General features: G+C 44.6%; 8 protein-coding genes across 10 annotated transcripts in view; 5 read left to right on the top strand and 3 right to left on the bottom strand.

The window, feature by feature from the left end:
* Positions 1 to 2,052, bottom strand: part of LOC133888349 (thylakoid lumenal 29 kDa protein, chloroplastic) — a 2,604-nt gene extending 552 nt beyond the window's left edge. Inside the window, exons 1-10 of one of the 3 annotated variants that reach the window (XM_062328553.1) lie at positions 1,852 to 2,049; positions 1,645 to 1,761; positions 1,344 to 1,428; positions 1,227 to 1,261; positions 1,068 to 1,133; positions 947 to 986; positions 701 to 823; positions 462 to 571; positions 185 to 322; positions 1 to 98 (exon numbers count right to left, since the gene is read on the bottom strand). The exon at positions 1 to 98 is cut by the window's left edge and continues 37 nt beyond it. In XM_062328553.1, the coding sequence (XP_062184537.1) occupies positions 1 to 98; positions 185 to 322; positions 462 to 571; positions 701 to 823; positions 947 to 986; positions 1,068 to 1,133; positions 1,227 to 1,261; positions 1,344 to 1,428; positions 1,645 to 1,761; positions 1,852 to 1,959 (920 nt within the window). In that variant the 5' untranslated portion in view covers positions 1,960 to 2,049. Of the gene's footprint in view, positions 99 to 184; positions 323 to 461; positions 572 to 700; positions 824 to 946; positions 987 to 1,067; positions 1,134 to 1,226; positions 1,262 to 1,343; positions 1,429 to 1,644; positions 1,762 to 1,851 lie in introns of all 3 variants that reach the window. The other 2 variants (XM_062328554.1, XM_062328555.1) reach the window with 2 other exon arrangements.
* A 947-nt stretch (positions 2,053 to 2,999) lies between these two features.
* LOC133889083 (multiple organellar RNA editing factor 2, chloroplastic-like) lies at positions 3,000 to 5,239 on the bottom strand. The gene is made up of 4 exons (XM_062329540.1): positions 4,776 to 5,239; positions 4,592 to 4,689; positions 4,121 to 4,186; positions 3,000 to 3,518 (listed from the first exon to the last, which is right to left on the bottom strand). The coding sequence occupies exons 1-4, from the start codon at positions 5,111 to 5,113 to the stop codon at positions 3,367 to 3,369; spliced, it is 654 nt and encodes a 217-aa protein (XP_062185524.1). The 5' UTR covers positions 5,114 to 5,239; the 3' UTR covers positions 3,000 to 3,366.
* A 634-nt stretch (positions 5,240 to 5,873) lies between these two features.
* LOC133889156 (V-type proton ATPase subunit G1-like) lies at positions 5,874 to 9,734 on the top strand. The gene is made up of 4 exons (XM_062329625.1): positions 5,874 to 6,158; positions 6,440 to 6,535; positions 9,240 to 9,340; positions 9,416 to 9,734. The coding sequence occupies exons 2-4, from the start codon at positions 6,448 to 6,450 to the stop codon at positions 9,557 to 9,559; spliced, it is 333 nt and encodes a 110-aa protein (XP_062185609.1). The 5' UTR covers positions 5,874 to 6,158; positions 6,440 to 6,447; the 3' UTR covers positions 9,560 to 9,734.
* A 364-nt stretch (positions 9,735 to 10,098) lies between these two features.
* Positions 10,099 to 11,828, bottom strand: LOC133889381 (uncharacterized). Its single transcript, XM_062329918.1, has 2 exons — positions 11,757 to 11,828; positions 10,099 to 11,650 (listed from the first exon to the last, which is right to left on the bottom strand). The coding sequence occupies exons 1-2, from the start codon at positions 11,805 to 11,807 to the stop codon at positions 10,205 to 10,207; spliced, it is 1,497 nt and encodes a 498-aa protein (XP_062185902.1). The 5' UTR covers positions 11,808 to 11,828; the 3' UTR covers positions 10,099 to 10,204.
* Positions 11,829 to 14,185: 2,357 nt separating this feature from the next.
* Positions 14,186 to 15,483, top strand: LOC133888588 (uncharacterized). The gene is made up of 4 exons (XM_062328884.1): positions 14,186 to 14,365; positions 14,476 to 14,611; positions 14,696 to 14,768; positions 15,021 to 15,483. Exons 1-4 carry the CDS (start codon positions 14,269 to 14,271, stop codon positions 15,288 to 15,290), a joined length of 576 nt encoding a protein of 191 aa, XP_062184868.1. The 5' UTR covers positions 14,186 to 14,268; the 3' UTR covers positions 15,291 to 15,483.
* Positions 15,484 to 19,597: 4,114 nt separating this feature from the next.
* Positions 19,598 to 20,971, top strand: LOC133889115 (uncharacterized). The gene is made up of 4 exons (XM_062329576.1): positions 19,598 to 19,760; positions 19,871 to 20,006; positions 20,091 to 20,163; positions 20,445 to 20,971. Exons 1-4 carry the CDS (start codon positions 19,721 to 19,723, stop codon positions 20,712 to 20,714), a joined length of 519 nt encoding a protein of 172 aa, XP_062185560.1. The 5' UTR covers positions 19,598 to 19,720; the 3' UTR covers positions 20,715 to 20,971.
* Positions 20,972 to 36,109: 15,138 nt separating this feature from the next.
* LOC133887628 (growth-regulating factor 3-like) lies at positions 36,110 to 40,050 on the top strand. Its single transcript, XM_062327578.1, has 5 exons — positions 36,110 to 36,500; positions 36,613 to 36,815; positions 37,572 to 37,968; positions 39,325 to 39,726; positions 39,807 to 40,050. Exons 1-5 carry the CDS (start codon positions 36,412 to 36,414, stop codon positions 39,808 to 39,810), a joined length of 1,095 nt encoding a protein of 364 aa, XP_062183562.1. The 5' UTR covers positions 36,110 to 36,411; the 3' UTR covers positions 39,811 to 40,050.
* A 3,073-nt stretch (positions 40,051 to 43,123) lies between these two features.
* LOC133888799 (GPCR-type G protein COLD1) lies at positions 43,124 to 52,143 on the top strand. The gene is made up of 13 exons (XM_062329163.1): positions 43,124 to 43,572; positions 43,676 to 43,783; positions 43,909 to 44,029; positions 44,146 to 44,275; positions 44,661 to 44,739; positions 44,826 to 44,914; positions 49,759 to 49,851; positions 50,147 to 50,173; positions 50,273 to 50,359; positions 50,860 to 50,931; positions 51,066 to 51,196; positions 51,312 to 51,515; positions 51,591 to 52,143. Exons 1-12 carry the CDS (start codon positions 43,257 to 43,259, stop codon positions 51,463 to 51,465), a joined length of 1,407 nt encoding a protein of 468 aa, XP_062185147.1. The 5' UTR covers positions 43,124 to 43,256; the 3' UTR covers positions 51,466 to 51,515; positions 51,591 to 52,143.
* The last annotated feature ends 16,109 nt before the right edge of the window (positions 52,144 to 68,252 follow it).

Below are 68,252 nucleotides of genomic sequence, written 5' to 3'. Positions count from 1 at the left end.
TGGTACTTCTCGACCCATGGACGACAATCCGGATCAGTTATCAGCCGTTCCTCTGTAGCAGCTTGGTCAAGTCCGAGGAAGGCTGACATCACAGCGAGCTGCAAAAGGAGCCTTCTCGTATCAAATATGAGGCCTGATTGCAGTTTTTACATCTCATTTAGGGATCTAACGAAGTTGTAGTAACCTGACGAGGACCCAACCCAACGGCGACGAACCTATCCTTCATCTCCTGCACAGAAGCCGCGCTCCACACTGGCACCCTTCCCTCTGGATCGGGTTCTTGCGTATCTGTTCTCCCGAATGTTTTATCGAACAGACCCCACTGCAGTGGTAAATAAAAACACCAAGTCAGCAAAAATATTTACACTAACACCTTATTCTAGTAAGCTACGGCCTGCACAGAGGGTACAATGAACAATCGCGATCGTGTGGCATATGGAGCAATGGGGCACAGTGAATACCTGCCCATTTGAACCGTATGCTTGGTATAGGGTTCTTCCCTTCTCTTCGTTTCCACCACATTTGGCAATGGCCGCGTCAAGAAACGATCTCTTCAGTGCCGATTGTGCTGTTGCAGGCAAAAACACAAATCTTTAACTAACTATTAACAGTAGCTGAAGTAGAGAAGAGCTATCTTGTTAAGATCAACAAATATTATACTGATAGTAAAATTACGCTGAAATTAAGTAGAACATTCCTGCAAATTGGATCAGATCTGCAAATGAAATAGGACCACCCTTGGAGTAGGAGTCTATCTCCTTTTTGGCTTCAGTTAGCAGATCCAACGCAGCAGCGAGTCCACTGTTTTCAGGTCTGCTTATTTCTGGGCTTCATTTAACAAATGAAGTAACGAATGATGGAAAAACAAGGCCGATAAACTTGTTATGTTATCTTCAGCTGAGCACTGCAACCTTGAAACAAAAACACAGAAAAAAGAAGATGCTACCTAGCCTGATAGATCCATTTGCACCTCCAGTTTTAGTGGCCTACAGAAGAGTTTAACAGCCAGGTGAGAGGTGACACAGGTCATTTCCAAGTGGGTACAGAAAGCCATTCAGAAATCAGACCTTGTCATATGTGATAGCATCATTCAGTGCCAAAGTCAATAAAGAAGGAACGAGCTCTGGCTTAGCCTTCAAAAGATTGTCAGTTTCACTATTTCAGACAACAGATGCGATATATAGGTGAAGGAAAATCACTGAGCATAACGAGCTAAGGTGTCTCACCGTTATGGCTGTATAGAGGGTGTTTTTGATGCTTGCTGAAGAAAAAAATCAAAGACTTCAATTTTGATGCTGAGAAGCATAGCATTCAAGGGAAAAGAACGACGTGAGGTGACCTACATTGGAACTCAGAGCGTTGTCTACGCTCAATGAGATCAGCTGCAGTAGCCACTCCTGTGAATCTCGTAGAGCCATCAATCATTTCCTAACCCAAGACACAAAGCAAGTTTAATCAGCACCTCTGAAACAACAGTAGCTTTCTTCTCAAAAAGGAACAACAAAAGTAGCTGCAATTATGATCAAGTGTTTGCTGGAACAGCAAGTTACTCTTCTCTCCCATCATGCTACATTTGTTTAGTTCTGTTGTGCTAATGCAGAACGCATTGATCATTAAGCAAGCATATGTATCACTAGCACATACCAAACCAACGGCGGTCCCAGCGCACGCCCCGATTAAATCCCTTCTACGGAATTGCAGACGCTCTTCGGCAGCAGCGGCCTCAAAGCCCTCAACATTGCCCTTGCAGAAGACTTGCATCTAACGTAGGCAAACCAAGAATCACGATCACCCAGAAGTCTAACGCATTCACCTCGAACCAAAGAAAAAGTTGCTAGCTCGTGAACGTACGTGCGCATGCCTCCGTGCCGGCGATGAGACGGAAGAGGAGGCAGCGACGCCGCGGGGGCCGAGCAGAGCGGGAGCCTGCACGGTCGAGAGGAAGGTCGCTCCCGCCATTTCTCCGCTCGCCTCTTCGCGCGGCTGACGCTTGACTGCTTCAGCGCTCTCATAGTCGGTCTCACGGGCAGCTGGGTGCTGTGGCAGTGGCACACGAGGATAAGGCAGCGAATCGTAGATTTCCCGTCTGCGCCACACGTTGCTCGTAACATATCACGGGCTGCATCCTCCGCGTCACGATTGCTTCCACGTTGTTATCTCAACCGGAGCAGCCTAGACGGGTTTGATGGTGACAGTATGCATCTGACGGTCAATAGCAATATGGCAACAAGCCTCCTGCAACAATAAACGGGAGAAGAAGTTCGTGAAAACAAGCGCCTTCAACCTGATCGTGTCAAAGTATATGATTTTTTAAACTCAATTTCGAAACCATGTCATGTGGTCGTTACCAACACTTGTCTTCTATCCATTGTATTATTATTTGATTGTTAAAAGAAATCATCATGTTTACGAACATATAACAGTCTAAATCAAAACCTAAGAGTTTATATCAAATACGATTAATAAATAACTAAATTCGAAATTAAAAATTATAAAAAATAAATCATTCAATTTCTATATGGTTTGAGAAGCAAAATATTTAAATAAAAAGTCTAAATAAAATAAAATATTGAAATTAAGGTTAGAATAGAAAAGAAGAAGGATCAATATCATATAGTCTTAGAAAAATTAAATTATTATAAAAATCAAATGCCTAAATAAAGAGTCCATATACAATACAATTAATCAATAAATAAAATTAATAATAAGCAATAATGAAGAAATTCAAAATCCTTACTAAGATAATAGATTAACAAATACCATATAACTTAAAGTCGTCGTATAAAGCAAGCAACAAATAAGACAAACCTATTTTAATTTTGATTTTAATTTTGATTAGACTACATATACCTAACACACAATTTTAGCAGTTGATCAAAACGTATACAAATCAAACTAATACATATACACGATTTGTAAACAAGTTTAGAGTATAAATAATTTTCTCTTCCACTAATACATTTTTTATCTCTTCTTCTAACTAAATAATACTAACCTCATAAAAAAATAAAAAGACTAATTTTTAATCAAAAATTATCGTTACAAAATATTACACGAGACTAGCCACGCTAATAGTTCTCATATAAACTAGGATAAAGAATAGACAAAAGGTGAGGGTGTGGTGAATAGGAGGGAGCAAGGAGGTTAACATCCATCGAGTTCATATAGAAATGTCTAGGGTACAACCGTACAGGTCCGAATGCATAAACATGTAAAGTTCCAAGGCCCAACTAAGTAGCTAACACAACGGGAGCCATTCTCATGTCGGTCGTAGAAGTTGCCAGTTGCCAGTATATCTCCGGCATTGCATTTAGACACTTGTAGAAATGACACCACCTTCTATCTCCAAAAACAGAAATCGCAACATCATCGCTGGTAAGATTGGTTCTCCCTCCGCTTCACATAGCGAGTCCGGTCACTGTAACGGGGTCTGTCTTGAGCTCTCTGAGGCACAGGCTCCACCCTTCTTTGCCTTTCTGGTGATCGCTGAACGATTTCACCATTCACAAATAACTCAGCTGCAAAGAGAGACAACTTCATGAAAACCTGAGATATGTTTTGGCATTTCGGGGAACAGTCCATAGATAGAAAATTTTATAAACAACCACATTGAACCCCGAATGTATTGAAACATAAGTAACTAGTGTTGCGAAGGAAATGAACCACTTGACAGAAAAGCAGTGAACCATAGTCCATAAATGAGTAAAGCGGGAGGCTTTCAGTAGGGTGAAAGGCTTCCATACATGTAAATATCCTAAGTCAACCGACCAAACTAACATCAGGGTATGTGGGTTTTAATTGACTGTTTAACATTAAAAAACAGAAAACCTAAGTAAGCCAGGTACTAAGTGCACCTTTATATATCCTGTTTCAAACAAGGATTCTTCACTTACGTTCTATCAAAGAGCACAACACACAGTATAATTGATAGACAAAAAAGAATCCAAAAAGTAGCACTCTAACTAAATAGACAAAAACTAGTGGGAAAAATAGTAACTTGGAACAATATATTAAAAAGTGAGTTTTTCTCTCAGGCCAATGGTGAATCGTAGATTTATTAACAGCTAGCATGCACTCAGCATAACAATAAAAATACAGGACAGGTGAGTAATATTCTTACCACCGTAGTCTTTGTTCTCAGCATCGACATAAGAGTCAGGAAGCACAAAAAGAACACCTGGTAGGCCTGTTTTATTGAAAACACAAAGCATGGTTAGCACACACTAAACCAATGTATATTCAGGTTAGCTACTGAACGTTCAGCAGATTTTTGTATCTGAAAATGCTTATAGAGGCAAACACTTGCAGAGCTTGTTTCTAGAGAGCAACACATGTTTTTGGATATAAACCAACAAACACAATACTATAGTACCTAAGCGCAAAACAGAAAAAAATGTGCTACATACAGGATTACATATAGACCACATGATTGGACTAGTTGAAAACAATTGAGCCATCTCATGTATAGAACTATCATTTTTTAATGTTGTCCCGTTAAGCAAATATCAATATGTATAGCGTAACACACATGAGGTGAAACCAAAATGCTATCCCATTGCACATGTCTTGAACATGGAAACAAATAGGTTACCTTCCAGCTTGTTGGATGTTTCCTCATCAATCTCGCACCCGAATCCGAAGTAGCGCTCGCAGGACACGTTGTATATCCTCTTCTTCGCCTCCTCCTCACTACAACACAATTAGCTGAAATCAATCCCTTCCGCTAAACATTCAAACATAGGGCGAATAGGTTGACTTAGAGGAGTAACAATTACCTCCCTACGACCTTGGCGAGGGTCTGGATGTAGCAATCGATCATATGCTGCTTGGTGGCGCCCTCGCCGCCAGGCTTGTCCATGACGATGAGCCAGTGCTCGTAGTCGCACCCGGGGAACAGAGGCGCCATCTCCGTCGGCGCGCGGTCTCCGCCCTGCCCCGACCGCAGCGGCGAGTAGGAGGAGTCGGGCCGCCGCGCCATGCAGCGGACGGACCCAGCGCCGCCGACGCCGCGAGGCCGCGGGGGGAGAGCGATTGAGGAAGGGCGGCGCCGAGACAGGAGGAGAGGCCGCGCTGGGCGTGCGGCTGAGGCGATGGCACGCGCCGCGGTAGCCATGGTGGCGAGGGGAGAGGTGGTGGTTGGCCGCGAAGGAGAGGAGCGGAGCGGAGATGGCGGTGGAATGGCGATGCGAGGGGACGGAGGGGTTTGGAATTGGATGGGGTTTTGATGAGGGAAGCTGGTACGGGGACGAGGAGATAGATCATAGATATTTGCTGCCCTTGAGCGCGTTGAGACCTCCTATGGGCTGCTTGTCAGCAAGGATGGATTAGAGGCCCAATAAACGGCCCAATTGACATACCTTCGGCCCGTAGTGTGCTGTAGTAATGAGCCCACGTTTACTCTTTCCTTTTTTAATTTTCCGTTGATTTTCGTTTTCCAACCTCTTTTTACTTTTTTTTTCCAGTTGCTTTCAAAAATCAACTGGTTGTAACCAAAATATAAATATTTAGCACGGTAATATCAAACATAAACTTAAGATATATAGATGTAGATGTGGTATAGAAGTGTCACCAAACGAATACATCGGAAGTAACGTCATAGTTTAATTTTAGATGAAATTTGAAAAAAATAAGAGTATATTATTCACTATTTTTTCCCTATTTTTTATTTATTTATATTAATAAAATAGATTTTATATCCGTTGCGGTTACGAGATGGAGAGATATGATCAAAATATGTGATAAAATCAAACAAATTATTTAAATTTTAAATGTTTGTATTAAATAGAGAGAGAGTAAGATAAGAAGTCATACGAAACCAACTCAGATTTTATACTGTATATAGATATATAGAAGATAACCTAGATTCAGATATCCAGGTCTTCGTAGAGTTCTACGACTTCTCCAGCATAAGCGTTCCTTCTTCAACCTTGCAGGATCTGTAGCGCCTTCGACGCGGAACACCCTCGATCCAGATCGGCAGATCAACCTATCCTTGCACTGCAACCTCACCTCTCTTCCTTCTCCCGTAGGCGTCGTCGTCGTCCTCCTCACCCTCTGCTTGCGCGGAGTGGAGATCCATCTGGCTTGAGTTGATTTCTTCTTTTGTTGATAAGGAACATAGGATGCCTAGCTTACTTGGACGGATCGCTCGTTTTGTTGTGCGTAATTCTCCCTTTGCTGCGACCTCTGAAATCGAATATTTCTTTCATCCAGTTTAGTATATGGTTCATCTAGGGGTACTAATATCAGTTTATTTTCCTAATTTTTGTGGGTTCGACTGAGTTACATCTGGCATAATGTAGTAGCATAAGCTTCTCCTCTTCTGTTCAACGTGAATGTGGAGATGTGCCATAACTGGCGTTTTTTAACCGTCAATCATCTAGTGACGCTTTCATCAATTATGTTTATTGATTCTGAATTCCGGTCCTTCGTACCGCAGCTGAAAAGATGGACGCGAACAGGCGCCAGAGTGAGATTCAGCAGTTGTTGGCTGCAGAGCAAGAGGCTCAGCAGATTGTAAATGCAGCTAGGGCTGGTAGTGCAATCTTATTTTGGCTCAAGCTTATAAAATCAAACCTAGCATTAGAGAGCAGGTGCCTTGTGCATAAGAGCATTATTTCTTGTATTTGATCTATCAATTAATGTTTGTAGGCATAATCAAAATCTAGGTGAAGGTACATGCTCAATTGTTAGCTGTGGCAAAATCAGCACCTAGTTTGTAGAATTGCTTCTGGCATGCTGCGATATCGACATACTTTTCCAAAGTATGACGGTGGTATTTACTTGCTAAGTAAAAGGATCGGTGATGTCCTAATAGAAAAGTGAATTATAATATTTAAAACTAAATAACACTAAAAATTTTATAAGATAAATATATATCAATTTCTATCTAAATATGATCTAGATTCATCTGGTATGTCGACTCTAACATTTATAGGTCTGTAACCTATAATTAATCTTAGCAAACTACTCATTGAAAGTAAACATATAAGAATAGATTACAAGAAGTAAATACGAAAACGTAAAGATGGCAAAGAGAGCAAACTCGGTATAGAGATTTTTATCTTGTGATATCGATGGTATAAACGTCACCTCTAATCCACGTTGAAACAGCCATCTAGGCTATAGCTCCCGGATGGCACTCGGTCACAGCCCTTAAACCACCTAGATCTCAAGTTGGTTGAGCCACCAAACCAAGGCAAAAACCTCACCACAAGCCTCTCTTCCAGTCACTTATCGCCATCAAGGCAAGGGTCTCAGAGTCCCTGTACAAGAGTTTTGTCATCGTTTTACACCAAGTCGGAGGGTCAAGCCATCAAAACTCAAGATGTCAGTGTACCACTTGGTACAAGTTAGGATCACTCTTTAATCTTTTCTTTAGGCAGCAACACCTAGAAATAACTCTCTCTAAACCTATTAGCATTCATCACTCCCTAATCATGTGCTTAATTACCTTAGATGATCATTTTTAGCACTTTGATGGTTTAAATATCTTCTCAATTGTCTATGAGCTTCAATGTACTTCAGGACACTTAAATGGCCGAATGAATGGGTATTTATAGCCTCAAACTCACAAACTAGTCATTGCTCCAACGGTCACAAAAGGCTGTGAATATCAGATGATGCGGCGTTAACAACAGTACATACACCGGACATGGAAAAATCGGATTGAAATAGGATCTAAACAATGAAGAGCATTTGCCATTCTTTGGTAAATAAGTCTTAAGCAAACTATTTTATTCATCTTTTTCGACCAACCGATGTGTATAGTAGTAGAAACTAGCCGTTGGAACCCTACTCAAACTCATTATGAACACTGGATATTCCGGTGTAATCTTCAACTTCATCACCGAACTATCCGATGTGTATACTTGAGCTGACAGAGCCACATCTCACTGCGCATTTATCCAATGTGTATAATCTTCTAAACACTGGACCATCCGGTGTGTACAATCATATCAGACCGGCTTTGCGACATCTCTTGAAAAATAGTCTGAAGAAGCCTTTGGTGTTTACTCCTTTTCATCACCGAACCATCCGATATTCAAACTCTTTATGTCACTGAAAACACCTCCTTGAAAATGTTCTGGTGTGCACATCTCGCTGAGCATCGGACCATCCGCTGAGTTCTTCAACGTTTTCTTCGGTGTCAAAACACTCTGGTATATACACTTCTCTTTAATACTGGACTATCTTGTGTGTTAAACTACAAAACCATTTTAGATACAAAGTGCTCCAGTGTAAAGATGTCCAAATGGGCGGCCCGGCCCGGCACGGCACGGGCCCAGTCAGGCACGGCCCGTTTTGGGCACGGCCCGTTACAGCCCGTTAGCTAAACGGGCCGTGCCGTGCCGGCCCACGTGCCGTGGTTGCAGCCCAGGCACGGCCCATTTAAGATCGGGCCGTGTCGTGCCAGCCTGTGGCACGATAGGCCCATTAGTATTTTTCTGGCCTGGCGGCCCGTTAACACGTGAAAATCCCGAAAAACATAAAAAAAACCGCCGAATGCAGGGATCGAACTCAAGACCTCGTACATGGGAAGCAATGACTCTACCACCCTGTTAAGGATCTCTTTATGTATTAGGGATAAATAAATTATATAAAACCTTAAAAAATAGAAAAACTTAAATGGGTTGTGCCGTGCCGGCCCGGCGTGCCGCGACTCCGGCCCAGGCACGGCCCGCCTAACCGTGCCGTGCCGTGCCTGGGCCGGGCCAATTTTTCCGTGCCGCGGGCTGGCCCGTTAGGCCCGGCCCAGTTGGCCATCTTTACTCCAGTGTGTGATCCGGTGAAGTCATTTTTCCTAGGACTTCCCCATTCAATCAATTTTTATCTCGGCTACGATGACTTCTTCATGTTTACATCTATATGACCTACTAAGGTATATACTTGATAAATATATTAGTCTTATTAACTATATTATTATTAATCATTAAAAGCACATACATACGTAAGAGATCATATTCGCTATACTAAGCCATGCCATCTCACTCCAAAGTTACATGTCAACTTTATGTACAAATGTGCTTACAGCAATCTGAGTCCGAAGAAAAAAGGTTGAATTTTTAGTTTTCTTTGCCTGATTAGCCAGACCTGTTCCATTGTGAATCGTTTGCTGTAAAATGTCTATTGAACTTATATGGATAATGTCAACAATTATGAAGATAAAAGGAAAAAGGGTCTGCTTTTCCCCCCTTTCAATAGACTGCATTGTAAACTTGAATTTATGTGTTCAACAGCTAAGTCGCCAAGGCTTAGGCAAGCAAAAGAGGAGGGCGAAAGGGAAATAGCTGAATATCATGCCCAGATGGAGGCTGAATTCCAGAGGAAAGTTGCGGAGGTATGTACACCAGCCATCCTGCTCGTTTGTTAATAAGGTTACATGACCTCACTTCTATGTTTTTGTTGTTTCCAGAGCAACGGTGACTCCGGTGCAAATGTCAAACGTCTGGAGCAAGAGACAGCGGCAAAAATAGAACAACTCAATCAACAGGCTGCAAGTATCTCCCCAGAAGTCATTCAGATGCTTCTGAGGCATGTTACCACTGTGAAGAACTGAATGTTTTTGTGCTCTAAATATGATTGCAACCTTGAATTATCTCTCTAGTTATAGTAATGCTCTAAATATGATTGCAACCTTGAATTATCTCTCTAGTTATTTATATCAGAGAGTGGTAATAAATGAATTTGTCACTTCTGGCTGTAATTCCTTGTTCCGAATCACAGAATAAGATGCTGCCGTTTAGCAGCAACCCTGTCAGTTGCTATCTAAATTTGTCAAATTTTTTGTACTGATAAATACTGTTTATCTTCTTTTTTTGGGGGAAATGTTGTTTTCAGTTGTATTTTCTGAACAATCAAATTTTGTTGATTTGCTATCTATTACCACTAGTTTGTAGCTATGATTATGAGTATCCTTTCTTATATTAGAGCTGCAAATTCATTGTGAGAACTCAGGCTGTCGTTGGCACTAGCAGTGGTTCTAAAAAAAAGTTGGCAAAAAGTGGAATTGCACTTAGCGGTGTTGTTTGATCTGTCATGATATGACATAATGTGAACTTGTTTGATAATGTTGCACCATGTATTTCTTAACAGCCTATGAAGTACATATATGATACAACTCATCATCCTGGTGAAAATATCACCAGAAACAGCATAATATTTCATGCGCAGTGATGGCAAAGAAACTACTACTACTATACAACTACACTGGCTTTCCATGCCCCAACCGGCGTCGTGGTCTGCTGCGCCGTCGCCTCAGCCGCTGCCACCAGTGCAGCTTCTTGACCTGCACCCGGCTGCCCGTCCGCCTCATCCTGGCGTGCGCCGGTGCCTTCCGCCGGGTGCCCCGTAGGTGCCGCACCATCGCGTCGAACAACGCAGGCATGTGCCCGCCGCCGCGCCTCTCCCCCGGGACGCTTGCCACCGTCCGGCTCGTGGTCTTCTTCTCTTGGCCTTTTGTGCTGTGGAACACTTCCCCTAGATACCTCCACGGCGACATGCGCTGGTGGGAGCGACGGTCGCGCCTGGACGGGTCCTCCTTGCCGCGCCCGAAGTGGTGGTGGTGATGATGGTCGTGGCGATGGTGGAACACCGTGGCGATCTTGTTCTTGAGCCTCCGCAGCCGCCCCTCGCGCCTCTCCTGGCGTTCCCTGCGGCGGCGGCTCCTCAACGAGCCCGACACCTCAGACGCATAAGCCGGCCGCCGCGACACGGGTGAGGAGGAGTAAGAAGCAGAGGCGCTCGACGCCGGCACCGTCGGGTTTGTCGAGGGAAACGAGCTGGCGGCGCCAGATGGGGAGCTGCTGTTGTACCTGCTGCCGGAGTCGATCTGTTTCAGCGTCTGCCGCTGCCGGCTTGACCAGCCCACGCTAAAGACAGCGCCATCCTCCCTCGGTCGCCGCGGAGTGCACTCTTCTTCTTCGCCCCGGCGTAGGCAGCGTTCCATGAGCTCCCGGTTCGGCCTGATACGGCTGTGTATCGTGACCACCCCGTTGCTCGAGGACGAGTGTCTCCGCGTAGCCACGCCCCGTCCGGATCTCTCCGAGCCACGACGTGACCTCATGGTCACGGACAACCCAGAGCCCAGTCTCCCAAAACGACGCGTCGAGGAGGAGCCTTCCTCTCCGACGTCCCGCGCCGTGGTGCGGCCATGCAGCCGTACCCGCCCCTGAGACAATTCTCGGGACACAGAGCGCCGCCTGCTGCTGCGCTCCAGCGACGATAGGTCACCACGGCCGGAGCTGCGGCGCGGCCTGTCCCTGCGGTCGTCGTGCCGAGTACTCCCAGTCACCGTGCCACGTTGCGACATTGCAGCTACTGACAAACGGTGGGGGCTGAAGCCGGAATGCCTCTGCTCTCGACTTGGATGGTGCCGCGGCGGCATTGCAGTTCTTGACGAGCGGTTGGAGACGAGGCGGGCAAGGAGAGGTTCTTCCACTGCATGGCGATGGCCGTGGACGTGACGACCATCTCGGCTTGACAGCGTTGAATTTTGGAGGTTAAGCCTGCGGGATCTCTCGCTGGCATGGATGCTGAGGCTCGGGCTGGGTGACGCCAGTGGCTTCAGGCTCAGGCGTGGCTCGACATCGCGTGTCTGGCGATCTGATCGGAGGGAGAGGTTCCTCTCCAGCGCAGGAGACATTAGCATCTAAAGAAAGGTGATTTTTGTTGATCAGCATTTGCCCATAACAGAAAGAGGTGACGGAGAAGTGATGCACGTACTCTACTACTGATGATGGCATGAAACAATTTACCTTTGCCTGCCTCAGGAGAGCCTGCTGGGTAGCATCATCCAGCATCCTCATCAGGAGAGCCCTGGATGTCTCGTCTAACTGCACAAACGTAAGAACAAAACAGTTAAACTGGTGATCCTATGCATTGAATTTGCTATAATCCCCGTTTGGAATGTAGGAATTTAGTAGAAAATCAGCACAAAGGATCCGACGAAAATTCCGTGTTCCAAACAAGGAAGAGAATTAGAGGCATCAATCTTTGGTGTTCCCCTTACATTTTCATCAGCCGGGCCCTTGTGAAGCAGCCCGTAGAGCCTCGTCAACGCCTGTAGATCCGACAATACTTGCTCCGTCCCTTTTTCCTCTTCAAAGTTGCAACGCAAAAGGTAAAGACGAACGCATCATCAGACAGTCATGTAGCAAAATCTTCTGTGCTCTTGGTATCTCATTCTTACCCAAAAGGAAATGTAGAAACGACAAAGACAGCAAAGATTCGATCAGAAGCTAACCGTGGTTGCGAGATGAGGAAATCGATGTAGTAGCTTGATCCATACTCTCTGGCAACATCTAACCAAAACAAATCAAAAGCAGTATAAACAGTTCGCGAAAGTGCAGAGCAGTGCAGTAATAAAAATGAAGAAGGTAGTTCCACTAGGCTAGAAGGGACAGACGCGTCCCGTGGTTTCCTGGGCCAGCCAACAAAAGGGACACCCTACGGCCTGCGTTCGGCTTATGGGCCAATAGCCCAATTTTATTCGAAGTAGTAGGCTATAGCCCACTAGTATTTCAGTAACCGCATCTCCAGCGCCTCAAAAAAGAAAAGTAGAAATCGTATCTCCTTCCAACAGACGGCAGAAAGCTATTGGTCACGACTTGATGATGGTTTTCATGCTTCCTGGGGAACAATACAGGGTTCACTTTGAACCTGAAGCAGGTGTTTGGTGCTTACGCAAAAGGCAAGGAATAGAGTTCAAGTGTTTCGAAGTCGCTGGAGGAGCAAGGAAAGATGAGTGCCGCAAGGCAGAGATGCACCGAAGAAGTAGGTAGACATTGTGCAAGGAAAGAAGAGTGCCGCAAGAGCGCATCATCAGACAGTACGGGGTAACCGGAATTCCTTCCCTGCACGCGCATTTCGCCACACCGATTCTTCGATCTTGTGCTTCTCCATTCATTCCGTCGTGTTAGTCTGATAATGCATGTCGCTTGCAGGCAAGTCGGAGGTCGAAATTATTTGCCAGAAAGTCTTCGACGACCTGGCCGACAAGAACACCAACCTCCTGGACATCAACTCCCTTCACGTCGCCACCCTCATGGTTTACAAGTGAGAATCACGTCACTTGATACCGCGTCGCGCTGCTTGATTGCTTCAATGCGACGCCATTCCAGTGAATCTGTCTGTACTGACTTCGCTCCCTCGTTTTTGTCCGTCAGTTCAATCAACAAGCAATTGGTCGGTCCTCACGAGGACCCTCCATCCATGAACATCGTCGCTGATAAGATGAGGGTATGTCTCAAATCAGAGATCGATGATTCTTCTCTTCGACGCGTCAATATTCATGGTTCTGGGTTACCAACTTACGATCTAGTGAAGGAATGCGTGGAAGCTCCAAGCACGTATTCTTCTTCTTTGCAAAACCGACAATGTTCAGAGTTGTGGGTTACGAAAGGAATTCGTGAACGGGTTTTAAGAAGTTCAGTACTCAGTAGCATGCATTTGAAGACTCGTGCGTCAGTGGAAAATGAAGAGCTTAGAGTTACACTCTCTCCATTTAGAAATAGTAGATGTATTTTTTTAAAAAAATAAATTTTATGTATTTTAATTAATATTTAATTAAATTATAAAAATATCTAGTATATAAAAATTATACAACTAGATTCATAATTGAAAATGATTTTATACCATATATGTTTTGTAGCTATAAATGATATATTTTAAAGGAAAACTTTAGTCAAAATCTAACTTTGAAAATCAAATTTTTAAAAAATATGTCTACTATTTCTGAATGGATGTAGTAGTAGACTTGTAGTAGCATCTTAAGCAATGTGCATAAATTTCAGAATAGGTTAACAGTGGACTAAAATAGCTTCCAATGTGCGGGAATTTTTAGCCAAAAATATATCTTTTTTAGAATTTTCTGCAGGTACGGTGTCCTACCTCTGCACATTGTAAATATGTTCATTTGACAAAATAGATACGGACGAGGCTCCCATTCGAAAACATTCAGCACCACGCATGGTTGAGTAAATACATTCAGTAAAGATTAAATTCGTGTATATTTCGGGCTTGAGGTTAACTTTTCCACCAGCTAAAATACCTTTTAGTTCAGGGTGTTATCCATGTTTGTATTGCCCACAAAGGAGTGTGCTTTGGGTAACACATCTCGGTTACCCATAGCTTACGCCTCTAAGAAACCACCAAATTCGCAAGAGAAGAGGCAAGGGAGAGTGAGATGTGAAATGTACATATCCCCAGGGAGAGTCCGCAGCCCACGGGATTAGATTTGGTGTTAAACCAGAATCACACTCCAGGAAGATGCTCTTGTTTCCGTTCCCCATTTTCCAAAGACCCATCCGTCTCTCCACCGTCGCAATGCAGCAAGCCTGGGCGTCTCTCCAAGATAAGCTCCAAGGTACCCGACCCTTCTTCATCCTCATTGATCGATTCCCTCTTCCCAGAAATCGATCCGGACTTGCGAGTCGTTGAGTTCTCGGCGGTGAAATACGAATCGAATCGGTGCAGGGAGGCGGTGGAAGGAGCGACAGGTGAGGAAGATCACGGACAAGGCGTTCGACCGCCTCACGGAGGACGCCAAGACGCGCGAGAAGGAGGCCCTCACCTTCGACGAGGTCTACATCGCCGTCCTATGCGTCTACAAGTAGAACAGCCGAACGAACCCTGCATGTTCTAATACTCTATAATTAGCTATTTCTGATTGGTTTCTTGCTCTTATTGGGGGCAGTGATATCAACAAGTACTTGCCGGGGCCGCACTACGATCCCCCATCGAAGGAAAAGCTCAAGGCCATGATGGATGTAATCACATTCTCCCCTTCCCTCCCTTTCGGTTTTTTTTTTCCAGTTTGACGATCCAATATTGTGTTCTTCCGGTTGTTCCTTTACTGGAAGCAAAGTTTTCTTGGTTTCTGAGTGTAATCAGCTTTGCTAGAAGTTATCCTAGAATTCAGAGATAGCACGGTACTTCTGTTTCCAGTGAGTCAGTGGTGTGCACTGGAAGCAAATATTTTCCTTCTCAAATTCCCCAGGCTTGGTTTCTGAATCGTGCAGGAGTTTGACGTTAACCTGGACGGGCTCCTGGACCGGGAGGAGTTCGCCGAGTTCATCCGGAAGCTGACCGCCGACTCGCTGAGCGCGATCAGCCTGAAGCTCGTGATCACGCTGGTGGCCGCGCCCGTGCTGGCGATGGCGACCAAGAGGGCGACCGAGGGCGTCCCCAGCGTCGGGAAGGTGGTGCGCAAAGTGCCCAACGCGCTCTACGCCGCCGCCATCACCCTGGCCGTCGTGCTCGTCCAGAGATCCTCCGAGGGCATCGAGTGACTTTCCAGAACCTGCACCGTGATGGCGTGATGCGTTGATGTACCAGGCGACAACGCTTACCGACCGCATAGTCTCTAGGATAGGTGTTTCTCCGACTTGCCGTGTGATAATGTGATCAGTGCTTCTCTGTGACATTTTATTGATGTGATTTGTTCTGGTTTCGGTAATACAGCTATTTACAACTGTGGATTCATGTGGACTGTCTTGTGTCATGAGCAATTTAGCAAGTGAATAAAGCAGCACTCCTCGTGACGAATTTTAGAGTTTTTGCCCTTCTTTGTTCTCCGAGTTCAGTTGGGCCAGCTGAACCCGCTTGGTTCTGCTCGACCTCAGCCTTTGATTTTGCAATACAACCAGAAGGCCCAAATTTTCTCAAGAAAAACAAGGCCCGTGAATTCCATGTAAAATAAAACCCAAACCCATTTGACAGCCTTTAAAAGAGGAAACGAACTCGAGACAGTAGCTCCTTATCAATCGGGAGCCTTGTGTGATTGTGAATTCACTTAGGCAGATTAGCGCGTCTACATCGCGTCTATTTTTTTCATAGAATATGACAAAAGAAGTCTAAAAAAAATATGTTCCCCAATTTTGCGCATCTCAATATTTATTTATAAATTTATTAATATTTAAGACATTCATTTAATTATGGGAAAAATAATATTATTTTTATATATGCACATAATTTTAATATATAGACAACAGTAATACAAACCTAACAAAATTTGTTTCATATTTTTTTTGAGTTTTAGATATTTTTATGTGCATTTTAGATTATTTCAATCGATTTATCAATATAACTATTATACCTTATGCTATTTTTCTGAAATTTTCAAAAAATTATATTATAATGTAAATATACAGATACATGTATAAATACATACACATATATGTATATCCTAATATCCGTATCCATATGTATACATATATACATACGTAGATCCCACATAAACAGTGGCTACAGTGCCATAAACAGCAGCTACAGTGTCTTAGACCCTAAAATCACTCTAATACTTAGAGCTTTAGTATATAAGTATTGATTCCATGATATGTGCCGAGCCTGTCAGGCAACATCATGCCAACTAGGGCTGAACGAAAAACTCGTACCTCACGAGCTGGCTCAGTTTTTTTTTTCTAGGCTCACTCGATTCAATTTTTAACAGGCCAAGTTAAAGATTTAGCTCATTTTGCTAGCTCGCGAGTCAAATGAGCCCAAATATCTAGCCTTATCTATCATGTGACTGTGGGTCTGAAAGTTGTACTGCTCGAGGGCCAAGCCCTGAAGGGTGGCACTAAACGACATTCAGCTCTACCTGAAGCGCAGTCGAACTGATTCAATCTACACAGATAAAGATTTAAGGATCACATCTCAATTCACTATTCCCACATGCTCCCCGTCACACTCACTCAACCACTCCCTTCCCGATCGAAGACCTACTCCACCTTCGACGCTGTCATGGCTATGGTGTTCAAGTGACATGCGCTAGCCACGGGCCTCCTCGACGACGCCAGGGTCCGGCTCGGTTTCGCAACCAGCACGCAGCACCTCCTCCACGCCATGCTGCCGTCAGTGGACGACTACTATGGCAACTGCTTGTACCCGGTGGGCATCACCAGTTAGCATGTTCATTAATTTCGATCTTTATCACGGAAGGAATTGGAGGCCGCTGGAGGCATCGACGCACTGTTATCGTGCCATCTGCCCAATCTTTATCACTAGATGTATACATTACTTCCTATGTTTTGCCTATTTTACTCTTAGACTTTTGTTAGATCTCTCCTATGCGTCCAAATCTCTTTATAGTCATTGTATTCTTGAATCAATTGCAAGTTTGTGCAGCCTTTTAATAGAGTAAGTTTAATTGTGGTGCTGGGTTACTCTTAGTTTCATGAGTTTCAAAAATATAATTTTCTGCATGGACAAATTGCAAACCTGTAAATCTAAAATTCATATATGCATTGATAAATTATTTATTAATGGAAGACATAGGTACGAGGACCTAAGAAGTTTGGGATAAATGGAGCTTTCTTTTACGATATTTGTCTGGTGTAGGTTCTAGGGATGATTTAGCTTCTTACCATGTCTGTTTATGTGTGTTTTGCAGAACACAAATGATAATTAAGTAAACGTATTGGCTAAGACGAAAAGCCCCTCTCAGGATCAAAACTATCTCCAACCTTCCTTCAATTTTTTCCGGTGAGCATCATTCTAGAGATCACCTTCGCCATGCCATTTTTCAGTGTGCTACTAAAGTTCTATCTTCTTTTTAACACTAATATTGCATAAGAATGTAGCAGATAGCAAGTTAAAAAATTCGAGCCCGCCTTTCTCGAGATGAATTCAAAATTATAGTGTATGTGACATAGTGCTATATCTTCTTAAAAGGCCAAATGTAATCTCATGTGTTGACATCTTCACATATGGCTGCCTGCTAATCTTTTTGGGCTATGATTTAAAATATTGCTACTTTTGTAATTCATGGTCCACATATAGGTAAAGGTTCACCATACTAAATGGATGTTTGAAATTTGATCTTTGGATTTTTCAGCTTTCACAAAATGTTCAAATTCTGAGTCCAACTGAGATCCCATCTGACCTTTATGTATGTGCATAATGTCACATGACAAGGTTAATTGATACATTAAACTTATAATATCTACATGATGATGTTCGAAAATTAGGCAGCAATATAATAGCCTTAGCCATAAATACCTGTACGTGCAACTATGATCCTCTTAGCCACAAGAATTACTGTGTTGCATGTTATCTTTTATTCATGTTATATCTGGGAATATGCTAGAGTTAATATTTTTTATATCTGTAGGTTGTAGCTGTACCTTTTTATTCTGGAGTATTTATGGGTAGATTTCTACTTCATATATTTACTATTCATATATGCATATATCAATTACGCTTTTTTTATACAGGTTCCCATATCTTATATCTGAAGGTTGTAGCTTCTGCACAAAGCTCTTACGGGTAATAAATTGAAATAGTTCTTTGCTCCCTTTGATAATATTTCATTTTCTTACTTTTTTTTGTTTCGTTCTTAGCTTCAATTAATGAAGTCAAAAAGTTATTATCAATGTAATATGTATTGTGTTTAATTGTTAGCCTAAAATCCTATAATAATTGAAGTGCTCAAGTGTTGATCGATAATAAGGTAATTTCATAGCATCTTTTACCACTCTCTCTTTACCTGGCATACGAAAGATGTTACTTCAACCAATTTTATGATGAGTGATATCCCACAATTCAAATATTTGAATAGAATATACTAATCTAGCGTGCTTGGATTTTATAATAGAAAAGATAGTTGCGCGCTTAGGGATCATATGACTTGAAGTTGTTGTTTTTTTTTTTTTTTTGCATAATTATCTTCACTCCTACCTGAGCTTAGCATTGTATGCTGCTTCAAGGATGATTCATGTATACAATATATTTGAATGTTTTGATTAAATGATTCTTGACCAACCAATTTAGGGTGCGGTTCTTTCGAGGGTGATTATTGCGGGGATTGTTATGGCTACATTGTCTACCTAAATGTAGTTACATTTTGCTATTTGCGGTATGTTTTTCTATGTTACTTTACTATTCTCGTCTTTATTTACTTTACTATTTTTGTCTTTATTTAGACCTTACACGTGCTAATTATCAACATTTATTTATATATTTGATTATCTAAAATCACATATTATTTGACTTTGCTATTAATCTTTTTTTTCATAAAATGCACGACGGGTGCGGCCTAGCGTGCCTTAGGTCGCACCTTCCATCTAGGGATGTCAATGGGGAATTCCCCGTCGGGGAATGGCTCCCCATTCTCATCCCTGCACGAAGGAAAATTCTTCGTCCCTGTCCCCACCTCCGCTCGTGGGGACTATTTTCTCTCCATTCCCATCCCCGCGTGGGGAATGGAGACCCGACGGAGAACCGTCCCCGCCCAACTGAGCTAAGGCCACCCACTGAACCGATCCGCACCATGCTACGATGCCAGGCCGTGCCTGGCTGGGCTGCACGCTAGCACCCGCCTGAGTCGCGCATCTGGCTCCCGCCTGGACCGATCGTGCACGCCTGGGCCACCTCCGCTGGGCCAAAACGGATCCCCGCGGGGAAACATGAACGGGAAATACTTCCCTATACCCGTTCCCGCTAGATCCGACGGAGATATAATTTGTATTATTTATATCTCCATGAGTGATAAAATCTACCTATCTCTATTCCTAATAGAATAATTTTTCGTGAGAAATCAGGGATCGGGCCCCATTTACATCTATTTCCGTCCGTCCACGTAGTATTCATATCCCCATGGGGTCTAGTCCGCAGCCCACGGGATTAGATTTGGTGTTAAACCAGAATCACACAGTCCAGGAATATACTCTTGTTTCCGTTCCCCATTTTCCGAAGACCCATCCATCTCTCCACCGTCGCAATGGGGCAAGCCTGGGCGTCTCTCCAAGATAAGCTCCAAGGTACCTGACCCTTCTTCATCCTCATCGAGCGATTCCCTCTTCCCAGGAATCCATCCGGACTTGCGAGTCGTTGAGTTCTCGGCGGTGAAATACGAATCAAATCGGTGCAGGGAGGCGGTGGAAGGAGCGACAGGTGAGGAAGATCACGGACAAGGCGTTCGACCGCCTCACGGAGGACGCCAAGACGCGCGAGAAGGAGGCCCTCACCTTCGACGAGGTCTACATCGCCGTCCTATGCGTCTACAAGTAGAACAGCCGAACGAACCCTGCATGTTCTAATACTCTATAATTAGCTATTTCTGATTGGTTTCTTGTTCTTATTGGGGGCAGTGATATCAACAAGTACTTGCCGGGGCCGCACTACGATCCCCCATCCAAGGAAAAGCTGAAGGCCATGATGGATGTAATCACAATCTCCCTTTCCCTCCGTTTCGTTTTTTCCCCCCAGTTTGACGATCGAATATTGTGTTCTTCCGGTTGTTCCTTTACTGGAAGCAAAGTTTTCTTGATTTCTGAGTTTAGTACCTTAGAGTTAGCTTATTATGGTGTAATCAGCTTTGCTAGAAGGTATCCTAGAATTCAGAGATAGCACAGTACTACCTGTTTCCAGTGAGTCAGTGGTGCGCACTGGAAGCAAATATTTTCCTTCTCAAATTCCCCAGGCTTGGTTTCTGAATGGTGCAGGAGTTTGACGTTAACCTGGACGGGCTCCTGGACCGGGAGGAGTTCGCCGAGTTCATCCGGAAGCTGACCGCCGACTCGCTGTGCGCGATCAGCCAGAAGCTCGTGATCACGCTGGTGGCCGCGCCCGCGCTGGCGATGGCGACCAAGAGGGCGACCGAGGGCGTCCCCAGCGTCGGGAGGGTGGTGCGCAAGGTGCCCAACGCGCTCTACGCCGCCGCCATCACCCTGGCCGTCGTGCTCGTCCAGAGATCCTCCGAGGGCATCGAGTGACTTTCCCGAACCTGCACCGTGATGGCGTGATGCGTTGATGCACCAGGCGACAACGCTTACCGACCGCATCGTCTCTAGGATAGGTGTTTCTCCGACTTGCCGTGTGATAATGTGTTCAGTGCTTTTCTGTGACATTTTATTTGATGTGATTTGTTCTGGTTTCGGTAATACAGCTATGTAGAACTGTGGATTCATGTGGACTGTATTGTGTCATGTGCAATTTAGCAAGTGAATAAAGCAGTACTCCTCGTGACGAATTTTAGAGCTTTTGCCCTTCGTTGTTCTCCGAGTTCAGTTGGGCCAGCTGAACCCGCTTAGCCTGCTTGGTTCTGCTCGGCCACGGCCTTTGATCTGCAATACAACCAGAAGGCCCAAATTTTCTCAAGAAAAACAAGGCCCGTGAATTCCATGTAAAATAAAACCCAAACCCATTTGACAGCCTTTAAAAGAGGAAACGAACTCGAGACAGTAGCTCCATATCAATCGGGAGCCTTGTGTGATTGTGAACTCATTCCACGGTATAGTGCCGAGCCTGTCAGGAAGCATCGTACCAGCTATGGCTGAACGAAGAACTCGTACCTCACGAGCTGGCTCAGCTCTTTTTTTTTTTTTTTGCTAGGCTCACCTCGAATCAATTTTTAAAAAGCCTAGTTAAAGATTTAGCTAGCTCGGGATCGAAACAAGCCCAAATAGCTAGCCTTATCTATCGTGTGACCATGGGTCTGAAAACTGTACTGCTCGAGGGCCAAGCTATGAAGCGTGGCACTAGCCAAACAAATTCGATTAAAAATTTGAGCATCACATCTGTATTCAATATTCCCATCTGCTCCCCGCCACGCTCGCTCAACCACTCCCTTGCCGGTCGAAGCCCACGCACGGACGTGACCAGAGTTTTTTTTTAATTTTTTAATATAAAAATTTATTTAAATATATTTTGGATGAAAAAATTTGTAAAAATAGACGTCTACCGCTCTTTCGTTAGACGTTTAGATACTTAGCGTCTTATGAGAGGACAGTAGGTGACTATTTTCGTAAATATTTTCATCCGTAATATATTTAAATAAATTTTTATATTAGAAAATATAAAAATAAAAAAAATTGGACGTGACCATGCTGCCAACGCGCGGACACACCCACGCACGGCCGCTCCCCCGCCGGCCGTCGCCCAGTCGCGGACGCACCCACGCTCCCTGTCTCCGTCGGATCGGCTGTTTCCTTATCCAGCTCAAGGGCCAAACCGAGCTGCGCCAGCTCGTTAGCTAGGGCTCTGACATCCAGCGGACGCGAGATGACCGGACGATCCCAACCACCCCGCGGGTAGGGGTAACCAACCGACACGCCTCCCTTTCTCCACGCCGTTGCGGCGTTGAGCGCAGCCGCGTACGACTGATCGCTTCACTTAGCATCACGTGAGTGGCCCCCGCTTGGGCGCCCGGCCCATGTTGGATCATTTTGACGGGACTTGCCGTCGACTTCCACCGCGCGCGCGGCGCTTGCTTAGACAAGAGGATGAATCATTGGTGAGACCAATGAGAGCTTGGTTTCGGAAATTCGGTTCAGATAGACGAAAGCAGTGAGCCACGTTTGTGAACTGCGCATTTCTTCACAGTAACGTGGCGCTAGGATCAAAACTGAAACCAATTGTAGTGATCTCGATCCCTGAATGTTCTTCGCGATGAACATGCATGCTCCTAATTACACATGGTGTGTATCAAGTGGACTTCATTCAGTATGTGCTTCGTAGTCAGCTAAAGAAGATTAGTCGTCGTCGTCTTGCTTGAAAAAAGAACAAGAATAGTCGTCGTCGTCGTAGTGTGTGAAACGCGTGCTTCTTTGAACAAGCTCACTTGCTGTGGCCGGTGGATGAAGCGTGGGTCTGCAGATCTATTGAGTAGGGTTTTGCAGGTAGAGGTAGTTGTTTATTGAGTGGTTTGTCGGTACATCTGGAGGGTAAAATTGAACACGTAGAAGAACTACCTAGTTGTAGCTTCAGTTAATTTTTGTACTCCTAATTTAACTTGGAAAATTGTATACGGTGGCCGGCCGCGCATAAGGAGGAGAGCGTGACCCCGTGCTGATATTGGGGACGACAACGAAGCAGGCTATCGGGGTTAGGGTTTCAGGGGGCCACGCTCTCCCGAACTTTGATTCCTCGGCTGGAGGCCAGCTCCACGATGGATCGCGCTGTGTGCGCGAGGCAGTGGGAGTCACCAAGCGCAAGTGGTGGCGACGGGCAATGAGTGATGTCAGGGCAGGAGCGTCACAATGGCAGGATTAGTGGAGGGCGGGTGGTGGGTGGCGTGGCGAGGAGATGATCGGCAGCCGCTAACCGCCGGTGGAGGAAGGGGAGGCGGTGGTGCGACAGGCAACCATAGCGTCAGCGGAGGTGAAGGTGGCTGCAAGGTGGTGGTAGTGCGATCCACTAATCCCGCCATTGTGACGGAGACAGCGAGTTGAGGAGTGATGGAGCGAGTTGAGGAGTGATGGAGCCAGGGGAAAAGGATAGAGGAGTCATAGAGCGGAGGAAGAATTTAAGGTTGTGTTTGGTTGGCATCCGAGCCCGATCCTACACGAGATCGTGTAGGATGACACGTGGTACAGTGTTTAGTTGGTTGGATGATTTATCGTCATGGATGAGAATGCATACAGATTCTAAGCATATTCTTTTGAGACGTTGTACATTTGGTACGTCAAATTTGGTCGAATGACGTGTCATCTAGGACCGAGTGTCCTGATGTAAACAGAACTCCAAAAATCGGTCGTCTGTTGCTTCAAAAATCATAATATTTGAAGCTATGTTTCATAATCCATGTGCAATATATTTTAATTAAATTTATCCAAAAGTATGTGTAGAATTTAAACTAAAATTCTTAAAAAATGCTATTCTTATAACTTCTAATAATTATTAGTGCTTAAATAAAAAATTATCAAAAATCTGGATAAAATCATTAATATTCTTCTTATATAATGGATTAATTTTAAAAATTATTTTAGTCCTAAGTTATATGATGAAAAAATGAGTTTTTTTAATACCCCATTTATATGTATTTTATCATACTATATAGCCCATTCAAGATTAACGCATTCAAACAACAAAACAGAATACTGCGACAAGTCGTTCCATCTTATATTTACTAATTGGAGGTTTCTTTTGGTGCCTCCACGTTAATCCTAAGAAAATCCTAAAAATTCTCATAAAAAAGCAAAACATCCAACCGTTGAATTAATTAATTGACTAACTATAACTATAAATCAACAACCAGACGAAACAACATAGAAAATTAAAAAACAAATCATAAATTCTCGTAAAAAAGCAAAACATCCAACCGTCGAATTAATTAATTGACTAATTATAACCATAGATCAACAACCAGACGAAACAATATATAAAATTAAAAAACAAATCATAAAGTCCAGCCTCAAGACTACTTCTTGCCTTACCTTTCCTTCCTTTTTTATTGTAGATATTATTTGTCCAACAAGGTTACGTTAGCAAACTCCAACTTAGTTACGTTAGCAATCAACACACTTTTCCAAATCAATTATAATCAAATATTACATAATTAAAACAACAGAACACAAACATATTGCGGATTATCACACACAAAAATATCAAAAAATTTATAATGTATTTAAAAATAAAAATATGAGATACGGTGAAGGCATTAAAAATAATAATAATTTCAAAAAAATCAAGAAACAAATAAAAATCAATTTGCATAACACATAAAATAAAAATTATAAATTAGATGTATTCACAAATAATAAACATGATTGCAATATTATAAACAAAAATTACATTTATATTTTACATTTTAATATTTAAATATAAATAGTTGGTATATTTTAACATACAGCTATTGTTGATACAAATATCTATAATTCAACCATAAACTAAATTTTTAACATGTGCAGTCACACAGATTGATACGCTAGTTACATTCAATCAATCAAACTTATTCATATGTCATTTCATATATCTAACAAAATAAACTACTTGAGGCATCTTATCCAAACTATACTATTCAGTTACATCTTATTTAGAACGATTCCATCCTATTTAATTTCGTTCAACTAAATACTGTCTAAGATGACCAATAGAAAGAAAGGTGAGCAAGAAAGAGCCCGCACGATTCGTCTCGGCGTGAGGGTCGCACGTCACCTTTGTCCTTTTAACCTGCTTATTGGATTTTCTTTACGTGCATTGTATGGCAGCATTGATGATCATCTGGTTACGTTTCCTAGTTACCGGCAAGCAGACACAGCTCACCCCTTGTTCTATTTTTTTTTTCTGAATCAGACAGGAGTCCTGTCATTTCATATTAAGAGAGGGGAAGTAAAATTTCTTAGTTCACAACGTGGCCGTCCGATCTGGATAGATGTCAATGTAGCTGAGATATGTATCATTTGCTTTCAAACATATCAAAAGGAAGGAAAAAAAAACACATGACCATAGAATGGAGAGGGCATTTGTCCTCCCCTTTTCGGAATTTTGACGCATGTTTTGAGCCCTTTCATTTGGAAATTTCAATGGCTTTCTTCGCTCTGAGCCCACAATCAGCGGCAGACGTACAACAGACTTTTAGGGGTTAATTGCTTTTTCTACCTCAAGAAGAAGTGCTATTCACTCATCCTGTCATCCATGGTCCAAAAATTTAAGGGGTGCTAAGCACGGTCGGAGCTAGATTAGAAAGTGTGGATACATATGCACCCCCTCTTATTTAAAAATAATACTAAAATTAGCTCTAATAAACAGTAAATTACTGTACCTCCGATAAACAGTAAAGAGCCATGCATCCTCCTCTCTCCGACGCTAGCTTCGCCCCCGGTGCTAAGGGGCTCTGGGTCTACCGGAACGAAGAAAAAGTGAATAGGATGGGAAAAAAAGTCAATCAGAGAGAAACTGATACTGTGTTACTGTACAAAGTCGCTATTCGTCAATTACTACTCTGCTATAAGTATACTTCAGTGATGGCACCCGCTGATAACTGGGTCCACAAAGCATGCAACAGTACGCCCACTGACAGTTGGGTCCTTATGTCAGTGCAATCGTGAGTGCAGAACTGCACACACTGCATAGATGGGAGCTGACAAACTGGTCCTGATGGGGTGGGGGCATGTGGCCTTCCGTGCCGTCACGTGCATGTCTTGTCTGGTAAAACCCCGGGATGCGTGGGCCTCTCTCTACTGGGCCGAGCTGGTCAGGTCCTTGGGCCTGGGCTTCTCCCAGTGCTAGTTCGTTACAGTGACGAAGTGCCAGGCCCACCATGGGTCCATACTGTTACTGCTACTGTGTTTGGCCCCATGGTCACGTCACAACGACCTGAACTGCACTCGTGATCTTTGGACACACACATAATCAAATGATGATTCGAATCCGTGTTGCCACATGCTGTTGCTTCGAACTGGTGATTAATCTCCACTGTACACCGTGCATATGTCTGGCATGTGAGCGTTCGTACGGCGCGGTGGAGCTGCTGGAGCATGCACGGTTAGATCGACAAACTTGCTTGGACGCTACTTTAACACGTATGCACGCTAAAATCATTAGCCATGACCTCGTGACGGCGGGGGAGTTGCGTCGAGTGTGTGCTGCAGATGAAGGGTTTCATCGTCGCTGTCAAGCTGAGGGTTTTCTCTGGTCTATCCTATTTTTAGTGGATGGTTGGAGGTTCTAGAAATATATAGTTATTATATTTTGTAGCTATGATAAAACTTAGGGTTTATCGTGTGGTAGCTTCCACTCTTCTCTCAAATGCCCTGTTTGTTTTCTATTTTTGATTTTGCTTCTGCTGCTGGCAGAAGTCAAAAGTCAGAATAAACAGGGTTCTGAAGAAGTGGCTTTTAGAGAAGTCAGAAGGCTGCTTCTGAGAAAAATAAACTAAAACTGAGAAGCTCGTTGAGAGACGCTTTTCTGAGAAACTATGTGCTGAGAAGTCAAAAATTTATTGTAGAAGTCAATAGCCTATTTCCAAAATAGCTTTCCAGACAAATGTGGTGTTTCTACTCTTTTTATTATTCTTGATTTATTAATATAATTGGCAGGTGATCTGTTGATTCGTTTAAAAAATGGTGAAACGAATAAAACTATAAGTATTGTGTCATTTGTAATATAAAACTATATGTACTGTACTAAGTAATATAAAACTGCAAGTATTGTTACTACACTAATTTCACACAAAAATCATTTTTAATTAGATTCACTAAAAAGTGGTATTATGTTTCTTCAAAAATTCTATAACTTTTTATATCTTCCATAATCCATGTATAACCCATTTTAACTGTATTAGCTCAAAAAGCATATGTAAAAATTAAATTAAAATTATCTAAAAAAGATACCTTTATAACTCATAACAATTGTTAGATCATCAAATAAGATCTCAAAAATCTAGAATAATTTCTAAAATTATTTTCGATCCTAGGTTATATGGTAAAAATATGAGTTCCTTTTGTAATGCTCCATACAAAAGAACTCAACTTTTCACTACATAACATAGGGCTAAAAATAATTTTAGAAATAAATCCATCATATAAGAATAATAGTAATTATTTTTCTAATTTTTAAGATTTTATTTGAGGGTCTAACAATTATTAGGATTTATAAAAGTAATCTTTTTGAGAATTTTAGTTTAAAATTCTACATAGACTTTTTAGTGAATCTAATTAAAATGAGTTGTATATGGATTATGAAGCACGTATAAAAAGTTATAGGTTTTTTACAGAAATATAAGATTACTTTTTGAATAAATTCAATTAAAATCGGATTTTGTATGAAATTTATGCACAATATTGATAGTTATGTATTACTTAATATAATACTTATAATTTTATATTATAAATAATATAATACTTATAGTTTTATACCATTCACTGTTTTAAAAAACACTTGCCTCTCACAAGAGGTGCTCTGCTTTGTTACCCGTTGTCTCGGAAATTACTCCATTCGTGTGGGATAGCATGGCGTCAGCTCAGTACATGTCGCGGTCGTGCCTCGTGAAATTTTGGCTCTGATTTCTTGGAGCGCGAACGGGCAGAATGGTCAGTAGCAGGGTGCGTGGCGCTCTGCGTGCACAGGCTTTTCGTTGGTTTGGCTATGGGTACTTGTGTGGTTGTGTTTGAGCTTGAAAAGCCTTTTGTATCTCTGGTGCCCCTGGCATAAGTTTGATCTGAGGAGTTACGGTCGTCTCGGCGCTCGTGTGCCCGTGGGACGACGACGTGTCTGCCGTGCCAACAAGATAAGATTGCCCCTGCTCGGCGCTGGACCACTGCATAGTTGTTGCAGGGAGGGGCTTCCTCACACGACTGGAATAGCTAGGCAGTTCCACCCCGGTAAAGATGGTTAATCGAAGTACGGACCGGGGGCTTTTGGCATTCGAAAAGCTATCCCATTTCCCCATGTCTGCCGGCTGCAAAGATCTTGACTCGATGTACACGTACAAGCTTAAATGTACGGCTAGATTTCACACATAATACCCTAGCTGCCAGTAGCATGGAGCACCGTAAAGGTGCTCTTTTCGTATGCTACTTTGATCAACGTTTTACTAACATGACTACATTAGTACACTGCGTGCAAATGTTACATCTAGTTCGCGGTTGGATTGGCCTAGTTTTATTGCATCTCCCTCCGTCCTTGGAAAGGTTTTGATCCGCCGGTACTTGGAACTAACCGGCTTGTCGGTGCATGGGCAGCAGCGACGTACGACGGCCGTGGACACGCGCACCGGCCTCCACTCGATCCCCAGCCCCGTCCGCTCCTACCAGGTGAAGTAACCTGGCACCAACCAGCCAACAATTACCCACCCCAACCAACCCTTCTCCTCGGTTTTAGCGCGTCACGTGATCGGGTGGCCCGCGCCGCGGCCGCTCGCAGTCACCTACCGGCAGCGTACAATACTAGCCAAAAGACGCCGGGCTGGGTCGCATTATTGTTGCTTTGGCGCCGCCGCCGCCGCCGCTCGGTGCTCGCCCTCGATCGACTGGGTCTCGGCGTGGCACCCAGTGTCTAGCTGGTGTGACGACACAGGTTGCCGACGTTGACATATGGAGGCGGGCAGTGCAGGTTGTGACCCTGTGGCATTGACGGCGGCCGCACTCTCGTTCGATGCCTTCTTGCCAAACGCCGACCACATGCTGAGGCAAACAGAACAAGACGTGCATGTCCGCTTGCTAGCTACACCAGCAATGCTGAAAATTCGGAGCAAGTTGGAGGGAGTTTCCAATGGTCACGCATATGGAAAATTCCAGCGCCCAATGAATTGAGAATGTTCTTGTGGCGGTTTGCACGTAACGGCTTGCCTATGAAGAAAAATATACAGAGAAGAAGAGTTGCTGTGGATACAAGATGTCCGATGTGTTACAGGTTAGATGAAGATGGTGGACATCTTTTCTTCAAGTGCAAAGGAGTGAAAGCATGTTGGTGGGAATTGGCTATGGATGATAGGAGAACTGAACTCATGTGTTGCGTCTTACCAAAGGAAGTTTTTCTGAAACTTTGGGAAAGAATGAGACATTACAAATGGAAGTGTATGTACGGCTTTGGCATTGGTGGTCAGCTCGTAACAAAACAAATGAGGATGGAAGATGACCAAGCATGATGGAGATATGCAACTCTGTGATATTTCATTGTGATGAGTTTTAGAAGTTATTGATTAAAGATTCTAGCTCGAAGTCGAGACAAGTAGTTAAATGACGAAAATCAAAGTAACCTTTCTTGAAGCTGAATTGTGATGGAATTTTTTGTCTCCTCAACACGTGATGGCAGCTAGGGTTTTGTTGTCAGGAATTCAGAAGACCATGTTTTGGTGGTAGGAGCTGATAAGCTCGAAAAATTATATAGTGCTTTTCATGCAAATGTTGTTGCCTGTCTACATGCCTTATGACATGCTGCAGATCTGGGCATAGTGTACGTGATGTTTCAGAGGATGCTTCAAATGTGATTGCAAGTCTGAAAGGGAATGATTATGATGCATTGGATGTCAGGATCTTGATTAGAGAGTGCAAGAGTGTCATTATGGCAATTTTTTGGTTGTGTAGTTTCTCCCTAGTGCCAAGATCGTGTAATTCAGTAGCCGACTCCTTAGCTACTTTTCTAGCGAGTTTGTCATTGCCGGATCTGCATTTTGGTAGGTACAAGTGCCTGACTTTGTTTCTATCCTATCTGCTAGTGATTTAGCCGAAGCTATTGGTTAATGGCATTTCCTTTTTAAAAAAAAAGGCTACACCAGCTAGACACGGCCCACTAGGTACCAGCCTACTATGTAGACATAACATGTTTAGACATACTGGCCTAGGGTTCTCGCTCGCACAGTGACTAGTTACACGAATTGTAATTGAAATTAAAAAGCAAAATATATTTTTGAAGATTTTCTCATATCAAAATACGCCTTACATTTTTTTAATATGGTATAGCCAATTGCTAAAACTTGTAATAAGTATTAGCTACATATATCATTAAATATAAGATATTTTTATTTGCTCGATGAAATAAAAACTCCGTTTACCTTTTAAGAAACTAAGTTAAAATGTCCTTTGGTTTTCTGATGATGAGTAATTGACATTGTCATTTATTTGGTTTGATGATATTCGGTTTTGCATGAGCTTTGATATGATTTGAATTGATTTGAGATTTTATTTGAGCATATTGATTATAAACTAATTGGAATTGGAGTTGAATATATGTGTTTGTTTGTCTTATGGTGTGTAGGTGATGTATGTAACTTGACGGTCGATGTCGGGATGATCGGGGCCAAGCGGAATGCTTGGTGTCAGACGATCAAGGAGGCCGAACGGAGTCAAGGGTGATCCTAGTTGAACATGTGGAGGTCAGGCAAAATATTGAAAGCTGATGGAGACAGGGTGTTGACAAAGTCAAACGAATGGATGCCGGTGCAAGTGACAAGGCGGGCCGAGGGATCGGGAATGTGAGAGATTTGCCGGTGGTTAGAATCGCATGATGGAGTATACGCGTCGATATCGAAGCGATTGCTTAAGGTGTAAGCAAGACGATGAGTCACGCTTTGAGAAGCGTGCAAGCGGTTTCGCGATTTGAACTTAAAACCGTGGGAGGACTGGAGGAGTACATGGTACCATCGCGAAACTTGCATCGAGGCAAAGATAAGTTGTGAAGGCGTCGCGACCGTTCGATGAATGGAGAAGAAAATAAACCAAAATGCTCATAGTAGTAGGTAGGAGTGTACTACAAGAAAGGGGTATTTTAGAAAGAAAAAAAGCTAAGAAACTTAGGGATCAAATTTCCTAGACCTATAAATAGAGGGGTAAGACTAGAGAGAAGTTTGAATCAGCCACTTAAACCCTATTATGCTATCCATTTGAGAGCCTTAGAACCAAGGTTTTAGAGAAGAGAATGATGAGTGCTTAGACTATGTAATATGTGAGAGTTTTGAGAGATAAATATTTGTAATCCGTCTAAAATAGGGCTGACCTCTTTAAATAATAAAGTTTATGTTTTTTTCACATGCTTGAATTCCCCTCATTCTAGTTTCCCTCTACTAGTTCTCTTGCAAGTTTCCAAGTTTTTCGGTTTTCATTTTCGTTTTACAGCACATTGCGAGATCATTTTTCTTATTGCTAGAGGCATAAAAACTCACATACGAGTGTATGCTCATGAGTCTTGAGTACCATTGTCTCTAGATCATCAATCTGGAGAGATTCTTTACCCGGTAATATTTTCTTTGAAATGCAGTTTTCACCTTTTTAGGGTTGTTTTTCTTAATTCTGTGGCTTAAACACTCAAACACTCATATATTTGAGCAAGCCTTGAGTCCACTTGCCGTTAACTATCATATTGAAGGATAACCTTGTTCGGTGTCTATATTCTGTAGTTTTTTAAAAGTTGCGAGTTTTTAAGTAGAAAGACAAATGAAATTATTTTGAATGGAACCTATAGTTCATATTTCATCTGTAAAGTTATGTTACTATAGAATTAGTCTTCTTATTTTGTTTATCTGATTTTTTTCACTTTTGTTTGAGAGTTTTAAGGTACGTTAGCTGAAAAATAAAAAAAACTATTATTTTTTTAAAAAAATTACTACTAAAATCTTTATTCACCTCTCTGATCACCATTGTCGTTACTGCACCTTTAAAAAAGTTACCTCGACTGGGGTCACGCAGCCATGCCGTGTCGACCTGATCCATGAATTGGTCGGACCGGATGGGCAGGAGTTGAGCGAGAAGTTAAGGCGGTCGAGATATTTGCACAGTTCTCGAGAAGGAAATGGTTGTGGGGTCCGCATGGGTGGACGTAGGCCCTACCTGGGGTGAGAACATCTGGACGTCAAAACGACCTCCAATTGATTCGAGGCCAGGTTATTCCGTCACCTCCTACAGTGCTGGATTTAACATGCCAACTGTCTATGGAAACTTGGGCCTTTGCATTAGTTGTCCCTTCTCTTACAAAGTCAACAAAAGGAGTGTGGCGTAAATGTCGCAATGTGAGAGTCACTCTAAATGGCGTTCATGCAGTGAGAAAGCAACACCACGACGGTGCACAAGGAAAATACAGTGCTACAATCGACAGGAACGTGAGTTGCATGTGTTTGTATACGGCCAGGACCTGTTTTTTCTCTCTTGGAGACTCTGTGTTGACTAGGGAGTCCTCACATGATGATGATGCCATGGTGCAAGTTACCCTTCACGTATGCATGTCGTGAAAGGAGACTTGGTCTTTCTTAGTTCGACATGCATGCAAGTGGTGAAATAAGTACGTTACCAGTAAATCCCACACATTTTTACCAACGATCTTAACCAGATGTAAATCACCAAAGGAAGAAGAAAACTGCAAAATTAAGAACTGCCACGAGCATGAGTCGTATAGTGTAACGGAGTGCGCGTAACCATAGTGGCGTTCTGCTCGTTTGTCTAGGGCTAGGACCATACCTAACTGTCTTTTTATTTTATTCTCTTCTTTATGTTCCTACTTATTCATATTCTATTTATTTTCTCTTATCTTAAATAACTTCTTTTCGAATGGATTTACGAAGTAAAAAAAGAATTCCGTTAAAAATAACTTTAAGAATTCTTTGATGATAAAAACTGTAAATGAAACCGTTATAGCGTAAAAAAATAAAAATTCTTTTCGATACCCTAATCAACGGGCGCGGAAGGGAAGCACGGCTCTCCGCCCGGGCCATCACGTGTACCAGCTGCCCTGCAAAGCCCAACCAGAGGCGAACACCTCTACACGCGCCCCCACATGGTCGCGCATACAGGAACAGGGTACACGCCTGGACACGTCGCGTACAGGTGCCCGATCAGCGTATTACCATTATTCCATAAACAAACGTAGCTGGTACACGTGATGGCCGGGGATGCTGCTGTCCATTATCTCTTTTATCCGCTCGCAACGCAGATCTTTTGAAGGTGCGATAGGTGATGCAATGCAATTTCTGGAGACGGAACAACACATGCTTGCTTATCTATAGCACCACGCAAATGTATCGCATGCAGTTTGGTTCCGGCTTTGCACACCTCTGTCTCTGCTGAGCTCTGCGTTTGACTTCCGGTCAATCTGGGCTATGGTACTGGTGTTTTCTAACCTTCTTAGCCCTGCCTCCCGTCAGGCTAGCTGATGCCACGATGATACATACAACTATACAATACATGCCGTGTATTGCACAGTGCTGAGAACAAGTGTTAGTGCCACTTGTTTTCCCAACGAAAAGTTGCTGCTGGGTCCGACTTCTTTAGCAGATGCCTGATCACCAGCTTCAAGACGGATCTGACAAGTTGCAGTAAGGAGGGCGGCACCTTGAAATACCACCACATGCCTTAGATCTGAAATTCGGTTCTTCAACTTCCTCTGCATACTTAACCCGTATGCACAAGCGTAAAAGATGACAAGACGGAACAAGCAGCAGGGCAACATGGCCGACCTTGGCGTCCCATGACCACGATCGTCCTGACTCCTGATCTCACAAATGTTCGTTCCCGTCGGCTTGGAAAGAAACCATGGAGTTCCATCGCAAGGCTGCGATTAGCTTTACCCGGCCGTTGCATAAACCGTAAGGCAACGGGAAGTTGCATGTGCCGCCGTGCCGGTGGCTGACTCTGGCACCTCACCTGCACGTACTTCTGTCGTTGGATAGCCTGCAGCCCTGCACCGCAACCGCGCGCACAGGAGCTTGTGTGCGAGAGAAACATCCGCCTGTTAGGAGTCGTGCGCTTGTGATCACTGGCTCACTGCCGAGTTGCTGATGAGTGTGCTTGCCTGCACGTGAAGAATCCGTACGCCACTTTGGCTTTCTCGACTGCTCCATTGAATATGACCGAGCTGTACGCTTCAATCTTAGTAGTAAAGAATCATGTTACCGCGCTAGTTGGTCTAAGTATCTTAGTCTATCTTCAATAGATATTTTAAAAATTTATTTTTAGTAGATATTTTTTAATATTATTATAATATTTTCTATTTTTTTTCGTCTCTAACAGTTACCTTATTTTTTACTTTTCATTGCTTTCGTCATCCCTTCGAGCTCACGATCATTCACTATGAACAAGTTACGAGCTTCTCGTACCGTCCGCAAATTTGCCGGCCTCCTCTTGCCATTTGCACCACTGTATAACACGATACAACTTAAGTTGGAGGGCGATACAGAGTAGGCAGAGGCGGCATCCATATTGATATAGTGATGCGGCTAGCTTTTATAGTCTCCGCTAGAGACGGCCTCGTGAGCCTTGCCATCGCCCTCTCTATCCGACTGGAACACCAAAACGAGCGTTTTTTCATCTTTAGTAAAGCCTCCAACGAGTATGCCATTTTGACAAGCACGCCATCTGACTCCTCCTGTTCTCCAAACTTAGCGTGTATCTCCCTCATGCCATCCTCCAACCACCAAAATCAAATGTCATCCTAGCCTCCACGTCGTTGCCAAATTCGTGGAGTTTGAGCTCAAATCAGCCAAGCCCAAGTCAAGACAAGTGAAGATGGAGGCCTCGCGAAGCTCCCCCAAGCTTCCTCGCCATTCCCCACTTTCACCCCTCGGATTTCGCGAGCCACCGCCATCTTCCCCAACGTCAAGGGGTCATTTTGCCAACCTGTCGTCGAGCCACCGCCTCCAAGCTCCCCTATTCAATCCAAGCCCACTGTGAGCATCAGAGAGTCCTCTCGATCTTCAACGCACGATCATTGCGCCTTGGCCCGACACCGACCCAACCTTCTGTGGGAGGCGTGCTCCACCATGCCATCGTTCACACCATTGACCGAGCTCTGGCCAGGCCCACCTGGCTGGAACACCCCAAATGGGTTCTCATGTGCATTTGGAAGCTTGTTGCGCTGCAAGCTCGGCGTCCCACCGCCAGATCATCCGTCGTCTTGTGCATCTTTTTTCTTCTGTTCTCCATTGTTTCGTGTGAGTTGAGAGCAGCAGACAACACCGACAGACCCTAGTCCCTCCTTTCATGAGAGTGGCTTGCTAAGTCTCGGTCTAAAGTGTTAGTATATTTTATTAAAATATAAGAGAGTGAAATATAAATAGTTTGTTGGAGTATGAGAAAATATAGGGAGTCTTTTTAGATGATTCTCCGTATGAAAATACAGAGAATGCAATTTAATGGGAGGCTCATACTTTAGCTACAGATTAAACGTGTAGCGCATATCACGTCACCATTCTTGTTGAGGAGGTACGGAGATACGTGTGAGGCTGGAACTTCACTGTCAATGCACAAATAATCTTACCACTTTCCTGGTACTATCTGAAGAAGTAACCAAACATGCTATTATGTGCCTTTCTTACCATGTCAGAGTACGACTAATTACCCATTCTGCTGGCGTACCAAATGGTTTTGGAGTTGTGACCTAGACGGTGGAAAAACTAAAACCACGGAGAAGCAGAGCAAACGGTTTCCACTGCGGAAACCACACATGAAACCTACCTAGCCGGCCAGCCTCATCTACGGCCCACACCCGTGTCCGTGCTGCATCCTAACTCGCCACCGCGCCCCTTACGCACAACAAAACCGAAAAGAAAAGTGAGGAGCACACAAACCCATACGAAACAAACAAAATCAAACCAATGGAGGAGGATTCACACACCATACTTACTCCCTACGCATCTACCCATACATATCTGAAACACACGTTAAACTCAAAATATATAGTATATATATCCTACTTAATACATATACGTGTGTACCTATGTTGAACTAGGACTAATCCCGAGATCAACTAGGATAAACCTCTAGTGAGACAACAGCGTCGAGCCAGCAAAGTTGGTGGCTATCCAGCGAACAGCCGCTCTTACCATCGCTCTACGCGCGCGTTCTCAAGCCAAGCCGTGCTGCGCGAAGAGAGAGAGAGAGAAATATAGGAGAAAAAGTGAGAAACCGACCAGAGAGAGAGAGAGCGCGCGAGCGAGAGAGGGAGAGATGCAGGCAGGTGTTAGTCCCTTAGCTGGAACCCTCCCGTGTCGGCCTCATCAGTCATCACACCGCCCTGCGCTGCGCCTATAAGGCTGTCCTATAGCCAGCCAGCCCGTTGCTTCGTCCGTCACTCACCCCTCCTCATCAGGCAGACGCCGCCCTGCTTCGCGTAGGCTCCTCCGCACAGCACAGGCACAGGCACAACCCACAGCGAGCGAGAGAGAGGGGAAGAGACAGAGCCAGCCAGGTAAAAGGCCAAAGCACAGCACATTAAAAGAAAGGCCGGAAGCAGCAGCAGAGCGGAGAGAGAGGGGGTGAAGCATATATGGCGATGCCCTCTGCCTCCCTGTCTCCGGCAGCCGACCACCGCCCCTCCTCGCTCCTCCCCTTCTGCCGCTCCTATCCTCTCTCCGCGTAAGCCACACTCCATACGCAAAGTTCTCGTCTTTGCTTGCTTTTATTTTACCTAGGGGCTAGGGGGTGCAGGTATCTAATGCGGCGAGCTTGCTGTGTTTTGTGCGCGCAGGGTGGGGGAGGACGCGCAGCAGCAGCAGCACACGATGAGCGGGGGGTGGGCGGCGGCGGCGAGGCCGGCGCCCTTCACGGCGGCGCAGTACGAGGAGCTTGAGCAGCAGGCGCTTATATACAAGTACCTCGTCGCCGGCGTGCCCGTCCCGCTGGACCTCCTCCTCCCTATTCGCCGCGGTTTCGTCTACCACCAACCTGCCCGTGAGTACGCCGCCCTCCGCCTCTCCATTTCTACACGCGTAGACACACGCTTTTGCATTGCATAGCGGTGGCGTCCATGCCGATCTCGTTGTTTATTCGGATCGAGGGATTCAGGTGTCCTCCCCTCCGGTTGTTAATAACTTCCGGTCATTTGTCAATCTCCTCCTGAATTTGGTCCCCAAAAGTTCACGTTTTTTTTAATCCAAAGCTCGTGCCTAGCTCTTACCTATAGCACAGCCTCCTGTGCTAATAGAGTTTTTTTTTATTAGGTTTGATTTGATTAGATGGATGCAAGACATTGTTCGGGGAAAAGAGGTGGTTAGTTTATTGATTGGTCATTTTCTTAAGGGCTATTCTTGTCTGGTTGTTGGGAGCCTAACCACGTTCTCACCCCTGCTGAGATCAAGCCCTGCTGAGATCAAGTCATCCTGTATTGAAAGGACAAAAAAAAAAAAATACAGTTCCTATATTTTCCTTTTCTTATTAATAAGTTCTTGTGGGTAAAATCTCAAATGACTCGGTAGATCTACGCCTGTTGAGTGAGACGGGCCTACTCATGACGTAGATTTTTGCTGCCGCCTGGTTGCTAAGATTAGACGCGTTGCATTATTGTTCTTGCATCTGATGGAATTGCAAAGTTCCCATTCCCGGATCGCTCCCCGGCATCCAAATACGCACCGACACAAACGTGTTCGTACGTACATATATGGATGCACACCACATCATTGACCTGGTTCTTACGTTTGTGGTTTGCAGTTGGGTACGGGCCCTACTTCGGCAAGAAGGTGGACCCGGAGCCCGGGCGGTGCCGGCGTACGGACGGCAAGAAGTGGCGGTGCTCCAAGGAGGCCGCCCCGGACTCCAAGTACTGCGAGCGCCACATGCACCGCGGCCGCAACCGTTCAAGAAAGCCTGTGGAAGCGCAGCTCGTCGCCCCACCGCACTCCCTGCAGCCCCCCGCGCTCGCCAACCCCGCCGGCGGCTTCCAGAACCACTCGCTGTACCCGGCGATCGCTAGCAACTGTGGCGGCGGAGGTGGTGGTGGAGGTGGCACCGCGACTGGCACGTTCAGCTTGGGGTCCACTGCTCAGCTGCACCTGAACAATCCTGTTCCTTATGCGACTGCTGGTGGTGGAGGGAGCAAAGATCTCAGGTGACTTTTATTATGTTTTCTGCAGCTTGTTTAGCAGTAGTTTTTAGCTACCTGATCAGTGTCAGGCGGATTACGGATCCATTGATGATGAATGTCTGCTAATTTGTGTTGCTTCCATTATTGTGCTTGATTGCATTGGTAGACAGCTGTGGTAACTGATCAGAGTAGTAGTGCAGCATCAGTAGCACTTTTTAGTGCTTCTCAGTGCTAAGACATCATCTGTGATCTGTACTTAGTAAAATCATCTGTCTGCACTCTGCACTGCCACAAAAACTCAGCGATCTCTGGTTTGGCTGCTTTATTTGCTCTGGCCATGCTTGCTGGGACCAGATTTTAGCCCGAGAAGATTGGAATTGGAACAGAGTGATGCAAGGTTATAGAGGGGTAGTGAATGGCGTTGTTATGACGATGCAGAACAGAGTGTTCGATCTTCACTAGATCTAACATGATTACATGCCTGCAAAGATGACTCATATCTGGGCTCTATGTTCAGAGCTAGTGCCTGCTGCTCTCTGCGCCTGCACTGTCCTAGACCTCGCATTTATTTTGCTTCTTTATTCTTCTGCGGACTTCTGCTGTTTTTCTTGTGCTTCTTGTTTGGTGCCGGACTGGAAATATCGGCAGAACTGCTCTGATCTGTTTCTGCTTTTCTAGCCGGAAACGTCTCACCCCTTTGTCTGAAACGGACTGCTAGTAGTTGCTCGTATCTTTTTAGAAAATGGAAACTTGTTCCAAGTAGCTGCTGGTATCTAAAATGGCTAACATGATACTCCTCCTACCTGAAGCCCCCCATCTCCTTTTGCACGCCCCATGCCGACACTTTTTTGCGCCCTTCAGCACTTTGCAAGTTTACACACTTTACCGAAGTTCTGCCATTGTAGGGTTACCTGCGGGGCAGTTGGCACATGATGTTTGTTTGCTTAGATGATTGGTTTCCTATTTTTCGTTTTCTTTTTCTTCTGACCCTGAACCGCTGCTTCAAAACTGGAGGAATGTGTGAAGCCCAGTTAATCTCCTATATTATAATTCTGCAACTTCAGTGTACTGAAATAGTTCGGTTCTGTCTGTATGAACTAATAATGAAATATTTCTTTGTGTGCGTTGGAATTCTTGCAATCGACTGTTAGACCAAGTCATTTTTTTGGTGAGTATTTCGTGTTTCCTGAACACTCCCATCAAATCGCTCCTTATACACGTGTAACTCATATTTTGAACAACAATTTATGCTACCGTTCCAGTAGACATGGTCACCAGATTTGTCCCTTGTAAGTACAATGTGTGCATTTGCTGGTGGATCATGTTGGTATTCTCTGGTATAAACGTTTTCTGACCATCCTTGTGAAATCTAATTTTCAGGCCTTCTGCATTTGGAATGAGATATAATCACTTTTCTGGAGCCATGGATACCCCGATGGACAACTCGTGGCGCCAGCTGCCGTCTCAAACCTCTACATTTGAAGTTTCAAGCTACCCTCTGTATGGCACACTGGGTGGCCTGGACGAGAACACCATCTGCTCGCTGCCGAAGACGGAGAGGGAGTTGCTCTCTTTCTTTGGGAACGACTTTGTGACTGTCAACTCCGCGAAGCAGGAGAACCAGACGCTACGCCCCTTCTTTGACGAGTGGCCGAAGTCGAGTGAGCTGGCCGACGACAGCAGCCTCAGCTCCTTCTCTGCCACCCAGCTCTCGATCTCCATTCCGATGGCAACCTCTGACTTCAACACCAACTCCCGATCGTCGAACGGCACACAATCCCGGCAAGTACACGCATTCTTCTCGGTTTTGAGTCTGTTGATATGCAATTGTTCTAATTCAGAACGACCTAAAATCATTGCAGATGAGTGAGTACCATGCGGATCCCAATGTCTGAGCTGACGACTGCTTGTATCTGGCCTCACCATATCGTGAGGCGTCAACAAATACTCTACTACCACTACTATGCTCCTCTAGTTTTTCGAACAATATGCTTCGGTAATTTATTCATCTATTTCCTTCATCCTATCGGAATTGTATGAAGTCGATTCTCGGCATGGTACCGTTGTTTGACCTTTAATATTAAAAGCTCCGTTTCCTATACTCCATCAGTGTCTCTGTCTCTGTTGGATGTGAAAGATCTTTCGCTGCGTACATCAGTAAATCAATGAGAATCTCTTGAGTCATTTAGCCCCTGTACTTCACATGACCCGCGAACAGCAGAATCCTGTGCTTTGTCGCAGCAGCAAGCCCGAATGTCCGATCTCCGATCCCTTTTCCCCACTAGAGCAATCGATCGAGCTAGCTTAAGGTGCAATCCTCGAGCAATCGCAACATGGCATATCGGCATCTTTTAACCTGCCTTTGCTTGTTGCTTATGGTCATGTGCGTACTCCATCGCCATGCTTCTCTTCTCTTTTTCTCGCTTTGACGTGTTGAGGCGGAAGGGAACATGATACATCGGCTCATGGGTTCGGAGAAGGAAAGTGCAATAATGCTGGATCTGCCGCAAAGCCTCCAGAGTTGGTGGAGGAACAGGCTGGAACCCTCGACGTGGGGCCATGCATGCACTTGTTCGTCCCGGGAGTAGCCGACGCAGCACAGTTGAGCCCAGCACAAGGCAGGCAGTGCCGCATCCTCTCATGCGTCTGTTACAAATGGCTTCGCATGGATGGGTCACAGGATTAGGATTCAGGATGGACGACGCGTGCAGTGTGCTTTCTTTGTGCAGCAGATATACGATGGAATGGCAAGTGAAGACTTGCTTGGTGCGACTCGCATCACGTTAAGGGTCATGGATGGACGGGGGAAGTGATGCCGCCGCCGCATGTGATCGTTCGCGCGCGTTCGGATGGATCGGCGATGGGACGTTCAGCGGAAACACCGAAACGGCCGCGTCGTAGGTGGTTTCGCATCTCCCGGCACGACCGGCGGGCGAGTGCATGCGCGCTTTGGCTAGTGCGGGCCGGCCGGGGTCGCGCGAGCAGCGAGGAGGAGTAGGAGGGCGCAACGCCGCATCGGTGGCATGCTGGTGTTGGACGAAGTTAGGTCGTCGGACTTTGGGTTGATGGTGGCTAGAAAGCACTCACGGTCCCCCGGGTTGATGGAGCGTGCGATCTATCCATCCATCCACATTGCTTCTAGTTGCTGACTTGCTGTATTGTGTCGCGTGCGTTGCTGTCTTGCTGCCGGGGGCCGGATCGTTTGGATTTCGTTGGGAGATGGGGTGCAATGATGTCGTATTCGTTCGGTTACAAGGGAGAGAAAATCCATCTCGTTGTGTCTCCACAGTGGTCACCGTTGTGAATCATGAAATTATTTACGACAAGAAGTCCACGTGAAGATCAATGGGCCAGGAAACCCAGGACTTAGCTGGCTCAGTGACTGAGGCGAGGGAACACGACGAGTCGATGACACGACAGGACCACAATTTTTGTCATGCTGAGTGTTGTTATTGGGCCGGTATACTGAGCCCAACTTGCCACTGAAGAGCCGGGCACCACGAGTTTGTCCGCGGGTCTTTATCAGGCCGGCCCATGAACAATAAATACATCACTGTCGCAGCCCTCGGAGAGCCGATTAAAAGGCTATTTATTTTAGTTTTGGATTTTAAAAATAATTTATAGATAGTAGATTGAAAAAAGTTAAATTATAAAAATCTAAGATTTACTTAGCATCCTGATTTTTCAAAGGTGGGTTGAATGTTTGCTTTGATTGTATAATGTATAATACCTCTAATTTTTCTAAGTGTATATTTATGTCTATTTAATATTTTCATTGTATAATTTTAGCACAGTAGAGAGATGGTTGGTGGAGTCCTTATGAGCTTCTGAATAAACAAAAGGAAAAATTAAATGCATGCGGAAACTAGATAGTGAGATTTTGATGCGGAAACTCGTGAGCCACGCCATCATCTCCTGCAACGGGACAGAGCCATATGTTCTTAACGCAATCAAGAACCATAGCTCGGAGAGATCGATCACATGACGATTCACACTTTACGAGGATTAAATATGTACATGGGAAGCTAGAAATATTCCCCATAATAAAAGAAATGGGAAAATTAAAGTAAAATTAGAGCGAGGAGATGAGTTCCCTTGAATTCACTTGGCCACGGCAGGCCCAGCCTCCGATATCCCACGCGAACACACGTACGTACGCCTGGCTGCAGCGGCGTTGAAACCCAGCGACCGGCGGACGGTGGCTGGAGTTAAAGAAACTACGACGAGAAAGTCAAAGGAAGTTCACTGACATCTATTGCAGGGCGTAGACGCTGACGGCAGCCGCACACGACCTCTTCTCGGTGCTGCAGCGCGGGAGGAGCGCAACGGACGCGAGGGAGGCGAGAGCCCACATGGAGAAGGCAGAGAACGCGATGGGGCACGGCGCTTCGGTCACGACGACGTTGACGCACAAGGCGGCCGCGAGGAGGACGAGGAGCAGCAGCTGCTGGTCCATGGCGAGCGCGCGGTTGGAAGTTGGAGCTTGGTCGACCGGCCGGTTGGTGCGATGCGATGCGGGGACTCATCATCCAGGGATGAGGAAGAGACGCGTCGGCGCACCTGATCCGGCCGTGGATTCGATGGGAATCCGGCGGGGAAATCTTAGGGAAGTTTCTGCTACCTCCCTCCTCTAATGGCTTGGGCTTGTCCGATTTGAGGTCAGGCTCCACGATTTTTGCGGTGGCTGCGTGCTACTCTGCTCTGTTGCTTGCGGGTGGCCAAGAGATAGCAGAAAGCGAGAGAGAGAGAGAGAGAGAGAGAGAGAGAGAGAGAGAGAGCGGCGGGGAGGGGAAGCACAAACGCTAGCTGCAGCTGGGAGGATGGAGGAGACAAATGGAATAAAGTACCGGAAGAAAGAAAAATATCAATAGTAATGATATTGATAATTAATTATTGAAGGTTTGTGTTGGTACCCCTATTTTATCAATGGTCACCATCTAAAAAAACTGTTAAGAGATACCTGCTAAAAAAGAGGTAAGATTTTGAAAAGCTAGGGATTTGAAAAACAGCTTTTAAAAATTGAAGCTAACGGCGCAAGGAAATGAAGGAGGCGTATGCAAGCAAAGGCCTTGCAGTTACTTCAACCGATGGCTAGGGATAGGCCTTGGGCTCAAAATCCGGCCCGGCCCACGAGCAACACGTCACCGCGGGGCCAGGAGACGGCGGTGCGGGAGACGGCACGGCAGAATCACCGGACGCCTCCTCCCATTCCCACGAGATCCGACTCCTACCGAAGCCCCCACGTCGGCCACCGGCGCGGCAGCTGGCTCCGCACCCGCAGGCCGCGACGCGCGCGCGGGGTAGAGGGAGGGATGGGGTGGGGCACGGTGGTTTACGAGGGCGCGGTGGTCGGTTCGTCGCTGGTGGGGCTGGGCTGGGCGGGGCTGTGGTTCCTGAACCGGCGGCTGTACAAGGAGTACGAGGAGCGGCGGGTGCTGGTGCAGATCCTCTTCGGCCTCGTCTTCGCCTTCTCCTGCAACCTCTTTCAGCTCGTCCTCTTCGAGATCCTCCCCGTCCTCTCCAAGCACGCGCGCTTCCTCAACTGGCACCTCGACCTCTTCTGCCTCATCCTTCTCCTCGTCTTCGTCCTCCCGTACTACCACTGCTACCTGCTGCTCCGCAACTCAGGTTCCGCCCCCAATCAGTCTCCCATCGCCTCTATTGCTCCCTCCCTCTATGTGTGCGCGCGCTGTGCTGCTGTCCTGATCGGCTGATCGGTTGGTGGTTGCAGGGGTGAGGAGGGAGCGGGCGTTGCTCACCGCCTCGTTGTTCCTGCTGGTTTTCCTGTACGGATTCTGGCGCATGGGGATTCACTTCCCCATGCCCTCCCCGGAGAAAGGTTTGATGTTGCAACCTTATGACAACTTAGGATATGATCTCCGAGGCTGTGTATGCTAGCCAATTATTTCCCGCCCAATTTAGCCTACTTATGCCATTGGCTTTGACTTGATGCTCACATTGTAGGATTTTTCACAATGCCGCAGTTGGTCAGTAGGATTGGCGTGATAGGAGTGAGTGTCATGGCTGTGCTTTCAGGTTTTGGTGCTGTGAATCTGCCGTACAGCTATCTGTCTCTCTTTATCAGGTTTCGGCTCTGATATAAGATTGTCTCTCACCAATATTATAGTTTCACCTCCGAGCATTAACTTGATTTGATCTTGGCTATGTTATACTGTTCACTTTGACTATCCTGATTTGCAGGGAAATTGAAGAAATAGACATAAAAAATTTGGAACGACAGCTGATACAATCCATGGAAACATGTATTGCTAAGAAAAAGAAAATTATTTTGTCCCAAATGGAGATGGAGAGGATTCAAGGATCAGAAGAGGTGCTTAATTTACTAGTCACTGCCTCTTGTTTCAGAGCAAATAATCTTGTCTTCACATTGGATTGCAACATGGAAGTATACTCTAGATGCAAAATATAAATAGATTTAGCTACAGCAGATTTCCATATTTTGTTGTTTGTGCTTTCATGTAGTGGAATTGAAGGGGTAATAGGTTATTTCCATCTAACTGACAATGGAAAAAGTCATTAGGGTTGCAACTTTTTTTTTAGAATAGAGTGGTTTTTCATCCACTTGGGGTTTATTAGGAAGCTCCTTTTTCCTACTAATTCTTTCAGTTAGGGTTGCAACTTGCAAGTGGCGTACTCTTTTATTGCTTTCATGTTTACCATGTACAGTATGAGCGAATTTAGACATTTACTTGCAGAAGCTAAAGGCCAGATCGTTTCTAAAGCGTATAGTGGGAACAGTTGTTCGATCCGTGCAGGAAGATCAAACTGAACAAGGTATAATTGAATCCTTGTTTCCTTCTCTTTGCTCTGTGTGTTTCTTTGTTGGTGATGAGCATTAATCCCCTAGTTTTGTCTTGAAGATATAAAGAACTTAGAAGCAGAGGTCCAGGCACTGGAAGAGCTTTCCAAACAGCTATTCCTTGAGATATATGAACTCCGACAAGCTAAGGTATTTTTGTTGCGCCATGTATGAAATCTTTTTTTTTTTTGGGAAGGGGAGTTTTATCAACTTTCATCGTTGCATTAAGCTGATACAACTAAGTTTACCTCCGGTCTCTGCATAACTATGATGCACACAACCATAATCTAACAACCATCAACTCGGTACATAAGACCCACACGAAGCAAAAGTCTAACAAGGAGTTACATCTCCTCAGCTGAGGTTATTCTGCTTAGGCTTGGATGCGCAGTCTAGTATACCATCCAAACTGGGTAAAGAGCTCCCTGGCTGCCCGCTCTAGTCGAGTACATGCCGTAGTAACCACCTCGCGATGCTCCTTATGTTGTGTCATCCTATAAATCATCTGGGAGAGCTGAATCCTCATTTGATAGTGCCATTGACGCTTCAAGATGGATTCGGTGATACAAGTGAGATGGCCGGTACCCTGTCGCATAAGATCTCAGAAAAAATAACATAAATATTCTAATGCCTAATCAACTTCATTGTTTCTTAACTTCTGGATGAGATTTTCATGTTTTTTTATGTGTCTTTTTTGCCATGTCTATTGATCCCTGACAACCTCCTCAGCACTGTCGAGGGCTTGTTCATGACAATGTGCCCGGAAATAACGGGGTTACTTTCGTGGATCAAAGATCGAGCATGAAGCGAGGCACACGCGATGTATACAAATTTAGACCTCTGGTTGGAGTAATACCTTACGTCCTGTGTGGATGATTGTATGTATATATTCACTCGAGTATAGACAATGTGGCTAACCTATTACAAGGAGTAGATCAGATCTAATCTAACATAAAACTAAAATCGCCGAGTTCTTCCTGCGCCAAGGTCCTGATGTCTGCTTCCAATAATCGAGAGAAAAAACAAGCCTCCTCCGGGGGGTCTAGGTCCCCGTCTTATAAAAGAGTGATGTACCGCCTCCTATTTAGTCGTAGTCGATAGGGAGTCCTTTTACTTGTCGCTCAAGTAGATAGATCTGTCTTGGATACTAGTCTTCTCGAGTTGATTAAGCAATCGAGACCTTTCTAGTATACACCTTCTGAATTCTGGGCACATCAGGTACCGCGGATTCGGTTCCATAATATCCGGAGTTGTTAAGTATGCACACAGCATACCCCTTACATATACAGTATACTTATTATGTATATATACCATATAGTTAGATATTCGACAATAGCTCTATAACTCTACTCAGCAGGGATGATTTCTACAAGCACCTACTCGATTACAGCCAAGTTCAAGCCTGGTCGAGTAAGGTAGACCAAACTTACAGTTGAAAGAATCGAAGGAGAAGAGGCTTTGTTCCGAGTATCAAGTGAAAACACTTTTGGGTCAAGCACCCTGTTGTTATCTGCACTCGAGACTCGATAAGAGCCAGTAATATCGACTTCTCGACATCCGTATCTGAGTAGAGTTAAAAAAACTTTTCGAAATTTGAAGCAACGTGTATGGCACATTTAGTGCTGGCAGAATGCATACGGGCGTGCAGAGATTCGCACGACGTCATCATCTTGCACCAAGCTCGAAGCTCAACGAACCTGAAGCTCCTGCAAGCCTTCCTGTTGTCGAACTCTGTGCAACAAAGAAGTCTCATATCAAGGCTATCTATGATCAGGCAGCAGCGGTCGAGTTCCAGCTTCTGTCAATTGACCCAATAAGCTATCAGAAGGCTCTTGAAGAGAAGGATAGCGAGCTAGCTACTCGACAAAGGACAATTGAAGGTTAGTCTACTCCTTGATCACTAATATGTGATTTGTACATTGGGCTACTGATGAGAACTTTTATCGTTTGTTCCTCTAGATCTTGAGTCCTTCATGCAGAGAAAAGTAACCCTTCTCAACGATACGATGAAAATCCTCGATGAGAAGGACAAGTATCAGAAGGGGCTCAAAGATGCTTTAGATAAGGCAAAAGTTAATCGAGACACGATGACCGACGCTTTAAAAAAGACAGAGACTAGTCGAGACATCGCTATCGCCAGTCAGGGTATTGCGGTTGTAGCACTCCAAGAGCCGAGGGAGAAGTCTTTCGATCGTCTGACCCAGTCGGCCTCATCGGCGCCAAAACGATGCTTGGTCTCCTCAAGAGTTAGGACCCAAATCTTAACACCTCAGTGGCGACGGCGGGTTTCGGATGCTCTGCAGAGGAGGCATCACAAATTATAGAAAGCGTTGAACCTTTGATCTTTGCCTTCGTTGAGTCTTTAGGGCTCAACTTGTCTGACTATGAAAGCAAGGGTAGCCCTTCTAACTAATGGTCCGTAGTCCCTGACTCGAAACATTTAGAACTGGATCCGTAATTTGGGGATGTTTGTGAACACTGTTATTATTTTGCTTGTCCAATATGTTACTACTTGCTATTTCCTTATCGATGAAATAGAGTTAGCATTAGTAGATGCAAAATTGACTAGCAAATGTTATGATCACCTCGTAATCGACTGACCTATCGAACATATGTCGATATTTGAAAACTCGACTAGACAAATTGTTAGATGTATGGTTCTCGAGTTACTACTCGAGGTAACCACAAGAGTAAGAAAAATACTTAGTGTAAAACTAAAAATAGAAAATAATGATGACCTTTTGCAAAGTTTCACTGACTCACGTGCCTGACCAGCGTACGGACATGGACTCGACAGAGAACACACATGAGATCGACTAGAACTTAAAAATCTTTTTTAGCTGTTAGGCGTGAGATGTCTAACAATCTCTTGTGGCTTTATGCTTTATTAGGTGTTAGATGTCCGTCATCAATCCAACATATGTCTCTACTAGCTTTTATCCAAAGTAGTCGATGCAAAGTCAGATAACCTTTTGCAAAAGACATATACAAAATTTTAAAAAAATATGATATGATTATGTAACCCCCGACTCTATGGCCGAGGATAAGATTACTTGATCTAACAGTGAAAAAGAACATACCTATGTTATTGAAAATTAAGGCAGAGAGTAGAGAATATGCACCAAAATATACTTGACATGGCCCATGTCCCTTTGCGCCATGACTGAATTTGAGTACAAAGTGTAGTATAAGCACTGACATTATACAATGTAGCTTTCGGCTATCAGTTTGGTATGATAAACAAAAGACAGAAAGTAAAGCAAAAAACATCGAAAAAGTATGAGAGTAGAGCATAAACATCGACTTTCGTTTCCCGACCACGTACTCGTTGACTCCAAGTGGTTGAGATTATGTTATGGTCATCGGGTGTACTCGAATAGCCGGGTAGGTGAGCATTAAAACCCACTCCCGCTCGTGCTCGTTTTCACAACAACCTTTGATTTGACATGCAATAATGACACCACATCGCTGCCTAGACTTGGCTGTGGTCGAGACAATGCTGCTCTGCGGTTGCTATCCCGAGAGAGCTCGTTCCTCGTTGCTTGAGCCGCTGGCGGTGGAGGTGTGCCCACCGGAAGTCATCGTTGATGACTAGGAGGTACTTGACCTCCCGCGGACCGTCGATGGAGAGTTGTGTTAGGGACACGTAAAGCTCCAGCTGCAAATGTCCCTGGTATTTCGCCGGCAACGCCGGTCTCATGAGCGACGGTTACCGCTGCTGGATCCTTGGGAATTTTCGTGCCATTGTTCACCACGGCGTTTGGATCTACTACCATTGGGTCAGTAGGTGGGATATCAGCTCCTCTGGCCATGAACATGAATTGATCTGTTCGGCTGCTCTGGTTGGTGGTGGAATCGTCATCGCCACCCTCGTCGTTGTCGGTGTCCATGCACTGGAGAACATTAGGCTCTTTGGGATTCCACTCGAGATGTCCCACCTCACGGTATGCATCCAATTGCCTAGACTCGATAATATCAGTGCGGATTAGTTCACCTTGATGGTTCCAGCGGAAGATCATAGTTCCAAATGCGATCTTTGATCTGGCTAGGGCGATTCAAGGGTAATCGCTGTTGACCCGAAGTGGTTGTAGAAGCCGACGTCGGAGAATCTAGTGCTGATGTGCACTCGAGACATAGTCAATCCTGAAAAGCAGAAGACCCCTACTTGGCGCACCAGTTGGTGAGGGTTTGTTCCTGGCAATATGTTCGAAAATAACGGGGTTACCTTTGTGGATCAAAGATAGTGCATGAATCGAGATACACGCGATGTATAATGTTCAGACCTCCGGTTGGAGTAATACTTTATATCCTGTGTGGATGATTGTATGTATATATTCATTCGAGTACAGGCAATGTGGCTAATCTATTACAAGGAGTAGAACGGATCTAATCTAGCATAAAGCTAAAGTCGTCGAGTTCCTCCTGCACCAAGGTCTTGATGTCTGCCTCTGATAGTCGAGAGAAAAAACAAGCCTCCTCCAGGGGGTCTAGGTCCCCGCCTTATATAAACGTGATGTACCGTCTGCTATCCAGCTGTAGTCGATAGTCTTTTTTCTTATTGTCCAAGTAGATAGATCTATCCTAAATATCAATCTTTTTGAGTTGGTTAAGCAATCAAGACATTCCTAGTATACACATTTTGGATTCCAAACGTATCAGGTACCACGGATTCGATTCCATACTATTCAGAATTGTTAAGTATATACACGGCATACCCTGTCTATATACGATATACTTCTTATGCATATATACCCCATATTTAGATATTCGACAAGTACTTTACTTTTTTGTTACCCACCCCCAACTACTGCATTTGTGTATTATATAATCTTTTATCTGAGTGTACAGGGTGAATAAGTTGCCAACATTGCAACTCTCGTTGCATCTTGTATGCTATTTCACAATAGTGACTATTTTGCATGTTTGCTAGCAGTTGATCTTTCTTAGACTAAGTGATCTAACTTTTTTCATCCTCATCTGCATTTGATTTCCAGATAGCTGCTGCATATTCTCGAACGTGGAGAGGACATCTTCAGAATCTACTTGGATATGCCTTGTCAGTGTATTGTGTTTATAAGATGCTCAAGGTATTACTCCAAATTTCATTATACATTTTGCTTGTATTGTTTTGATTTACACATTGCAAATCCTCTTGTTTCATGTACCATAAGTACGTAACACAATTACGAAATAAATCACAAAACTAAATGGGCATAGATACCTGTTTAACCAATCCATTTTACAACAATAAAATCTAGCTTTGACATTTTGCTGCTCTCCAATTGCTGCAAAGTTTGTTTTCAGGAACCTTATGTTCAGTTTTTTGTTCGCACTTCACACTCGTGATTTTACTTCAAGGATCTTACCTTTTTTTCTTTTCAGTCCTTGCAGAGTGTAGTCTTTAAAGAGGTACAAACTTCTATGCCTTTATGGATCTCAATGCAATTGCTTTCCATTTTTTTATCCATGAACATTTTAATTATTTACCTGCATTTTTGTTTCTCCCAGTCAGGCTCTGTGGATCCTGTAACGATGACAATCACAATTTTCTTGAGGCATTTTGACATTGGCATTGATGTTGCACTTTTATCACAGGTAAGTATACTGAAGCTAAAATAAATGTAGAATGAATCTAGAATTACCAGTATGTATTGTACTCTCTGTAGATAGAACTAGCTGGGTGCCCCGTCATTGCCTTGGATCTCTAATAAGTAAACGTTACAGTTTTAAACTCTACCCATTGAGCTGCTTATTGTCCACAATAATTATGTCTAAATCTGAAAATTATATATGAATTAAAATTTCTAACCAAACATTAACCCACGAAGAAACGACATTAGTATAACAGTGTGCAGTTTATAGTACGTGCACACATTCATTCACACACAAATTCAATGCACAGAAAATTCTTCGAAGTTCAGGTGTAAAACCAACCACCATGAACTGAATCTTTTTTGGTAGTACAATATGATGATGTCTTGCCTCCTTTAATGTAATATTGGGTTTGCTTTTTTTCCCCTTGTCTCTGTCCTTTTCTACTTGTATATTTTTATTGAGGTTCTGACACTTGTCCTGCTTTTGCCGTGTACTTGCAGTACATATCTTTGATGTTCATCGGAATGCTGGTTGTCATATCGGTTCGAGGTTTCTTGGCAAATGTTATGAAGGTGAGTGTTATTTGTGGGTGCTAATTCTATTTTGTAAATGCGAATTTGTGGATGCGTATTATTACCATCCACTGGTCTGTGATCTTAATTTCTTTTGTATTAAGGATCTAAAGCACATCTCATTTTATTCGCAGTTCTTCTTCGCTGTTTCTAGAGTTGGGAGTGGCTCGACAACCAATGTCGTCCTTTTCCTATCAGAGATCATGGGCATGTATTTCATATCATCCATCCTTCTTATAAGGAAAAGCCTGGCAAATGAGTATAGGTATTCCATAACTAAACATGTATTAATTTAACTTGGTTTTCATTCTATATTTGCAGCAATGACCCCACAAACTTTTTTAAATCCACAAAATTTATGTTAATGCATGTGTGCTCAGGGTGATCATTACGGATGTTTTGGGTGGTGATATTCAGTTTGACTTCTACCACCGCTGGTTTGATGCTATATTTGTGGCGAGTGCGTTCCTGTCCTTGCTTCTGATTTCAGCCCAATACACCACCCGGCAAACTGATAAACATCCAATTGATTGATGCATCTGTCCCACTTGTGCATATTGTCCTTCAACCACTATTCGTCCGAGGTATTTGCTTACTCTTTGTACGCCATCAGTTGAATGTTCTGACTTATGCTCATATTATCCCACTTGTTTGTTCAGGTTGACCCATTTTTTCGACCACAGTTTTGGAAGGTTCTGTTTCTTCATAGACCCACATACACAGTTACAGAACATAGTACATTAGCTAACATGAATGCGTCTCTTTACTGTGGAGTATGCTTCCCAATCATCATTTCTTCATGGTTAACAGTTCCTCCGTATGGAAGTTTCTAGTCTGCTGACCGTGCTGTACTGCTATACGTAGCAGTTATCCGAATTTTGTGCAGGTGATATTGCAATGGGACCTACTGTAGTGTTGTGTTCAGACAAAGTATTTTTTTATGAAATCAAGTGAGGAACCCAGATTAGGAATGGTGTATGACGTTGTAAAATAGCTTAAGACTAATTTTCTAGCGCGGTATGGGTTTGATGTATTGCTATTCTTTTGGCTGTTACATGTGTAACATTTGCGACAACTTCAAAAGGTACATACTATCACATTTATGTGACCACTTTCTTGGGGGAGTATGCGTCTTGTGCTGAATCTCTGTATGTAACTGAATTGATCTGTAAGATAAATTTATTACACCGGCGATAGTCTTGTTCATGATAACCCGATGCCTCCATACTGAAATACTGAAATATTATGCAAATAATCTACTTTCCTTTTCTTCATCCTTGCCATGTTATGGAGGTGGTGTCCAAGTTTTGCTTGTGGAGAGAAGCTATTCTTCTTCTTATCCATCTCTCTGGCTATGCATCCTGTTTGCTGGGCTCTGAATATGGACACCACTCTATGTCCAGAAATGCATAATTGCAACACGAGAATTTAACACTGTGAATTGCAACTTGTTATTCGCACTGCGTACATCCCTCAGTTACAACTTGAAACATTATGAGTTACAATTTGTTAGTTAGATTAGTTACAACTTCATATCCAGAAATACATAATTGTAACACGGGAAGCTAACAGTGAGTTATAACTTGTTATTCTCACTGCGTACATCCTCAGTTACAACTTGAAACACTGTGAGTTACAACTTGTAGGGTGTGCGTAGATATGAACTATAGTGAGCATACATGCAGAATATACATACAATATATATATATATATATATATATATATATATATATATATATCAATTATCAATAAAAGAAATAGTTTAAATCTGTGTTTGTCTACTACTACTCTTTGCAATCCAATCGTTCTCAACACTTTATCACACACTTGAATCTCTACTGAGTGATCAACGAATAATCACCGGAGGCACAAAGGCCTCCATCGCATATGAGAAATGGCAAGGATGAACTTATCTTTGACTGCCGCTGTTCTTCTTTGTGTCCTGCGCTAGGCAAGCCATCGTCGCCATGGTCTTCGACAGAATGATGGTTGGCATCGCCACCACGCTCCTATGGATCGCAGTCACTTTGGTCGCCGCTCCCACGGACGTGGTGGCCGTGACCTACGCATGCCTCGCCGTCCTCTAGTGGTGAGGCACCACGCCAGCCCAAGCCACTCACCTGCAACCCCGATCGTGCTCGGTGAGATGCCCCTCCACGTGCATAAGTCCATGCCTACTGTCTCGTGCACGACTTCACGGTGTTCACGTACACGTCGACAACCTGCTTGGCTTCCCTGCCGCTAATGGAGGTTGACGTTCGTGTCAGCGTCGAATCGACGCTCCCTTCCCCGACACTTGAGCTGACCGCTCCGATGGTGCCTGGACCGAGCCGCCTTGGCTGACTTGTCGCCACAGTGGTGCGTTGCATTAGCAGCGGCGCACCTGCTCCTGCGCGAGTCTCGCCGGGGACCCGTGAAGTCACGCCGACACTCTCGGTTAACGCGGGCGGCACAATGGCGGCTCATCGTGGGTTACCCCCCTTCTTCGACGACCCGACGGCTAGATCCACCTTGGGCGGCTCCTCTCCTCCATGTGGTGCAGTCCCCATCCTTACCACTCCCGCAGGCGAAGAGACCTCAACGACACCCTATACTCTAGCTGGCCGCATCCTCTATCGCTTTGCAACCACGGTGGTGAACCACCGGCCCGGCCTTCGTCTAGGATCTTGGACCCCGCCGTTCTCGGGCTTCTGCTTCAGAGCCCACATCGACGACGGCATAGGCGACCAAACCTCCTTCTCAGATGGGGAGGAGTACACCTCGTGCTAAACGGAGAGGCGACGTGACAGCGCGCATCGGAGCAGATGAAGTGGCACATCGGCGTGGCGGGTGGGGCGGGGTGAAACCCTAACCGTCGACCCACGCCACCCTTATACGTCATGCTGTAGAGAAAATGACCATATTAGGCCGTGATTGTGATTTTGATGATTAATGACAATACAGTCATTATGGCTAACATATTTGTCAAGAATATATGTTAGTAGATCTTATGTATCAAGAAACCACCATAGGTAGGATAAAGTTTGGTTGAATTGGAGAAGTCCCAGAAAAAATGTACTCACCTGGTAGTTCGATGCTGGAAGAATTGTACACACCAGAGCTTTACGTCCAGGGGTAGTTTTATCTCGCCAAATGGTCCGGTGTCAAATGGGCAGAAGCAGTGGAGCATTGTTGATAAAGGGGAGAATACAGATGGCTTCACCGGATGGTCCGGTCATCATCGGAGAATCATGTTGGACTAATTCTTGCAGAGAAGAATTCAAGCACAGAAGAACGAAGAAAAACTCACCGGAAGGTCCTGTGCCTGTGTTGTACACACCAGATGTTTCACACCGAAGTGTTTCTTGCAGAAGCGTTTCCAAGAGTTGAATATCGGAGATTATCTCACCAGATGGTTCGGTGATAGATGTTGTGTACACCAGAGCAATTTACACAAAGAGGCTGTAGAGGCTCAGATGAATCAAATGTACTCATTGTATAGTCCGATGATGGAGATGATGTATACATCGGAGTGTTCGGTGTTTAGGATAACTCTGAGTGGAATTCAACGGCTAGTTTCTGATGGTGTACTCATCGGATTGTCCGGTGATTGTACTACTGTTGTCACCGGATAATTCGGTGTTAACAGCTTTTCTGAGTCGTTGGGTGAATGGCTAGTTGGCAAGTTTAGGCTATAAATACCTCTCCACTCGGTAATTTGAAGGTGCTTGAGTCCAGAGAAACACATAGATACTTGAGAAGACATCTAAGCCACTAAAGTGCTAAAAGTGATCATCCAAGATAATTAGCACATATATTCAGGAGTGATTAGTGCTATTAGGCCTAAAGAGAGTGTTGCTAGGTGATTACTGCCTAGAGAGTGGATCAAGGAGTGATTTAAACTTATACTGAGAGGTACGCTGCGTCTTAGAATCTTAATGACTCATTGGTATCTTAGACCTTGGTGGCTCAAGCTTGTTGACCTTCCAACTTGCTGTGGAGTGGTGGCTAGACATGTGTACAGGGACGCAGAGACCCTTGCCTTGATGGCTCAAGGTTCAAAGTGATTACGGTGGCAAATGACCAGAAGAGAGGCTAGTAGTGAGTCCTTGCTTTTGTGGCTTGGCGGCTCATCCGACTTGAGGCCTTACCTTGGTGGTTTAGTGGCTCAAGAGTTGTGACCGGGTGCTGACCGGGAGCATATCCTTGGTGGAGCTCCAACGTGGAGTAGGGGTGACATTCATACCATCGATATCACGAGATAAAAATCTCTTGTATCGAGTTTGTCTCTCCATTACGGAGTTTGTCTTGCTACCTTATTTATGTTTTTACATTTACATTCTTACAATTTACCTTGCTAAAGTAGGTTGCAATCCTCTTGAACGGTAGAGTAGACACACTAGATGAACCTAAAGCATATTTAGATAGAAATTGAGATAGGTTTATCTTATGATGATTTTTTAGAGCCAATTTGGTTTAGATTTTTAAGTGTCCTAATTCACACCCTTTTAGGACATCATTGATCCCTATAAGTGGTATAAGTACCGGTGCTCACACCTTTCATAAGGACACGGCATTCAAACTTACACCGCCAAGAAGGCTAGTTGTTCACAACAAGTTCCACAAGAACCAAGTAACAACTAGACTCTTCAACAAACAGATGATCTGATGATCTCGGAAAACATGATCGTTGAATTTGCAAACAAGTAATTGAGAAAAATTCCCTCTTTATCGTCCGAATTGTACTACACATACATCAAACCCATAACAAATGTTGCGTACAAGGTAATTTTTCAGAATGTCAATGCATTCTAAACTTGGCATGATCGCCTTGGTCATCCCGCCATAGGGATGATACGAAAAATTATTAGCAATTCCATTGGTCATGATTCAAGTGATGCTAAATTCCTCGACCTTTGGATTTTATGTGCACTGCATGTGTCACAAAGAAGCTAATTTTAAGACCATCTTACCTTAAATTTCATGCAGAAACACTCAATTTTTTTGAACACATTTAAGACGATATATGTGGTCCTATCCAACCATTAATTGGACCATCCAGGTATTTTATGGTTCTAATAGATGCATCTACATGATTGTGTCACGTTTGTCTCTTGTCCACACAAAACCATGCATTTGCTAAAATAATGGCTCAAATTATTAAATTACAAGCACATTATCCTGAACATCGAATTCAATCAATTTAAATGGACAATGCTACATAATTCTCCTCATGTGCCTTCAATGACTATTGTATGGCCTTAGGAATTCAAGTTTAGCATTCTATCCCATATGTCCATACTCAAAATAGTTTGATAGAATCCCTTATCAAAAGAATTAAGCTCATTGCACGACCCTTATTACAGAATTGTAACTTACCAACTTCATGTTAGGGTCATGCAGTTTTACACGCTGCTGACTTAATTCAATTACGACCTACTGCATATCATAGTGCTTTCCCTCTACAATTAGTACGTGAAAATCCACTAAGTATTTTTTATATGCGTAAATTCAGTTTTGATATATATGTAGTGATCTTACCACCGCAGGATACATCCATGGGCCCACATAGGAAATTAGGGATCTACGTGAGGTATCAATCTTCGTCGATCATTAAATATCTCGAGCCCCTCACAGGGGACCTATTCACAACCCGGTATGCTGACTATATATTCATTGAGGACCATTTTCTGGTATTAAAGGGAGATTTCAAGTACCAAAAAGAATACAGGGAAATCAATTGGAATGTCGCAGGTCTAGTCCTTACCTAACCCGTCTAATCATATTTATTATTGTTTACTCAAGTATTTTTCTTCCATAGGCACCCCATGATGAACAAAGTCATGGCCGACAGTTACTTAGTGCCCGTTGATGAATGGACGTCCATTCAAAAGGAATATCTCTCAAATAGACATCCCTTTATCTTATATATATATATATATATATATCAATTATCGATGAAAAACTAGTTCGAATCTATATTTATCTACTACTACTCTTTGCAATCCGATCGTTCTCCACGTAGACATAGCACGGGGTTGCTTGACACTAGCACACTACTGCTTGTCTCCGAGCTGCCTGTGCCGCGCAAGTGCCGACCGATGTGTCCGACTTTGTCACATGAGACAATGAAAAGAAGCTGCACGCTGCTGCGTGGATTGCAGGTGCACGGGCCAGTCGGTTGCATGCATGCATGCACGCATTGACGCCCCGGTACTAATCTTTGCAGCGATAGGACCAGGCCGGAGCTGCCTTTTTGAAGCACGCGTGTACGTAAGATGTGGTACTTGACAGGGGAAAGTGAAAGATCGAAGGGTAACAAGCGATGCAAATTAAAGCGAGCGAGCGACACAGGTGCGCAACAACTTTCGTTCTCAGTGCCGTGCGTTTCGCCTGACACGGACGTCAATGCTGCGTGCGTCCATTCAAGCAGGAAATCCCCTCAAAATGGCGCGGCCGATTTGGCGTCCGAGCCAGAGGGGCACAAAGCCAGCAAAAATCCTTACCAAAAACACAAAAGGAACCGGAGCACTCGAACCCATCAGGTGTCCCGTTGCAGAGCTGCCTGTTCATTAACAGGCGCGATCTAAGGAGCAAGGATTACAATCGATTTGCCAATGCAAAGCCGAGCAACCTCGCTAGCAAGAAAAGATGCAGCAAACGTGCATGAGGACCCGAGCCTGACGCGACGTCGGCATATCGCTGTTCCGTGCGTGCGTGTCATCAAGGCGTCGGGGCCTCCGGCGGGCCGCCTCGTGGGCGCTCGACCGCCTGGCCGGACAGCCGCGCTGTACTGTTCGCACACTACCCCTTCCCACGGGTGGACTCCAATCAGTCACTCGTAGCGACAGTCCACTCGGAGTTCGGGCACGACCGGTCGAGTGAACCCGACTCGATTGAACTGGACTCGACTCGAGTGGCCTTTTCCGAAAGGCTGCACGGCAACGTGAGTCATCATCAACCACACCCATCCGGCGGTCGCACCCGCACGACACATACCCTCCCGGCTCCAGCCCCCACCGCTCGGGCTCGGTGCAATGTGCCGCGCGCAGCGAGCTTTAGTCTACCTCCTTTCCTCAAAGATTTGCCCGGGCTCCCGCCTGCTTTCTCATCAGAAAACCTCGATTTGTCCGCTGCACAAACACGCACCTCCACCGTCTAGACGTCTAGTCGTTTTCGACGCCGATCGCCTCTCTTTGGCAACCGCATCGAGCGCGAAAACAGAGAGAACAAACACAGCCAGGCACGAGACGACGCATATCTATCTCCACTAGCGCGGTCCAGTTCTCAAAAACCACGATCTGATCCGTAGCTAAACGCCGGATGAGTGGATGACTACGCCAATTAGCGAGAGAAGCGCGAGTTTGCGGCCCAGTAATGCTACACCTACAAAAGAGTTTTACAAAAACTATGATGTGAACAACAACTTTCACATGATGAAATATGTACGGTTATTATTGTCCATATCAGCTGTACTTAGACTTTATATAAAACTCTTTTGTAGATGTAGCATTACTCGTTTGGAGCGAGACCTGCCCGCGAGGGACAAGAGGCCCAGCCGGTGGAGTCAAAGCTCGGCACAGTGGGGCTACTATAGCATAGGCTATGTAGCCCGCGCCGGGTAGCCCCGGCCTACGTACTAGTACGACGCATCAAAAGTTGCAACCATCGCACGCACGCAGCGTGCGCAGGCGGATCACTGAATCGTTATTACGCTTGCATGCACCTGCCGCTCTGGCCTCGCACGGCCGGCCGTGGCAAGGCTCGGCTGCATGCGCGCCCGCCAGACACGATCCAAATCGCCGTGGAACCCGGCGCACGAGATAAAGCCCTCTCTCCAAAAAGCCCCGGCCGAGGGCGAGAGAACTGGGAAGGCTGCGCGGTCCGTACCCGGCACTGACGCGCCTGATCTGCCAATTTGACCGCCCCACACCGCGGCGCGGGGGCGCGCGCCGAGCAGGGCCGAGACGACACGTCGATACGAGACGCGCCGTGCCGGGAGCGCGCGTACATGCGAACGCGACGTGTGTCGGGGTTGCTGTTTCCTGCGGCGGTGGATTGGATTGGAATGCAATGGCATCAAAATGCGGGACGGCCGAATGCTTGCTCGCGCCTGCGTCGGTCCCGTGGCCGGAGAAACGAGGCCGCCTGTGTGAAGTGATCTGGGGTGCTCGGGCTCGGCGTCTGATGGGGGAATCTGCTTTCGCCTGCGATGTGATGCTCGTCGGGATCACAAAACATCTCCGTTCTGGACTTGTTAGATGTGATCGATCGTTCACCTGCCTAATCGATCGAGTTTATGCACTAACCAACAACTCGCTCTCTAATTCCAATCATTTTTTTTTCTCAAGAACGGAATGAAACAGACGTGACATTTCAGGGGATGATAGAAACCCTGGTCCCATGGTAATGTAAGCCTTTTGAGTGAGAAAAAGAAAAGAGAAGATGGGGAGTGGTTTACATAGAGGCGATCCTCACATCACTAGAGAAAGCATTGACGTAAGGGAGTCTCGACGATTCTATTGGAGATCTGGCGGAGGAGTGGTTGACGGTGGGGCATGTGATGATTGACGCCTTCCTTGCAACCCCTGCTACGCGTTTTTGGTCGATTTCGGCACGACACACGCTAGTGAAAGTTAGAGTAATTCATCATCGAATTTGCAGCCGGTTTCTCAGATTTGGATGGAGTGTCTAGGTGAGAATAGAGCTATGCAGGATATCAATCGGTGCGCGCTGGCTGGTTCTCCAAAATCCATAGCGATCACTTTTGGAAGTTTATCAGCAGTGTCGGTGGTTTTGAGGGAGAGATCAAGTTTTGAGCTGAGAAATGTTCGAGTTGATTCTGTGCATGTGGAAGCTCTGGCTGTGCCGAAGGAGGAAGACGCCATTGATATACCTTCGAGTTCACAACGAGATGGGGCCCCGTTGGTTAGCCTAGATACTTTTGGTTTTCTGGCCGGTCCGTGGCCTTTGGTACTTGTGTGGATGACATATATGGGCATTCCAGGTGGAACTCGTGAGGGTTCTGGGCGTGGGTTCCGAGAGGGAAAGCACTCGAGGCGGCGGTTCTAGGTTTCCAAGCAAAGCCGGAGGAGATATGGTGATTTGAGGCGACAACACGACGAATCATTCGAGCAATGCAACGTAGAGTTGATTCTCAATCCTTCGTGGCGGTGGTTAGAGGCGAGATGAATCGCAACTTAGGGAAGGAGAAGTCGACGGTTGGTCCCTCCTTTCAATCTGGTGTGAGAGTTGATCCAAATCGATGGGATGGGCCTATGATGGGTAGAGATGGTGAAGATTGATAATGATTTGGCAGAGATCAACACTTCGTCGAGAGGGTAACCCCAACTATGGTAGATATGGTTCTAATTTTTTGGGTCGAGACGGCCCTTCCAACTTCAATAGAGATGGCTCTTTTTTTGGTTTCGGTGAAGATGGTTGAAATTTCAATCGAGAGAGGCGACAAAAATTCTACAGGGATCCAGATTTACAGAAGGTTGGAGGGGATAGATCTATGTGCTCAGACCTAGGTGTGGGGGGGGGGGGACATCCGCCAGACTAACAAAAGGCAACCTGATGAGCGAGATGGAAATTCTTTAGAGTTGGAACATGAGCTTCGCAACAAGCTCAAAAGAGATCAAGAGGAGAAGTACAAGGGTGAGGTAGATTTCTCAAAATCTCTCGAAGATGTGGGGCATGAGGGTAAGGGAAAGAACTTTGGTGTCAATGCTTGTGATATGTATTGTTATAATTATAATTAGACCGAACATCATAGAGCTGTATGCACCAAATCTACCCTCTGCTATAGTTGCAAGAAGACTTGACACAAAGCCACATCATGTCCAGAAAAAAAAAGTCTCAGGCTTTGTGGCTTTGGTATTCTAGGGATGGGTTTCTATAACCTGCATATTCCCTCTGGGAAAAGGGTTAGTAATAACAAAGAAGTGTTGGGTGTGACGACTATTGAGAGAGGGAAAGCTACCTTAAAGATAATTGATAAAGAGACGATTAACCTTTTTAGAGGCAAGAAGGGGTGGACAATCAGAGAAATTACATAGAATGAATTTATGATAACCTTTTCAGATGATGATATGAGATATCAACTGACTAGATTCAAGGGTTTTGAGTTTCAGATAGTGGAAAATACTGTGATCAAAGCCAATCTAAAACCTACAGAAATGTCTGCATATGCTTCTAGTATCTGAGAGGTGATATGGGTTAAAGCATATGGCATTTCTGCTTTTGCCAAATCTGTTGAAGCTGTCACTGAGATAGCCTTCTTAGTTGGTCATCCTATAGAAGTAGATGAGCTTCTCTGAGTAGCCCTGGTCCCGTTAGGGTGAAGATAGCATGCAGGGATTCTTGTCAGATTAGAGGAGAGACAGAGGTCTTTATAAATGGTGAAGGGCATAAGAATACTTGGCAGGTGGAGCCTGTTGGCAAGCATAACCCTCCTCCTCTACTTGATAATCCCCCTTCTAAATTTGACAGACACGATGATAAAGATGATGATGAGGGAGAGGACTCTGGAGGGGAATTTGGAGGAAGTCATGATTCTAGTTTTGCAAGATTGATGCAGACATAAGGTGGGAATGATGGGATCAACAAGGGAGGAAACAATAATACTAGTAGTAAAAAACACAATGTTGAGGGTGAGAAGACTGGTGATCTACAAAAAGAGACATTAAATGTGGAGGATAAAGATAAAGGCACCAATAGGATAACAATAGACATAACACAAACTCCGGATTTGGGGAAGGGTGAAGACAAGTTAGAGGTAACACAGGAAAAGATTAATGATCACTTGGAGCTAAATGAATCTCAAGAATTTACTCAGCTGACTGTACAGGAGGAAGTAGAAGAGAAACAAGTGGACTATGAAGTGGACCCACTTGAGAGAGAGAGAGAGAGAGAAGGAAGAGATGTTGAGACTGGAGGCTAAAGTGGAATAAAGAGCTAAAGCTAGAGCTCCACTGATCAAGCTAAACCCAGAAAAATATGCTGAACTGACTAAACCTGAGAAAGTTGTAGAGATGGATTGCTCTGTGAAAGATAAGTCTGTTCTTATACCTGCTCAAGAGGATATAGGTGGTCTTAAGGAAGGATTTACACTTGTGACATATAAAAGAAGATGGGTCATGTGGTTGCTCAGAGAAGAAGCTCCAAAGTTATTGATGATGGAGTTCCTATTCACTTAAAAGCCGAGGCACTCAAAAAACAGAAGAATGACATTTCAGGTACTTCTAAACATAATTCTTTTGCTGTTTTTAATTCTTTTGATCGTTCACATCTAAGTAGGGTTGCTCTTTCCTGTAAGATCAATGTGGGTGATGATGAAAAAACAATTTATAATAATATCTATACTATTCAAGCTAAAGAGAGCTAGGACAACCGTTGCTGAAGCTAGAGAGTAATTAGATGATTCAAATAAGCAGTTATTGATCTCTGAATCAGAGGCTGAAATTGAGGAGATTGATGAGATGAGCAATGGTAAATCTCAAGAGATGGAGGTGGAATGCAACAAAGAAATTGTGCTAAATCTGGAGAGGGATTTAGAGTTGATACCCTCTCCAGGTTCAGAGACAGGGAGGAAGAATAAAACAAAAAAGGTTATGCACAAAAAGAAGGCGGGGTGAGGAAAAAGAATAATTCATGATAATTCTCTTTTGGAATATTAGAGGTTTGGGAGCTAAAGGGAGAAGAAGAAAATTGAAAGACCTTATGGCTTTGCATCGAGTGAACATCATTTGCCTTCAGGAAATGATTAAAGTGGATTACACCATTAGGGAACTAAGAGAGCTGGTTAAGGGCTATTGGTTCTCTTGGAACTGGACTGCTGCTTAAGGTCATTCTGGTGGTACTTTGATTGGTGTTAGAGAGGATGCCTTAGATGCTATTCAGATGGATAATGGTGATTTCTTTTCTAGTGTCACTATCAAGAGTAGAAGAGATAATTCAGCCTGGGAGGTGATAAATGTTTATGGACCAGTTCAGTTGGAAAGAAAATTAGTTTTTTTGCAGGAGCTATATCAGAAAATCTTTAGAGCAAACAATCCTTATTGGTTGAAGGAGATTTTATTTCATTAGATATGCACACGAGAAATCTTATGATAATATAGTTTTCTCTTGGATTGATATGTTCAAAAGTTTTATTGATGATGTTGTTTTAATAGAGATGCATAGAGGTGGTAGTAAATTCACTTGGACAAATAAGCAATAGGTCCCTGCTAGATGTATTTTGGATAGAGTTTTTACCACCCAAGGATGAAATCAGTTTTACCCTCTCGCTTTTTGTAACTATTTGTTGAGTTTTGGTTCTAATCATAATCCTATTATAGTTGACACATGTGAAGATAAGAGACTTAAAACACATATTTTTAGGTTTGAATCAGCATGGCTTACTCAAGAAGGTTTCAAGGATTTTTTTTGTTGAGCAAACTACCTGAAAGAGGGGACCTCCAAGTGCTGGACTACCGAAAGCAGATGAAAAGTTCCCTTAGGAGAGCTTGCAAAGGGTGGGGAGCAAACCTTGGAAGCTAGATGAAGGTGCAAAAACAAGAGTTGATACAGAAAATACAGTCTCTTGAACAAAAAGCTGATATGGTTGAACTTAGTCCTCATGAATGGAGGATCATATATCAATTAGAGGGTGAACTAGAGAATATTTATCATTATGAGGAAATTCTTTGGCAGGAGAGATGTGGCAAAAAATGGGTTTTAAAGGGAGATTCCAATACTGGATTTTTTTCATGGTGTTACCAATAGTAGGAGAAGAAAGTGTACCATCTTCTCCCTTGAAGATGGTGATAGAGTTATCTTTGGTGCACCTGACTTAAAGGATCATATAGAGGATGATTACAAGCAGTTATCTGGTAGAGAAGAGGGAGAGATGGTTTATCTTTAGAGCCAGATATTTGGTCTGAATTTGTAGCTTTAACACCTGAGGAAGCAACTGATCTTGTAAAACCTATTTCTACTGATGAGATTGAGAAGGCTATTAGAGAGATGAAATCAGGTTCAGCTCCTAGCCTTGATGGTTTCTCGGTGACTTTCTACAAGCAGTTTTGGGAGCAATTCAAACACACCTTGGTAGAGATGTTTGATATGTTCTATAGAGGAGAGTTTAACCTTCATAGATTGAATTATGGTCTGATCACCCTGATCCCAAAATTAAAAGAGGCTAACAATATCAGACAATATAGACCTATCTGCTTTTTGGATGCAGATTATAAGATTTTCACTAAAGTGTTGACTTTGAGAATGACCCCTCCGGTTGATAGAGTTATTAATAAGTCTCAAACTGCTTTCATCCCTGAGAGGCAAATTTTAGATGATATTGTTATTCTGCATGAAGTTTTGCATGAGCTGAATTTTTTTAAGAAAGTTGGGATCATTTTGAAACTATATTTTGAAAAAGCCTATGATAAGGTGTAATGGAGTTTTTTTAAAGGAAGTGTTCAGAAGAAAAAACTTCCCAGATAAGTGGATTAAATGGACCGTGCAAATGCTTCTTATCCACCCACCGGTAGCAGTACCAGAGGGTTCACTAGTGGTGCCATGGTTGCGTGATCTCGCCCTCCGGGTTGCGACCGCTCGATGCCAAACTGTGATAGTAAACACCACGTCCATCGCTAGGATTATTGAGAATCACGATCACCAAGAATCGCGGTAGGCTCCACAGCAAGAAAGATCTCGTCCTCCCTCGGCAATGGGTAGCGCTCGGGGACCCTTGTCGTGTCAAGCCAGCTAACCCTCTGACCTGCATGACTACCTCAATCAACGCAACCTCTGAGGCATTATTTGGAGCTAGGTGGCTTGCCGAGCGTAGGAGGACCACACCCGGTAAGAGCTGGAAAAGGGCAAACAAACCTACCACTCGCCTCACCCATACAAGGAGATATCAGATTCCTCAATCCCATCCCCTGGCTCGCATGACTATCGCCTCTCTCCACGAGCACGTGTCGTCGCCCATCAGTGGGTGACTCCTTGTTACGGAATGGGGTGTAACATCCTATCAGCCCGGCTATGAGAGGTGCACTGGTCGGACAAGTTCTATCCGATCTTAGCCGAAAAATATGATGGCTCGATCAATCCCAAGGAGTTCCTACAAATCTACACCACCATGGTGCAGGCATGACGGGCCACGAGGGGCTTATGAACCTTCCCCATGAGTAGGTTCACTACCGGGAGGACTTATGCGATAAATTTGTCTCCAACTTTCAGGGGACTTGTGCTAGACCCGGGGTTGAGGACAGCATGTACTAGGTCAGGCAGTGACAAGGTGAGTCATTGCGAGGCTTCATCCGATGCTTCACTGAGCGCCGAAACACTATTCCAAGGATCACGGGTGAATCCATGGATATTTCCTTCCAGAGAGGGGTCAGAGACCAGAAGATGGTCAACAAGTGCACACAGGACGTCGAGTGTCAAGTGACCTAGTCGCTACCCTATTGTGGTCAAATGCACCGTGAAGAACATACGATTGTGTCATGTGCTGGTCGACGGAGGGAGCTCCATCAACCTCCTCTCGCCGATGCACTAGACGCCCTGCAAATCCCAAGGAGATTGTTGAAACCGTCTACCCTCTTCTTTTGAATTACCCTGGGCTCCTCGGTTAAGCCCTTGGGGTGGGTCGAACTGTCCGTCACTTTCGGCTCACCGAGTAAATTCAGGACCGAAAAAGTCCTGCTTGATGTAGTAGACTTCAGGACCGCCTATAACGCGATCCTAAGGCAACTGACGATGGCTCAGTTCATGACCGTCGCCCACTATATGTACCAGGCAATCAAGATTCTTGGTCTGACCTAGGCCATCACCATCTTCGGCAACACAAAGATGGCCATGTACTACGATAAGAGGAGTCTTAACATGGTCGAACTAACTCCCGGGTCGTAGCTGGAGAATGCTACACCTAGTGACCTCCCGGTGAAGGTCCACGTTGCCAATAGCCAAGACGAATGGCTCAAGGCAGTACGCCTCAATGACTCCCCAGCCTGGCCCCTAAAAAGGAACTTGTGCCCATCACCTTCCTCCCGGTGAACACGAATGTCTTTTCATGGAGTCTGTCTGATATGCCCGGAGCCTCTAGGGATGCAATCGAGCACAAGTTGTCAATACAACCTGACGTGCGACCAGTTAATAAAAAAGCACGTCGGTTCACAACTGACCGAAAGGAAGCACTTAGTGAGGAGATCGACAATCTCCTAGAAGCAAGCTTCGTCCGAGAAATACAGTACCCATAGTGGTTGGCTAGCCCAATCATGGTACGAAAATATAGTAGTAAGTGGAGGATGTGCGTTGATTCTCAATAAGGTGTGCCCGAATGATCTCTTTCGTCTACCCTAGATCGACCAGCTTGTCGACTCAACCGTCGGCAGTAATCTCCTACGCTTTTTGGATGCCCGTTCGGGGTACCACTAGATTAGCATGTATAGGAAAGATGAGGAGAAAACTTCTTTTGTAACACCATTCGGGGTCTTTTTCTATGTAAAAATGATTTTTAGTTTAAAAAGTGTTGGTGCCACTTACCAGTGTTGTATTCAGCTCATTCTTCGACCACAACTCGGTAGAAACATTGAGGTGTATGTGGATGATGTGGTCGTGAAGAGTAAAACCAAGGATGATCTCGTTGCGGATCTCCAGGAAACGTTCAACAACCTTCGGAAGTACCACATGAAGTTGAACCTAGAGAAGTGCACGTTTGGAGCCCCTTTAGTGAAGTTGCTCGGATTCCTCGTTTCTAGTCAAGGAATTAAGGTAAACCCTGACAAGATCAGAGCCATCGACCAGATGAAGCCCCGACCTAGCTAAAAGAAGTACATAAACTAACAAGATATGTGGCAGCATTGAGCAGGTTCATCTCAAGGCTAAGACGGAGGGGGCTACCGCTCTTCAAGCTCCTGAAGAGGAGCGACCACTTTCGGTGGACACCGGAAGCATAAATGGCCATCCAAGATCTAAAAAGGTACCTCTCCTCCCATCCTGTACTGGCCGCACCTCGACTAGACGATACGCTCTTGCTTTATATTGCAACCACCCCACATGTCATGTGCACGGTACTGGTCGTCGAGTGAGAAGGTCTTCAGCAACCAGTATACTATGTCAGTGAGGTCCTACATGATGTGAAGGCCCGATACTTATAGGCTCAGAAGCTGCTATATGCCATTCTGACGGCTTCTCGAAAGTTCAGATGCTACTTTTAGGCCCACAAAATCAAGGTAATCTCCTCGTTCTCAATCAGATAAATTCTTCATAATAGGGATGCGGCATGAAGAACGGCAAAGTGGGCAATAGATATCAAAGAGTTCGATCTCCAGTTCATCCTCCAAATAGCCATCAGTCTCAGACGTTGGTCGACAAACCAACCTACCAGCCCAAGCACTGCAAATTATACCACTCTCTTGACCTTCCATTGTTGGCTCGATAGCGTGGGACCGTTTCCTAAAGCCCTAGGAGGTTTTGAATTCCTTTTCGTCAATCGATAAATTCACTAAGTGGATAGAGACCGAGCCTGTCAGGAAGATCATAGCCACAGTAGTGATTAAGTTAATACGGAGGTTGGTAGTGTGGTTTGGTAGTTCAAATCGCATAATTACAGACAACAGAACTCAATTTGTCACTAGTGCTTTCTAGGACTACTGCAAAGAGATCGAGATCAAAGTTTGCTATGCATTGGTGCCACACCTGCAGAGCAACAGATAGGCTGAAATGGAAAATGGGATGATACTACAAGGGATCAAAACTCGGTTCTTTGATCGGCTTATAAGCTATTCAAGACGTTGGGTGGACGAACTACCCACGGTACTCCGGTCGCTGCAGCAACTCCTAGCAGGGTTACGACCGAAAACCTCTTCTTTCTTGTTTTTTGTGCAGAAGCAATGCTTCCCTCCGAGATTGCCCATCAGTCACCTCGAGTAGCCAACTACTCGAACAATGACCAAGTGGCACGACACGAGGATGATATAAGCCTGATCGAAGAGTTCCGCGAGTGTGCTCTATTCCGAGCTTCCTGATATCAGCAAAACCTCAGACGTTGTCACAACAGCAAGGTGAGGGAGTGGAGACTGGTCGTAAGTGACCTCATCCTTGGGCAAATCCAGAATAAGGCCGGTTAGAATAAAGTCTCCTCGAGGTGGGAAGGACTATACAAAGTAGTCGATGTCACTCGACCTAGTGCGGTCTAGCTAGCCATGGAGGATGGCCGTGAATTAAAACAACTCCTGGAACATCGCCCTGTTGCGCAAGTTCTACGTGTAGGTTTGCTCGGAGACGGGGCTATTTCTCTATTTTGTAGAACCTTCAGGACGAGCATGGAATAAGTCATTTAAGTTTTGAAAAGT

The sequence above is a fragment of the Phragmites australis genome, chromosome 13, assembly GCF_958298935.1.
Source record: "Phragmites australis chromosome 13, lpPhrAust1.1, whole genome shotgun sequence".
Classification (NCBI taxonomy): domain Eukaryota; kingdom Viridiplantae; phylum Streptophyta; class Magnoliopsida; order Poales; family Poaceae; genus Phragmites; species Phragmites australis.
The sequence above is the reverse complement of the archived record's forward strand: the minus strand, read 5'-3'. Positions and strand labels throughout refer to the sequence as shown.

What these genes read in the sequence shown, in the direction of transcription:
- LOC133889083 (XM_062329540.1), bottom strand. Translation starts at nt 5,113, where the DNA reads ATGGCTACCGCGGCGCGTGCCATCGCCTCAGCCGCACGCCCAGCGCGG. An exon ending in AACATCCAACAAGCTGGAAG is followed by an intron (nt 4,187 to 4,591) that starts GTAACCTATTTG and finishes TCAATAAAACAG; the next exon opens with GCCTACCAGGTGTTCTTTTT. An exon ending in TGAGAACAAAGACTACGGTG is followed by an intron (nt 3,519 to 4,120) that starts GTAAGAATATTA and finishes CTCTCTTTGCAG; the next exon opens with CTGAGTTATTTGTGAATGGT.
- LOC133889156 (XM_062329625.1), top strand. Translation starts at nt 6,448, where the DNA reads ATGGACGCGAACAGGCGCCAGAGTGAGATTCAGCAGTTGTTGGCTGCA. An exon ending in TGTAAATGCAGCTAGGGCTG is followed by an intron (nt 6,536 to 9,239) that starts GTAGTGCAATCT and finishes TGTGTTCAACAG; the next exon opens with CTAAGTCGCCAAGGCTTAGG. An exon ending in TCCAGAGGAAAGTTGCGGAG is followed by an intron (nt 9,341 to 9,415) that starts GTATGTACACCA and finishes TGTTGTTTCCAG; the next exon opens with AGCAACGGTGACTCCGGTGC.
- LOC133889381 (XM_062329918.1), bottom strand. Translation starts at nt 11,807, where the DNA reads ATGAGGATGCTGGATGATGCTACCCAGCAGGCTCTCCTGAGGCAGGCA. An exon ending in CTCTCCTGAGGCAGGCAAAG is followed by an intron (nt 11,651 to 11,756) that starts GTAAATTGTTTC and finishes ACCTTTCTTTAG; the next exon opens with ATGCTAATGTCTCCTGCGCT.
- LOC133888588 (XM_062328884.1), top strand. Translation starts at nt 14,269, where the DNA reads ATGCTCTTGTTTCCGTTCCCCATTTTCCAAAGACCCATCCGTCTCTCC. An exon ending in TCTCCAAGATAAGCTCCAAG is followed by an intron (nt 14,366 to 14,475) that starts GTACCCGACCCT and finishes GAATCGGTGCAG; the next exon opens with GGAGGCGGTGGAAGGAGCGA. An exon ending in GCCGTCCTATGCGTCTACAA is followed by an intron (nt 14,612 to 14,695) that starts GTAGAACAGCCG and finishes TATTGGGGGCAG; the next exon opens with TGATATCAACAAGTACTTGC.
- LOC133889115 (XM_062329576.1), top strand. Translation starts at nt 19,721, where the DNA reads ATGGGGCAAGCCTGGGCGTCTCTCCAAGATAAGCTCCAAG. An exon ending in TCTCCAAGATAAGCTCCAAG is followed by an intron (nt 19,761 to 19,870) that starts GTACCTGACCCT and finishes AAATCGGTGCAG; the next exon opens with GGAGGCGGTGGAAGGAGCGA. An exon ending in GCCGTCCTATGCGTCTACAA is followed by an intron (nt 20,007 to 20,090) that starts GTAGAACAGCCG and finishes TATTGGGGGCAG; the next exon opens with TGATATCAACAAGTACTTGC.
- LOC133887628 (XM_062327578.1), top strand. Translation starts at nt 36,412, where the DNA reads ATGGCGATGCCCTCTGCCTCCCTGTCTCCGGCAGCCGACCACCGCCCC. An exon ending in CGTCTACCACCAACCTGCCC is followed by an intron (nt 36,816 to 37,571) that starts GTGAGTACGCCG and finishes TGTGGTTTGCAG; the next exon opens with TTGGGTACGGGCCCTACTTC. An exon ending in GGAGGGAGCAAAGATCTCAG is followed by an intron (nt 37,969 to 39,324) that starts GTGACTTTTATT and finishes TCTAATTTTCAG; the next exon opens with GCCTTCTGCATTTGGAATGA.
- LOC133888799 (XM_062329163.1), top strand. Translation starts at nt 43,257, where the DNA reads ATGGGGTGGGGCACGGTGGTTTACGAGGGCGCGGTGGTCGGTTCGTCG. An exon ending in ATGTTGCACTTTTATCACAG is followed by an intron (nt 50,360 to 50,859) that starts GTAAGTATACTG and finishes GTGTACTTGCAG; the next exon opens with TACATATCTTTGATGTTCAT. An exon ending in TCTTGGCAAATGTTATGAAG is followed by an intron (nt 50,932 to 51,065) that starts GTGAGTGTTATT and finishes TTTTATTCGCAG; the next exon opens with TTCTTCTTCGCTGTTTCTAG.